Below are 72,089 nucleotides of genomic sequence, written 5' to 3' on the forward strand. Positions count from 1 at the left end.
CATGAAACATATCAACGTATGTATGTGACTACCATGCATAACACTCGTGTATATGATCTCAAGATAAAAAATGAATTTGTAGAATTTATACGCGACTATACATAACCAATTGCGTTTATATACACAACTATCCATCATCAAACTAGTGTACAAATCTGAAAAATTTAGCTGCAAATCACATCATCTGTCAAAACCAAATCTTGACATACTATTATAGCCATACATTGTTATATGTAGATCATACTACCATCATAGATCTATCATTATTAGCTACTTAGACATTTACAACAAGTAAATAAATCAACCATATTTAAACATATCTTTAGATCTTTCAGATCTGAGTCATCTCCTTGCTTTTTGGTGCACACCTATTCCATATCAAATCATTCAAAAACAAAATCCATCACTTGCACACACAACACCTTGATCACCATCTCCTTATATAGTTTTAGCCTTAGCCAATACCTTAGGTAAATCCTTCAGTAAAGACATTAGTATTCTTTGACGGGATCAAATAATCGTTGCCACTGTTAGGGTCCCACCCTAACCCCCTTATTTATGTAATGGGATCACGTCATAGTCAAGAGTCAATAAAGCCCATATTAATAATTGTAAGTGGTTAATCCGCAATTAATGACGGAACCACAGTTAGTTGCAAATGGGCCGTAGTATTAGATAGATGGTATTAATAAAACCCACGGTATTGGTCCGTGGTATTGCATGTATGAGTCATATATAAAGGATAGAGACTCCCTGCGAGGAGCATCGTGTCTTATTTTGTAATCGAGCTCTGCTCTATTGGAGGTTGCCCCCTCGAAGAGGCAAGTGAACATTACTCTCTGAATAATAAAATCATTGCTATTCTGTGTTCTGGGTATCTTTTCTTCTCATATTCTGTATTTGGGTATCATTTTGCAGGTTAAGAGCATAACAAGTGGTATCAGATCACTTTCCAGGGCCGGTGGGATCTCCATTTCTTAGCAATTTTTTTTTTTGGCTAGAGACGTGTTCCAACGTCTTTAAACCACGGGATCTGTCGTTGAGCGCATAAACCTGCGGATTTGGGGAGGCATGCACGCAGGAAATACAAGAGGTGGTCACGTCTGTTGGACTCCCTTCTAACCCCTGTGGGTACCCCTTCGAGTAGTAGCGCATTAGACAGAACCGCGCACGGACTGTCTTCCACGTACCCTCTGGGTATATTGGAAGCCCCCTAAGCTCCCTTGAAACCTCGCCATAGATAAACCGTCGGCCGTCTTGCGGCTACAGTACACCGAGAACAGCACTCAGAGAGATTACTCGCCCGTACGATAGGGTAGTCAGGTTGTACGGCTAAGGGTACGGTCGATCCTCCTTAGTTAGAGCCCTAAAACATTGGGCCGAGTACTACTGCCAGACCCTTATGTATATTGCGATCTGTAGCACCTGACACTCCTCAAGACCATAGTTCCCTTTTCTATCGGGGGATCACAGATCATCTCTTCCAGATCCGCTTGTGCAAAGGGGTGCAACAGCAACAGACATCAGTCCCGCAGTCTTGAGTTCGCAGATCAGCCATTCCGATCTATTACATCCATCAAATCCACAGAAGCAGTCTGTTCCGCCGCCCAAAGCTATCAGATTCGCCATTCAGATCTCTCAGATCCACCAGATCGGAGTCGTTGTGAAGAGTTCCTATACCGGGGTATAATTTTCGTAGGAATTTTGGCCGCGTTGACATTTTGAGGATTTGGCGACTGCAGTATTGATAAGGAAGGAGTAAAACTCTGTTAGGAGTTTTCAAAAAAAAAAAAAGAGTCTGAGATCTTTCAGGGCGCTTATTGGTGATCTAGCCCATCAGAATCAGGACGACAAGCTGAGCACGGTGGTACCATTCACTTCTTAGTGGAAATTTTTTTTAGGCGGTCCCAATTTTCAAAAAATCAGGTTGGTGTATGGTAGAAACTAGAGCTCAAGCGATGGGTAATGAAAGGATGGACAAACTTGAAGAATCAGTGAAAACCCTCCACATTCAGCTTAGCGGACTATGTGGCATAGTCGAGAAAATAATCCTGAAGGGAAAGGAGCAAGCCCACGAGGAGGAGTATAATGGCAATGGACACAATGAGGGTGAGTCTAGCCACTCTCCTCACGTCTGGCACACCCACCAACAACCCAGTCAGCGACCTCCCAAGTTGGATATGCATAAATTTGACGGTTCTCACCCGTCGGCATGGATAGCACAAATGGAGCAGTATTTCAAACTGAATCACATCTTAGATGATGAGAACGTGCATTAGCAGCCCAATACAGTCGCCCAAATTTCTCCGCTAAAGGTCGCCCCCCACAGGCTCACAACACGACTCAAACACTTAAGGTCCAAAAGGTGTCCCCTGCGGAAATGGACGACAGAAGAAAGCAAGGACTATGTTACTACTGTGATGAAAAATACTCCCCAGGTCATAAATGCAAGGAGCCCAATTTTTTTCAAATTGATGCCACTGACTACAGCTCAACAGAGGAAGATCCACCACTTGAGGAACATGAGCCGCTAGAAGAAGACAACCAAAATGACAATGTATCTGACGAACCAGTTATTTCGTTGCATGCTTTGGCAGGGATTTCTTCCCCTCAAACTCTCAAAATCAGAGGTTTTATTAAACATCGCCCAGTAGTAGTCTTGATTGATAGTGGAATTACACATAATTTCATCCATCAAAAAGTCGCAGAAGCAGTGCATTGTTTTGTATGAGCAGTTTCTAACTTCCAAGTTCAAATTACGGATGGAGGCATAATGAAATGTGAAGGCCGCTGTGAAAATGTCAAACTTCAAATGGGGGATTATCAGTTGAAAACCCACATGTTTGCCATACACATGGGGGGTTGCGACATTGTCCTCGGCGTTGAATGGCTCCGCACTCTTGGGCCAATCACAATGGATTTCCAGGAGTTATATATGAGTTTAAGTAGAACAACTACACACATACCCTCCATGGACTCCAGGCGGGAGCCCCCTCTATCATCAGCTCGCATAGGATGGAAAAATTGTTAAAAAAGGGCAATCATGGAGTGGTAGCTCAATTTAATGCCATCCAGGCAGTCGAAACCAAACCTCTGCCAATTCATCCTGAGATGCAACAGATTTTAAATAACCATCTGCCGGTCTTTGACAAGCCTCATGAGCTTCCACCCTCGCGAGGGGAACATGATCATAGCATCACCTTGGTTCCAGGGGCTCAACCCCCAAATGTTCGCCCATTCAGATATCCGTTCACCCAAAAGAATGAAATAGAAAAAATAATCAAGGAACTTTTAGAAGAAGGTGTCATTCGTCCCAACATTAGTCCTTATTCATCCCCAGTGGTCATGGTGCTCAAGAAAGATGGGGAGTGGCGGATGTGTCCTGACTTCAGGGCCCTCAATAAGTTGACAGTCAAAGATAAATTTCCCATCCCGGTGGGTGATGATTTGCTGGATGAACTCAATGGGGCTCAATTCTTCACTAAGCTGGATCTTCGCTCAGGCTACCACCAAATTCGCATGAAGGAAGTCGACATTCCCAAGACTGCTTTTAGAACTCATGAAGGCCATTATGAATTCCTGGTCATGCCATTTGGTCTTTGTAATGCCCCCTCTACTTTTCAGAGCCTTATGAACCACATTCTCAAACCATATCTCAGGAAATTTGTCCTTGTCTTCTTCGATGACATCCTCATCTATAGTTGCACTTGGGCCGCACATCTTCAGCATGTAGATCTACTCTTGCAATTGCTCCGCAAGCATAAATTATTTGTCAAGATGTCCAAGTGTTCGTTTGGCATGGAAGAAGTAGAGTATTTGGGCCACATTGTGGGGCGTGATGGTGTCAAGGTGGACCCCAAAAAGATCCAGGCAATGCAGGAATGGCCTCAACCTAAGACCTTGAAGAGCTTGAGAGGATTTTTGGGTCTCACAGGCTATTATCGTAAATTTGTCCGCAACTATGGTCGCATAGTGAAGCCCCTCACCCAACTCCTAAAGAAAAATTCATTCTTCTGGAATGAGGAAGCACAACATGCCTTTACAGCTCTAAAAAATGCCATGTGTTCCACTCCAGTCTTAACACTACCTGACTTCACCAAATCTTTTGTCATTGAATGTGATGCTTCGGGTACAGGTATTGGGGCGGTCTTAATGCAGGAAGGGCGACCGTTGGCCTTCACAAGCCAACAACTAAGTGGGAGGAATCTGGGCCAATCTACCTACGAGAAGGAAATGATGGCCATCTTACATGCAGTCGAGACTTGGCGACCTTACTTATTGGGGCGACGTTTCCAAATCCGCACAGATCATCACAGTCTTAAATATTTTTTGGAGCAACGCCTATCCTCCCCACAACAAAATAAATGGCTCGCCAAAATGCTGGGATATGATTATGAGATCATTTACAAGAAAGGGAAAGACAATAGTGTAGCAGATGCATTATCTCGCCAATTTGATGAGGAAAGTACTCTACTAGCAATTTCCCTCCTCATTCCAGAATGGATTGAAGAGGCTCACAGGGAATGGTTTTCACACCCCGGGCTCTCCCAACTCATTTCTCAATTGCAGGTAGATCCAAATTCCACCAAGAGCTACTCGTGGCAGGATGATATTCTTCGCTACAAGGACCGAGTCGTAATATCACCAACATCCACCCTCAAAAGTTGCATTTTGGTAGAATTGCACTCATCTCCCATTGCAGGACATTCGGGCTTTCAGAAGATGTATGCTCGCACCAGAAGATCATTTTTTTGGACAGGTATGAAAAAGGACATCCTTACTTTCGTAGCAGAATGCGATGTCTGTCAACGCCACAAAGGGGAAGCCGTCAACAAATGTCTAGAAACCTACCTTAGGTGTTTCACTTCAGAAAAGCAACACCTTTGGGTACAGTGGTTACCTCTGGCTGAATGGTGGTATAACACCAACTATCATGCCACCACCAAAATGACTCCCTACGAAGCAGTATATGGTCAACTCCCGCCTTCACCTACTTCGTATCTCAAGGGGTGCTCAAAAGTACAAGGAGTGGATCAACTCCTACAACACCACGCAACCATGCTTGCCCGTCTTCGAGAGAATCTTCATCAAGCTCAGAACCGCATGAAGCAACAAGTAGACCAGCATCGCTCCGAGCGCCAATTTCAAGAAGGGGATCAGGTCTTTTTACGGCTACAACCATATAAGCAAACATCACTCAAAGACAAGGGGTGTCAGAAACTATCTCCCAAATTATACGGACCATATCAAGTACTTCAGCGCATTGGAGAAGTGGCTTACAAGTTGGCCTTGCCACCTACTGCAAAATCCATCCAGTTTTCCATGTCTCATGCCTCAAGAAAGTGATTAGAAACAATTGCAGAATTCAGACCAGTCTACCTGAATTGGACGAAGAAGGGTCCATCTGGCTTCAACCTGAACAGGTCCTAGACACACGAGACAAGCAACTACGCGGCCGCATGATTAAGGAAGTCCTCACCTCTCTGGAAGATGCAACTTGGGAACCAACCACTATTCTTCAGCAGTTTCCACAGTTTCAGCCTTGAGGACAAGGCTAGTCTTAAGGGGGAGGGCATGTTAGGGTCCCACCCTAACCCCCTTATTTATGTAATGGGATCACGTCATAGTCAAGAGTCAATAAAGCCCATATTAATAATTGTAAGTGGTTAATCCGAAATTAATGACGGAACCACAGTTAGTTGCAAATGGGCCGTAGTATTAGATAGATGGTATTAATAAAACCCACGGTATTGGTCTGTGGTATTGCATGTATGAGTCATATATAAAGAATAGAGACTCCCTGCGAGGAGCATCATGTCTTATTTTGTAATCGAGCTCTGCTCTATTGGAGGTTGCCCCCTCGAAGAGGCAAGTGAACATTACTCTCTGAATAATAAAATCATTGCTATTCTGTGTTCTGGGTATCTTTTCTTCGCATATTCTGAATTTGGGTATCATTTTGCAGGTTAAGAGCATAACAGCCACAACCATTACTATGGGCCAATAACATGGTAATGACCCTTGGTATCCATATTACCATGGTTCAGATTATGTACGCGAATTTCACTCATAGGACCTGCGTATGTACACAACCCTCCTTCACAAGAACCGCGTATACTTTCTTAAACTTGTACTTTTGTCATCCAACTATCACTGACTTGTCAATTCTCTATCCATATCCTCTTGTAGGATTTGTAAAAAATCTACATGAGTTCCACAATCATCATATTATCATTATTGGCATCAAGCACATACATATCAACTAGGTTGCCATCAAGGAAAACATATTAACCATAATGCAACTCGGGTTTTTTGGGTTAACATGGGGCTTATATAGGGCTTAACATCAGATCAAGAAGAAAAGTAGGTACTACCTTCTATAGGGGACTTAACATCATATGCTCATGCAAAGTTGATAGAGGATACAATTTTATGGAAGAGGTTTAGAGACATCATTGATGGGACAAATTCCAAGCAAGGCTCAATGTTACTCTAGGAAGAAGGTAGAGGAAAATTTTCCTCACCTCATTCAATAAAAACTTTTGAGAATCGAAAGCGTCCCAACGTGGAGATATATGATCTGGATTGAATCATTATATTATTTTTCATCCATATAGATGCTTTTAAGGTGGAAAATAAGAGAAATCAACTTACATGATAATTTTCAGTGGCAGGTCTAGTTTAGTGAATTAGCATAAAAAAACTTCTAGGGCCAATTTGAGGCATTAAATGGCAGTTTTTTGGGGTAAATCTTTGCTACTTAATCGGTGTGCCCGTTGATGCTATTTGAAACTTGAATACATTTCCAATGGTGAAATAATCATCTCAATCAAAGTTTGTGTGCAAAAGTTATGCCTCTCGAAAGTTGACTTATCATGCTTGACCACCATAATTCGAGAGGATGCCATGTTAGCTCTCATTACTCATGGAAAAGGGGCTAGCCATGTGGGCACTATGAAGAAGACTCAAGAAAGGTTTTTAACTCATATTGTCGGTTTAAAGGGTCAAATTTAACCCCGAGTTGGCTATCAGGTTGTGTTATAATCAGACCACTAGGAGGAAAAGGGGTTTGATTATATTATAATGCATTTTGTTCCATAGTAGAGCAGAGTAGAAGAGTGTGGATAGAGAGAGGGGGAGAAATGGAGAAGGTTGTGTTCTGTAGCAGCCCATGGGCCACATGTCTCACTCTTTTGTAGTTGTACCATTTCCATTTAGAAAAAGATAGAGTAGAGTAACCTCACCTTCTGTGTGTTTTCTCCCAAAAGGGTTTCCCATGTCATCTCTTGGTGTTATTGTGGCTAGCAAGTGATTGTTTTATCTGTTCTCTATTTTTCCACATTTTATATATTACATGCATAACTAGAAAATAATAATTTAATAAATCCAAAAAATGTAACCCTCATAGTATAGATTTCGGATTTCAATATATTTTTATTAGATATTTTGTGATGATAACTATTAAAATGAAATGATTAATGTTGAAAACAATGAGAAAATATAAGTAAAAATTGGTAAATATGGATGAAATTAAGATACCACCACAATATTGGTTAAATCAACAAATAACGGCTAGGCCAAAAAAATCATGTTTTCTAGAATTTTTTTACATAAAATCAAAATATTTACAATCCGGTGTAATATAATTATCTTACTCTCATACAATTCTTTTAATATATAAAAATATTGACCCAGATTAATTAAACAAAATGTATCTATTAAACACCATAAAATATCCTAATAAAGTACATTTCTTTGCTTGATTAGAGTGACCACTAATGAGATTGAAAACTTCAGAGTTCTCCAATGACATGTACAAAGAAAAGCATTGTAATAAATTGGGAATCAATTGGCTTCCGTTAAATAGGCAAAGTATGTTCTGGTCCTAAGTCGTACCTGCTTGAGAAAAGGGATAGCGGACCGACACCAACCAGAGTTCACCAAACACCCTTTTCTCTCTTGGTTTTGAGCAAAGAGAAGTTGGTCCTTCAATGGATGCTTCAAAGTGTTCTCTCTTGGTTTTGAGCAAAGAGAAGTTGGTCCTTCAATGGATGCTTCAAAGTGTGCTTTTGGTGCTGGTAGTGTTTTGAAAAATCAAGGATGGTGAGGTGGTGACCCTACAAAATGACCAGACCAAGTGGCAAGGCAATGAGCAAGTGACAAAATAGTAAACCACATCATTACTCAGAATGAAATTCATTAGTCAAACTCAATGTGAGAGTCAAAATGTCAAGAGGATTTGACTAATAATGAAAACATGTAACACATAATGACCTAGTCAAAATGTCAAGAGGATTTGAGTAATAATGAAAACATGTAACACATAATGACCTTCAAAATTAATGATGCCCAAATCATCCACACAACTTTGTTTAAATATTTCATTGTCTTGCATCCCTTTGGCTCCTAGTGTCTAATTGGTTCATTGATTCATGCATTTAGTGAGAATTTTTATCGTTAAATTCCAAACGCCAAAATAATGCCGAAATACAGCCTTCAAAGATATTCAACCTTGGGAGATTGAATCGTTTTAGCAGGGGAAGCATTTTAAGACTGTTAGCATTGAAACCAAAACGTTTCGATACAATCTGTTAGCTGGCGCAGGGGAAATGCCTAGAGTGATTAAAATACATTCCAACCCTTTCGTGGCAACCTGCAAGACAGAGTAGTTAAGACGTGTCAATACCTCCAATGCGACAAGCACTTCCTCGCTCGGCCTACTGCTGTCCTCTGTAAAGCACCGAGAAAGGGGGACGGACTCGGGCTGAACAAACATGCCAATATCCATCGCAATCGCGCAGGTGATTTCAATGCTGAGGATACTGATGTTAGCGATGACGATGGATTCTGCGAACGGACCTTTACCTCCAGGAACAGTATTTAAAGAACCAGAGGACAACCAGCTTGTGTTTCCAGAGGAAGCATTGCCATGGAGATCTGGGTATTTAAATGTGAAGGCATCCTCCGAAGCAAGATTGTTCTACTCATTTTATGAGGCAATAGAGCCAAATATGCCCATTGCAGAGACACCCATAATTCTATGGCTGCAAGGGGGCCCAGGCTGCTCAAGCATGAATGGTAATTTCTACGAATTGGGGCCCTGGAGAATCTCGTCAGACCTCAAACTCTATCAAAATGACTCACCATGGAACCGTAAATTCGGTGTTTTATTCATTGATAGTCCAGTGGGTTCAGGCTACAACATAGCAGAGAAGGACGAGGACATCCCTACCGACCATAACCAGGTTGCAGAGCATCTCTATACCGCTTTGGAGGAGTTTTACAGCTTAGTTCCAGAATTCAGTAACCGCCTTTTGTTTGTGGCGGGTGAGAGCTATGCAGGTAAGTATGTTCCTGCTTTGGGTCATTGTATTTTAATGAAATCTAAAAATAATTCAATGGAGAATGCATAATTGGGTTCATTCGGTTATGGTGGCTCAAAACTTCCATTCCGTCTTGGTGGGCTTCTGATTGGAAATGGGCTGACAGACCCAGAAATTCAAGTGCAAACCTATGCCAGTGTTGCATACCATTTTGGGCTGATTGACAGAAACCAGAAAACCCATGCGGAGGAAATGGCAGAACGGGTTTTGGAATTCATGCATAAACAAGAGTGGTTTGAGGCCTACAAGGCTAGGAAATATTTGTTGGACTGGATTCAGAATGCGAGTGGTATTGCAACTCCTTTGGATGTGAGGAGGAGTGTTCCTTACCACTTCTCTCCTGATGGAAAGGACTTCCTTGCACCTTTCTTGAACCAGAGATCAGTGAAGGGGGCACTGAATGCCGAACAGGGTGTGGAGTGGGTACCCTGTAATCCCAGGGTCCACAGAATTATGGCAAATGATATAATGAAGAGTGTGAAATGGAAGGTGGAGAAGGTACTGGAAGAGGTTCCTGTTTTGCTGTATCAGGGCCATTATGATATCCAAGATGGAGTTGTCAGCAATACAGAATGGATGAGAACAATGAATTGGTATGGAACCAATGAGTTTTTTAACACAGGAAGGAGTATATGGGTTGTGAACGATAAGGTTGCTGGGCATTGGAGGTCTTATAAAAACCTGACACATGTTGTGTTGCTAGGAGCTGGTCATGAGGTTTCAGCTGATCAAGGACTTCATTCTCAGAAGATGGTTGAGAAATGGATTGCAGACCAGCTATCTAGTTGCAGGTTTTCTGAGTAGTGCAACTTTGACACGGCCAGGTTTTAAACTGTATTTTGAAAAAATCGGAAGTCAAGAATTGAGTGTCTTATCTCCACCCTAAGATGCACAGCACTTATTTGCACTTACAAAATAAGTTAAGATGCACAGCCCTTATTTTCCGTACAAAATAAGTTAATTTGCACTTACAAAATAAGTTAAATAAGTTAAGTAGTGAGGGTTTTCGCAGTGCATTATTATATTACATATCATTTGCGTTGAGTCATTCATCTAAGTCATCCATCTATGTTGTTAAGTAAGTCTTTCAAAGTCTTTCATCTATGTCATTCATTTATCATTCATCTATGACCATTTATCATTCATCTATGACCATGGAACCACGAGAGTTAGTCCTAACTAACTAACATCTATGTTGTTAAGTAAGTCTTTCAAAGTCTTCCATCTAGGTCATTCATTTATCATTCCATCTATGTCATTCATTTATCATTCATCAAAGTCTTTCATCTATGTCATTCATTTATCATTCCATTTATGTCATTCATTTATCATTCATCAAAGTCTTTCATCTATGTCATTCATTTATCATTCATCTATGACCATGGAACCATGAGAGGTAGTCCTAACTAACTAATTTCTCATGAGTTTTGAATAGTCCACTTATCACTCAGTTGATATAATTTCTCATGATTTCTCATGAGTTTTGAATAGTCCACTTATCACTCACTTCAATATGAGGTATCACCTGATATCGACATCAGGTGATAAGTCAGTTACTACTATTTCTCAGAACTATCATTCATCTATGACCCTGGAACCATGAAAGGTAGTCCTAACTAACTAATTTCTCATGAGTTTCGAATAGTCCACTTATCTCCACTTATCACTTAGTCGATAATAGATATCAGGTGATAAGTCACTTACGACTCTCAAGTTGATAAGTCACTTACGACTCTCAAGTTGATAAGTCAGTTACGATTATCTCTCGGAACTACTTCTCATGGAAATGGTCGTACTTCTCATGGAAATGGTCATAGGTGAATAACTTAACACAGTTGAATCCCAAAAAAATGTGAATCCCAAAAAATGATATCTAATATAGATAAGTTGGTAGATATTAATTTGGGCATGAAGTTGTTAGATACTAATTTGGGAAATGATATCTAATATAAATAAAATGATATTTAATATAGATAAGTTGGTAGATACTAATTTGGGCATGAAGTTGTTAGATACTAATTTGGGAAAATGATATCTAATATAAATAAGTTGTTAGATACTAATTTGGGCATGAAGTTGTTAGATACTAATTTGCGCCTGAAAGCTGGTGTCCTGAAATGCTAGATATAAATAAGTTGTTAGATACTAATTTGGGCATGAAAGCTGGTGTCCTGAAATGCTGAAATGCTAGATTTTGTTAACGCAGTTATCATGAGTTTCTTTTGAATCGTTATCCCTTTGTTTGGCTCCACATGATATGGCTTCCTCTACAATTTAATCTTGCTTTTAAAATGCTGCAATATTGTTTATTAAAATCGAGGGTATCAGATGTGTAGGTTTGCAAATAGGGTTGACAAAAATTGTTTGCAAATGCTGAAATACTGGTAGTAACTGAGAAGGCCAACGAGTGTTGGCAGATTGGCTGTAAAATATACAATTCTATTGGCTTAACTTGACTTTATCATAACTTGAGCTTTCTTGCTGTAGGAAATCATTCGGTGTTTCTATGAGAACTCTTAAGAATCATGCACTTTTTACAAAATGTCTTGCTGCTTATTTAGTTATGCTAGATGGAAAAATCAGAAACTTCTGGTAACGCTGGGACCTGAAACTTATAGCAACTGAAACTTAAAGCAAGTAGATGTTCTGTAGTATGTTGAAATTTTCAGAGGATGCAGTGCCCAGTTTTTTTTGGTTAGCTTTTCTTCTTCGCCTAAGAGAATTTCTTATTACCTACATTTGTGATTGGAAAGTGTTATTAATTATGTTATATGTGATTTTATGATTAATTTAGTTTAAACAAAGGAACTGTGATAAATAGCATTATTTTCAGTTGAAGTCAGGAGAGCAGTAGCCTCTTGTGACCATATTCTAAACATTCAAAAGTAATTAATGATCTAGATAGTGGAAGGGCTATCACTGGTTGATTCTCATATTTTTAATTAACCCTCCATTTTTAAAGTTTACCTCAAGGACAAGAGCTAGAAGCACTAGTTCAATTTGTTAGAATAAATTATGTTCTTTAATCCAGTTAGATTACACACTCTACTTTTTTAAACGAGTTATGCTGAGATTTTTAATGTTGCCAACCCATCCAATGGTGTGGGTAATGCAAAATTCTTCCATCTCTGCAATTTCACAAAAGCTTTCCAGGAGCAATATTTTTGGCCCGACAGGCATAGAATTACTGTCCACTTCAACATGATTAAATCATCAGTTAAGGAAGATGTTTTATGCATTGTGATAGATAAGATTAAATCATCTATTATGGGAGATGTTTTATGCATTGTGATAGATAAGTTCTGGAGGATATCTTTTTTAAAGATATTATATATTTATAATTTTATTTCGATATCACTATTTTTATGTGTAATATTCCATATTTCGAGGTCTTTATTAACGAAGTTGCCTCAATTATCAATATCAAGATAAGTCTTTAAACTACAAAATCAGTCAAAGGTCAATTAGGCTCTAGTAATCAAGATGGGTCTTTAAACTACAAAGTCAGTTAAAAGTCAATTAGGTTTTAAACTACAAAGTTAAACCCTTAATCCAAATATCCAGGTTTAGCTCAATACTTCTTTCTTTCTTATATAGTTTTTGAAGATCTAGCTGTTTATCCATTTTATATAAAATGCTAATTATTTAATTAAAAATTGTATATATACTCATTTATGTGTAGCTCCCTACACAAATATTTATCCATTTTATATAAAAGGCTAATTATTTAATTAAAAATTGTATATTTACTCCGGAATTAGGCCGTAAGCTTTCTCTTTGAAATGAACTCTCACCTAGCTGCCACCTTGTACAGTTTTGCAGCGTTTGATGAGATGTTAGACAATTAAAAATTGGGCATTAGATCACCACTGCTACTCCTACTTAATCGTAAATAAGCTTTCTCTTTGAAATGAACTCTCACCTAGCTGCCACCTTGTACAGTTTTGCAGCGTTTGATGAGATGTTAGACAATTAAAAATTGGGCATTAGATCACCACTGCTACTCCTACTTAATCGTAAACCGACTGCGTATTCCTCTGCTTTTCAACTTCTTCAACCGTCCGGGTTCTTTTTCTTCAACAATAAATTCAGCTGAATTAGCTCCTCCGTCAGATCACCACCGACTTCAACAGGCGATTTAGCCGTGCTTGGAACCAGCTCCTCAGGCTTTTTAATTTCTTCGAGGTTTCCACTGTTTTTTGAAGAGGAGGTTCAGGTATGCTTGGACCTTGGTTAACTGTGTGAGTGGAGTCTAGGGCTATGGGATTCTACGAGAGACCCGAGCCTTTCCGGGTTATCCTTCACTCTTTTAAAATATTGAACAGGTGATTAACTCCTCATCAGGGTTTGTTTTCGTTTTCCCTTAATTCTATGTTTCTCTTACTTAAAATATTGAACAGGTGATTAACTCCTCATCAGGGTTTGTTTTCGTTTTCCCTTAATTCTATGTTTCTCTTACTTACAGAAGAATTTATAAGAATCTGACACATCCTCATCAGGGTTTGTTTTCGTTTATATCTCTTACGGTTTGTTTTCGTTTGTATCTCTTACGGTTTGTCTCAGAAGGCTTGTGTAGAACTTTGCCTTCAAAATTCAATATATGTTTTAACTATTTCGCTACAGAAATAACAAGTGGGACTACAGTGAGTGGTTTCTTGAGCAACATTGTGGGGTTTATCCTGCTATAATATTTGCTTCTGTTGTTTGAGAGCTTCTGTTGTTTGAGATTTATAAGGTCAGTTCATGGTATAATATTTGCTACTGTTGTCTGAAGATTTGAGGACGAACTAATCTTTACCATAACCATATTATTGTTTTTTTCATACCAGCATAGCTTATATTTGCAATAACCATATTATTGTTTTTTTCATACGCAGCATAGCTTATAGCATGAGAAGTTAGAGATCCAGCAGCACAGCCACTAGAATCAAAGCAAGCATACCTTCTGTTAGATTGAATCTTTGCAATAACCATATTATTGTTTTTTCATACGCAGCATAGCTTATAGCACGAGCAGTTAGAGATCAGCAGCATAGCCACTAGAATAAAAGCAAGCATACCTTCTGTTAGATCGATAGCAAGCAGGAAAAGCAACGGTAGCAGAGGTCTTAAATGTATAATATAGTAGGCAAATCTCTTCCCTCTACCTTTCTCAACCTTCTTAATGAGCCTTCTGAATGAGTTAGTAGCTTAATGAGTGAGTAGTTTAATCTTAAACCTCCAGAATGAAAAAATATGAGTCACTTGGCACCAGCATGGTGTTGCGGAACTATAGGATAAGAAGGAAAAGATGATTATAAACATGGAAATGTATCTCTTACGCTTTGTCTAAGAAGGCTTGTGTAGAACCTTGCTCTCAAAATTCAATATATAGGTTTGTCACAAAATTTACTTCCGTAAACATATATTTATTTGTTTATTTGGCATATATTTATTTGTTTATTTGGAGGCATATATTTATTTGTTTATTTGACATATATTTATTTATTTGTTTATTTGAAGGCATATATTTATTTGTTTATTTGACATATATTTATTTATTTGTCTATTTGAAGGTTCATCCCTCACACACATAAAGAGAATTACGATGGATGTTCATCCCCACACACAGTTTAGAGAATTAGGATAGAACAGTTTAGAGGACAAATTTTTCTGCCTTCAAACTAGTTTATTTGAAGGCTCGCTCCATACAATAGGAAGTTCATCCCTCACACATAAATAGGAAGTTCATCCCTCACACACATAAAGAGAATTAGGATTGAACAGCTTAGAGGGCAAAAAGAGAATAGGATTGAACAGTTTAGAGGGCAAAAAGGAGAATTAAGATTGAACAGTTTAGAGGGCAAATTTTTCTTCATGAATTAGGATTGGACAATTTAGAGGACAAATTTTTCTTATGCAAACTCACAAATAAAGAGAATTAGGATTGAACAGTTTAGAGGGCAAAAAGGAGAATTAGGATAAACTCACACATAAAGAGAATTAGGATTGAACAGTTTAGAGGGCAAAAAGGAGAATTAGGATTGAACAGTTTAGAGGGCAAATTTTTCTTCGTGAATTAGGATGGGACAGTTTAGAGGACAAATTTTTCTTCATGCAAACTCAGTGTAAAGACTTATAATTGGATGAAATATCAAAGACTTGTAATTTGATAGAAATATCAATTCTATTGGATTTCTTTTTCTCTTTATAATTATATATTAGTAATATTTCAATAATTTTATTTTTGATATTTATTTGATTATGCATAAGTATATCGGACTTTTCTTCTTTTTCTGGTTGTAGTTGTTATGGAAAAATTACATTATAGCTTTATTTTTTAAAAGTTTTTCTTGTATGGAGACATTAATTTTCTTTGGGCCTTTCTTTTTACCTATAGAGAGACATTAATTCTCTTTGGGCCTTTTTTTCTTACCTCAACCAGTTTATTTTTTACATTCTTACCTCAACCAGTTTATTTTTTTACTTTTAATTTTTTTAAAGTTCTTCTTGTAGGGAGACATTAATTTTCTTTGGGCCCTTTTTTCTTACATCAACCAGTTTGAGATATTTTTGATATTTTTAAATAATTTAATTTTAATTTACTATTTCTATTTACTATTTATTTTTCTATAACTTGTTTTTAATTATGTATTGAACTTTGCAAATGTCACAAAAATTACTCCTTTTTAATTATGTATTGAACTTTGCAAATGTCACAAAAATTACTCCTGTCAACATTTTTAGTTCTCATTTTTCAAACAGATAAGGTTGTTTCTTACTTATGGTAAGAGAATCCCAAGCTCAAAATTGTTTGCTAGAATAGATTACAATAATTTTGCTAGAATAGATTACAACAGATTACAATTTTGAAAGGGAAAGTTATATGGATCTTGCATATTGTCCATGAAGAGGCAGCCATCTATTTTTTGAGGATTAAGGATTTACATTTCACGCGTTTATTTTTTTTCACCTGCAGGATGTTGCCGTTGCAACATTGGGGCCTATTCAGAACATTCTTAACTACATTTTCGGCAACATTGGGGCCTATTCAGAACATTCTTAACTACATTTTCGGCAACATTGGGGCCTATTCAGAACATTCTTAACTACAATTTTTTACCTGCAGGATGTTGCCGTTGCAACATTGGGGCCTATTCAGAACATTCTTAATTACAATTGGTAATGGCTCCATTACTAGATCAATTATTCAATGTCCAGCCACATTGGCCTTTAAGTAGGTCACAAAACATCTGGTATCATGTGTTTTTTGTTAGAAGAATAGATATTTCTCAAGTTAAATTAAATCTATTGTAAATTTAAATTTAAATTATTTCATTCCTTGTTTTTAGAGGTAGTAATTTATATTGCAAAGGAAATAGTTCTAAACTAAGCAACATCTAGATTGCATGATATTTCACATCTTTCTTTATCTATTCCCTTATATTGCATATATTTCATATGCTAGGACTATTTCATTCCGTGTTGGTAGTAATTTATATTGCAAAGGAAATAGTTCTAAACTAGGCAACATCTAGATTGCATAATATATCACATCTTTCTTTATCTATTCCCTTATTTCATATGCTACTGCTATTTCATTCCCTGTTGGTAGTAATTTATGTTGCAAAGGAAATAGTTCTAAACTAAAATGATTTCATTTCTTGTTTTTAGAGGTAGTAATTTATATTGCAAAGGAAATAGTTCTAAAGTAGGCAACATCTAGATTGCATAATATATCACATCTCTCTTTATCTCTACTCTTATTCTATTTCATTCCTTGTTTTTAGAGGTAGTAATTTATATTGCAAAGGAAATAGTTCTAAAGTAGGCAACATTATTGTTTTTAGAGGTAGTAATTTATACTGCAAAGGAACATTATTATTTTTTGCATTATTATTTTTAGAGGTAGTAATTTATATTGCAAAGTAAATAGTTCTAAACTAGGCAACATTATTGTTTTTAGAGAGTAATTTATATTGCAAAGGAAATAGTTCTAAACTAGGCAACATTATTGTTTTTAGAGATAGTAATTTATATTGCAAAGGAAATAGTTTTAAACTAGGCAACATCTAGATTTTAGAGGTAGTAATTTATATTGCAAAGTAAATAGTTCTAAACTAGGCAACATTATTGTTTTTAGAGATAGTAATTTATATTGCAAAGGAAATAGTTCTAAACTAGGCAACATCTAGATTGCATAATATATCACATCTCTTTATCTATATAATCATATTCCATATGTTGCATTTCCTACTCTTATTCCATAGGTTGCATTTCCTTTGCAACATTTGGTGCAATTGCTAGTATATACTCATACTCATTTATATGAAGGTTTTGACAAATATTTTTTGATACATTTTTTCTTATTTTTACCATTAGATTTTTTATTTTTAAGACTTTTTTCTTAATTTTACTCATGGGATATTTGTTTTTTTATTTTTATTTTTTTTCATTTATAAAATGATAATTATTTAATTAAAAATGTATATTATATAACTCATTTATGTATTCTACTTTTTACTATTAGATTTTTATTTTATTTTATTTTTTATTTTTAAAACTTTTTTTATTTTTACTCCTTTTCCTATTCTCCTATAGAAGCAGAGATTTCCCCTATTGAGAGCCTAGCTATGATTAGGTTTCTGCTATACAAGCACAAACTCAATAACATAGAGGATCATAAACTTCCTAAGCTAGTTTTAAATTCCATCCAAAACCACCTAAGGCTCAAACGGGGTGGCATAAAGACACAACGACCTGGTTAAACTGTTGGGAAATCAAAGAGAATGATGCATTGCAAAACATAAATAACATTAAAAATATTGTTACTTCTAAGTTCAAAGAAAAATGTGGTGTGAGAAAGATTTAATGGCTAAAAGAAAATTAAGTTATTATAAGAAGGTCATCAACCCCACCCTAGAAGATCAAAAGTATCTCTCTATTTTAGCTAGCTCAAAGAAGAAAAGTAATATAGCAAAGATTAGTACGAATTCTCATGAGCCCCATGGTGAAAGAGGGCGTTTGGCAGTGCTTAAAACGCCATGGATGGAAAGGATCCGCCATATATGTGAGAATTCTATTTTAATTAGCTCAAAGAAAAAAAGTAATATAGCAAAGATTAGAACAAATTCTCATGAGCTCCATGGTGAAAGAGGGTGTTGGGCAGTTCTTAAAACTTATGATTAGGTTTCTGCTATACAAGCACAAACTCAATAACATAGAGGATCATAAACTTTCTAAGCTAGTTTTAAATTCCATCCAAAACCACCGAAGGCTCAAACGGGGGTGGCATAAAGACACAATGACCTGGTTAAACTGTTGGGAAATCAAAGAGAATGATGCATTGCAAAACATAAATAACATTAAAAATATTGTTACTTCTAAGTTCAAAGAAAAATGTGGTGTGAGAAAGATTTAACGGCTAAAAGAAAATTAAGTCATTATAAGAAGGTCATCAACCCCACCCTAGAAGATCAAAAGTATCTCTCTATTTTAGCTAGCTCAAAGAAGAAAAGTAATATAGCAAAGATTAGTACGAATTCTCATGAGCCCCATGGTGAAAGAGGGCGTTGGGCAGTTCTTAAAACGCCATGGATGGAAAGGATCCGCCATATATGTGATAATTCTATTTTAATTAGCTCAAAGAAAAAAAGTAATATAGCAAAGATTAGAACGAATTCTCATGAGCTCCATGGTGAAAGAGGGTGTTGGGCAGTTCTTAAAACTCCATGGATGGAAAGGATCTGCCATATATGTGAGAATCGGAACATCCAGGATGAAAACCACTTCCTCTTAGAGTGCCCCGCGTACAACCACATTAGATCTCAGTTTCACAATCTTTGTTACGATATTGACCTTCTTAGCCTTTTACAATGTCAAAATTATAGTGAGCTCGGGAGGCTTCTCTCTAAGCTTTTTGAACATAGAAATAAAATCTTAAATCAAAATAAATAATTTGTTTCTTTAGGTCCGATAGACCAATGTTTGGTCTCAACAGACATTAACTATCAATATCATCATCAAATATATATATTTTTTTTTAATATGAAAAATAGTGATTATTAATTATATTCGAATTTTTTTTTTAAACCTTTTTCTTTATTTTTTTAAATATGAAAAATAGTGATTATTACTCATATTAAAACTTTTTAGTCTATATTTATTAAAGATTTTTTTGGTGTATTTTTTGTTTTTATTTTTTATTTTTAAAACTTTTTCCTTATTTTTACTCTTGGATATTTATTAAATATTTTTTTTATATATTTTTTTTAAATATGAAAAATAGTGATTATTAATCCTATTCAAACTTAAACTTTTTATTATTGGATATTTATTAAAGAATTTTTTTGTTTTTTTATTAAAGATTTATTTTTGTTTTTTAATATGAAAAATAGTGATTATTAATCATATTTAAACTTTTTTTTCTGTTATTTTTACTTCATTTTTTACATTTTCTTTTATATTTTTCTATTTTTAATTAAAAATCTTACTTCCATTTTACAAAATAGAAAATAGATATATGTCTATTTTGAGTGAAAATATTTAAGCAAATTTATTGAATTTTAAAATAAAATGCATATATGAAGGATAAACTAAAACAAAGTCAATACTAAGGGTCTAAGGGTGAATTCAACTAACTCAAAGCTATATGGATAAATTAAAACTTAAGAATGAATTCAAATTTCAAATTAACTTAAGTAAAACTTAAGAGTGAATTCAAATTAACTCAAAGCTTCAAATATTTGGATAATGGGTAATTAGAGCTAGAGATGATTAGTACAACTTTATAAATACTTATATTACTTATATTACTTACGACTTTATAAATACTTATATTACTTTGATAGGTAGTACATTACACCTAGAGTTATTGTATTAAGCAAATCTATTCAATTTTAAAATAAAATGCATATATGAAGCATAAACTAAAACAAAGTTAATACTAAAGGTGAATTCAAGTGAACTCAAAGCTATATGGATAAATTAAAACTTAAGAGTGAATTCAAATTAACTCAAAGCTTCAAATATTTGGGTAATGGGTAATTAGAGCTAGAGATGATCAGTACAACTCAAAGCTTTAAATATTTGGGTAATAGGTAATTAAAGCAAATATTTGGGTAATGGGTAATTAGAGCTAGAGATGATCAGTTGATCAGTACAACTCAAAGTTTCAAATATTTGGGTAATGGGTAATTAAAGCAAATATTTGGGTAATGGGTAATTAGAGCTAGAGATGATCAGTTCAACTTTTGAGTACTTATATTACCTTGACAGGTCTTTAAGTACATTACACCTAGAGCTATACAATATCTCTCCAACTCCTCCCGGTGGTCTCTCTCAAAGCTATCTGGATAAATTAAAACGTAAGAGTGAATTCAAATTAACTCAAAGCTATATGGATATATATCTCTCTCTCAAAGCTATCTGGATAAATTAAAACGTAAGAGTGAATTCAAATTAACTCAAAGCTATATGGATATATCTCTCCAACTCCTCCAGCTGGTCTCTCTCAAAGCTATCTGGATAAATTAAAGCTATTTGGATAAATTAAGATGTAAGAGTGAATTCAAATTAATTCAAAGCTTCAAATATTTGGGTAATGGGTAATTAGAGCTAGACATGATAAGTACAACTTTATAAATACTTATATTAAGACTAAACATTACCATGACAAGTCTTTAGTACAACTTTATAAATACCTATATTAAGACTAAACATTACCTTGACAAGTCTTTAAGTACATTACACCTAGAGCTATATAATATCTCTCAAACTCCTCAAGCTGATGGTCTCTCCAACTCATGCTCATGGTAAAAAGGTGGTCAATATTTTAATTACACTATACTAAAAGCTAGATATTACTTTGGTAACTTTTCAAATGCATGATATTAAACGTGTCATGCTCCTTTATGCCTTTGGCTTATTTCCTATAAATATTTTTACTTATTTCTTATAAGTATTATCATTTTATGAGACTAATGGCAATAAGTATTATCATTTTATGAGACTAATGGCCATGGAAAATTAAAGATGGGCAACATATTGTGTGGTTGAGATTGAGATTTAATTGATTATTTAATTAAAAATGGTATATTATATACTCATTTATGTGTTGCTCTTGTACAATTTTTTTTCATGGTAATAAGGTTGTCAATCCTTTAATTACATTATACTAAAAGTTAGATATTATCTCCAACTCCTCAAACTCATGGTCTCCAACTCTCATGGTAATAAGGTTGTCAATCCTTTAATTACACTATAGTAAAAGCTAGATATTATCTCCAACTCCTCAAACTCATGGTCTCTCCAACTCCTCATGCTTATGGTAATAAGGTTGTCAATCCTTTAATTACACTATAATAAAAGCTAGATATTACCTTAGTAACTTTTCAAATGCATTTTCAAATGTCAATCTTTTAATTACATTATAAGCTAGGTATTACCTTGGTAGTCAATCCTTTAATTACACTATACTAAAAGCTAGATATTATCTCCAACTCCTCAAACTCATGGTCTCTCCAACTCTTCATGCTCATGGTAATATGGTTGTCAATCCTTTAATTACACTATACTAAAAGCTAGATATTATCCTAGTAACTTTTCAAATGCCTTTTCAAATATCAATCCTTTAATTACACTATACTAAAAGCTAGATATTACCCTGGTAACTTTTCAAATGTCAATCCTTTAATTACATTATACTAAAAGCTAGATAGTAATGCCTTTTCAAATCTCAATCCTTTAATTACACTGTACTAAAAACTAGATATTACCTCGGTAACTTTTCAAATACCTGATATGCTTCGTGCTACTATATGCCTTTCACTTATTTAGTAGTTTCACTTATTTCTTATAAGTATTATCATTTTTCTATGATAGGGACTACATCATGGTTGAGATTTAATTAACCAAACTCATTCACCATTTATGAGACTAATGGCCATGGAAAAATATATCAACGGTGTCATGCTCCTATATGCCTCTCACTTTCACTTATTTTCTTCAAGTATTTTCACTTATTTCTTATAAGTATTATCATTTTTCAATGATAGGGACTACATCATGGTTGAGATTTAATTAACCAAACTCATTCACCATTTATGAGACTAATGGCCATGGAAAAATAAAGATGGGCAACATATTGTGTGGCTGAGATTGAGATTTAATTGAGTAATGGCCATTGAAAAATAAAAATTAAGATTTAATTAATCAAACTCATTCACCATTTATGAGACTAATAGCTATGGAAAAATAAAGATGGGCAACATATTGTGTGGCTGAGATTGAGATTTAATTGACTAACGGCCATTGAAAAATAAAAATTAACACTATATTGAGTGACTCTAAATTGTATTCAAATTGTAACTTCATGACAAAAACATAAAATGTGAACTTTAGACAAAACATATTTAACATAAGGAAAAGTATAGAAAATATGTTTTTCAACCTATTACACAAGAAGAAGAAGGTTAGTAGGAAAGAAAAAGCAACATAAACTTCCTCTATGTAATGGCACTTATGTCACTTGGCATGCTTTTGGAAGCTTAATAAGATATTACCTTGGTAACTTTTCAAATGCAAATGCATGATATCAATGGTGTCATGCTCCTATAAGTATTTTCACTTATTTCCTATAAGTATTTTCACTTATTTCTTATAAGTATTATCATTTTTCAGTGATAGAGACTACATTATGGTTGAGATTTAATTAACCAAACTCATTCATCATTTATGAGACTAATGGCCATGGAAAAATAAAGATGGGGAACATATTGTGTGGCTGAGATTGAGATTTAATTGACTAATTGCCATTGAAAAATAAAAATTAACAATATATTGGGTGGGTGGCTCTTAACAGTTTCTTGTATTGAAATTGTAACTTAGTTGCATGACAAAAACATAAAACATATGTGAACTTTAGACAAAACATACATAAGATAAAACATATGTAATATAAGGAAAAGCATAGAAAATATGTTTTTCAACCTATTACACAAGAAGAAAAAGGTTAGTAGGAAAGAATAAGAAACATAAACTTCCTCTCCCTAATGGCACTTATGTCACATGGCATGCTTTTGGAAGCTTGATAAAATTGTGATTTTCATTATAAAACCATTTTCTCATATGTAATCTTATTTGACACATATTTTCTTGCCTTTATACTCATTTAGAGACAACATATCAAATAACATATTTAATAATCATGAATAAACAATAAACAATATCAGAGGTATTTAATAATCATGAATAAACAATAAGCAATATCATATGTATGTAAATAACATGACCCTATCTTCGATCAACATATTTAATAATCTTGTATAAACAATAAGCAATGCCATATGTATGTAAATAACATGACCCCATCTTTAATAATCCTGAATAAACAATAAGCAATGTCATATGTATGTAAATAACATGACCCCATCTTCGATCCACGTAATTTGACTAAATCTTGAATATTTACATATGTGGTTTTTCTTGTTGCAAATGAAAAACTATTAGTAACATCATATAACATAATAGTTTCATCATATAACTATCTATTCATTTCCAATATTCTATAGCCTTAGAAAGATATCAAAACATAAGCCCAAAAATATGTATGTACAAATCAAGTAATAATCACATCAAATTAGATAAAAAGTCTATATCATCATATAACATAATAGTTTCATCATATAACTATCTATTCATTTCCAATATTCTATACCCTTAGAAAGATTTCAAAACATAAGCCCAAAAATATGTATGTACAAATCAAGTAATAATCACATCAAGTTAGATAAAAGGTCTATATCATATCTTCCATAGATGTATACGTTAATCAATTGGTTAACACTGTAACCATAATGTCTTCATATAAGTCAAATTAAATGAAAATAAATAAATTTATATACATCTTCTCATCAAGAAACTTTATCTCAAAGTTGCAAAATAAATAATTGAGGACACATCCTATTCATGTTTTCCCAAGTAATAAATCAATACTATAACTATCCCATTGGAATTTTACCTATTCGAACAAATGATGCAAAAGCTATCAATTTTGTTGGTCTAGTAGGCAAATCAATTCAACTCTATTCAACTTTCAACTGTTAATCCTCTGAGACGAGCTCACATCAAGACACGAGGAAAGTTTAAAATATAATGATGCAAAACAAAGAGAAAAAAAATCATGTAACTTATTCTTTTAGTCATCTTAAATGGTACCATGTATTGTGGTGACAACTTGGCTCCCTTATTAGATTTAATCTAACTCTTTTGTAGTCTAATTCACAAATATACTTTTTCTCTTCCTTCATAATATCTATCTATTCTATTACACCTACATAATTTTTCAATTTATTTTAAACTTCTTTAAATGATTTACAAATTGTCTTCATTTCCATGTCTATTTCTTGAATCATTTCTAAACTTGTTGAAACTCTTTTTTTTCTTTTTTAATAAAAACATTTATTTCATTATATAAATGAGGAGAATTGACTTAAAGATGGCCATAGACAAGAGAAGATAACATGCCTAAGGATGGTTATAAAACAAAATACAAAACACATAAAAATATCATCGACATTAACAAAGAAGGGCATAATGCAAAGACAATGCTAACAAAACATCAGAGTCACCACCATCGCCAACCATGAATGCCATAGAGCACATTAGAGTCACCACCATCACCAACCACAAATGCCATAGAGCTAAGGGAAACAATCCATAAAGCCATAGAACTGCCAATGTCGAACTTTCTACATCAAAATGACGATATTGCCCATTAAAACTTTATTTTTAACTCTATTCTAAGTAAACTTTTTTATAGATCCCACTACACAAAATTTTTAAATGTGCAATCTTTCTTAAATTCTAATAACAATTATTATATGCAAATTCCATAAAATGTATATACTATTCCCAATAATTCTACTTGGCTTGTTATTTATAAGAAAAATAATCTCTTAATATTTATTAACTTTTTTGTTTATCAATCTATTTTAAGATGATATGCCATTTAAAACTAAGTTGCAAACCCTGGAATCTAATCTAAATCTAATCTAGAGCCTTTCCACAACTATTAAAACTCTTGATATTTCCTCCTCTACTAAGATTTAGTTATGTTTCATTGTCATATGCAAATCCACTATGAAGTCTACCTTGATTTTGGTATTACATGTGCTTGGAAAAAACATGTCGGATAATTGCGTGTTTGAATAAATGTATCAATGTTCACGAAAAAGAACAAGCCATGAGCATCCATGAGTGTTGCAAATATGGAATCGGCTTTTTTCTTATCAGGTCTATGAGGGTATTTATAGGTTTATAATTTTTGAGTGATTTATGAGTCTTAAAGATGAAGTTTTGTTTGGAGGGGTTGAGCATCTCTCTTTCAAGAACGCTGTAACTAGTTAGTTTAAAAGATGGAAAATGGGCCACTGGAGGTAGTGGAAGGAGTGGAATTTCAAAGGAGTTTCCAATTTTGGGGGCTTAATAGCAATAAAGTTTAAGAGGGCACTGTTTACCAAAGGCAACTCAAAACCTTATGTTTATAATTCTATTGAATAGTTTGGAAGAACACCAAAGAGGGATGAAAGATCATGTTTTTATTTGTAAGTTTATAGGAAGATGGCCAACTAAATGAGGGCTAGTCAAAACCCTAGGTTTATAATTCCACTGAATGGTTTGGAAGAACACTAGAGATGAATGGAAAATCATGCTTTTACTTGTAAGTGTGTGGGAAGATGATGCCTAGCTAAATAAGGGCTCGAGAGATAAATTCAACAAACCTGGCAACCCAAAGGAGAAGTGGCGCTGAAATTAGGGCCGAAGGAATTTTAACCATTAGTCTTTTTAAATCTCGAAGATAAGAAAAAGGTTTTTAACGAGGACCTTATTTCTTTATTAATGTTAGTTTGTGTATGTGTCATTCGGAAGAGTGCTTCAACCTATACAAAGAAGAGTTTATAGTAGCTCCATTCCGAGTAAGACTCTATCCTTTGCCCTTGGATTTCTAGATTCCTGAGATTTTGGAGGGAATTGCTAATGCTATCGAGAAATTTGTAAAAGTTTCTGAATCGACCCAACTGAGGAAGGAATATGTCTTATGCACGGCTATGTATTTACATGAACATATCCCCATTGTTACCAGCTTTCATATATCTTGAATATCAAAGTAAGATCCGGTTTCAATCTCTTAATTATGAACATGTTTCTGTTCTGGGTTAAGCATGAATGACGGGTTCACTAAAGTTTCGATTAAAAGATGTAATAATCAGGGGAAAACGATTCAATCCGGAAGCAGCGATCAAATTTGAAGGGCAGGTCTTAATTTCATTTAGAAGGGCACATATTCAGGTCGCACTTCTATAATGAAAAACATAAAAAAAAAAGAGCAATTCAATTGACAACAGTAAATTATTTTCAAATTTCTTTTTATGTTTTCACAAGAGAATGGTGGAACAACAACAACCCCATGGATGTTGTGTATAAGGCAGGTCTGATATGAGCCACAACTAATATATGAGATGCATTTACCATTAATGGATAAACATGAGACCTATATTCATGCTCCAGTTCAGATAAGGATTAATTTTGTAGGAAATTTTTGTGACCAGAACGTTCAAGCCAATATACAAGTAGCTCAATCAAATTTAAGTTTATTGCATGAATGAAAAAATTCAGTAAAATTCTAAACAGGCTTAGGATTCAACAAAAGAGTGTACAAAGGTGTATATGTTTTTGGTATCTTCTTTTTTAATATTGAAACATACCACGAATTGAGAACCCGCAAACAAATCAAATCCAGTATGTTAGGAAGCCTGTTGAATACCTGTTGAATGCGCTCCTCTCCAAGCATAAATCGTGCTTAAACCTTGCTTAACAGGCGTTTGCTGAATGGTGAATCTATGCTTCTCTCCAGCTTAAATCATCGTCAAACCTTTCTTTGGGCAGCCTTCAGACACAACCCAGTGAAATTACAGACTTAATACATGGCCCATATTGACATCTAGTCGCTCTCAATTGAAACTACCAAATGTAATGGTATCAAAGGGTAATTGTGACAGAATAATTAATAAGAACTTCCATCATATGCACAATTAGAAAAAACAACTCAAAAAGAAACTGTTGTTTTTGAAATGGGAGCAACTCAGAAACTGCCAAATGTAATGGTATCAAAAGCTAATTGTGACATAATAATTAATAAGAACTTGCATCATATGCACAATTAGAAAAAACAACTCAAAAGGAAATTGTTGTTTTTGAAATGGGAGTTTCTGTAATGGGATTTAAGTTTTAACATGAAAATAAATTTACAAATTCAACATTCCTAAAATTCTAATTTCAAAAAAAATGAAATTTAAAAAAAATTTGACAATTTGACAGCCCTTCTTAAAAAGTTTTAAGATATTATTCCAGTTTTTTTTTTAAATGACAAAAATCAATTTTTAAATTTTTTTTCACTAGTAAAATTTTCTCTCTGACGTGCCAAAGACCATTTGAAGAGCTGTGATGTGTTCAATTTTGATCCCTGTCCGGAAGAAAACTCGAATGCAAGAACACCTTTATTGTGTTAGAGGGTATGAAGGAAGATTTCACATTATTTGATGACATTATGATGACTGAACCAGCGGCGGGTTCCTCGGAGCACAAGCAAGCACAAAAGAGGAAAATACCGGAAGAAGAGACAGAGGACCCAGAACTTGTAATTTTTATTTATTTACCAGGTATTGAGGAAGTTATGACTTTGACGAAAGATAATTTGGTTACGTTAGCTGACGAGGAGTCTGTTCTTGTTACCCTAATTAATGATTGGGAAATGAATGATTTGGGGGAACTTTCAAATGCTCAAAGGGAGCTTTACGCCCAGGCATTTATAAACTAGAAGAATAAGGGAAAACTTGGGGAAAATGGTTCAGGAACTGTGCAAGAAATTAAGGACAAAGGTAAAGAACAATTGCCTAAAGATCCCAAACACAAAGGCAGGAAGTCGTTTCGGGAGAGGAACTTATTAATTCGGGACACATAATAACGATATCGACATTTTTTTCGCCCTATCAATAGTAATTTTGATGAATATTATTACTTAACATTTGTGGCTTAAATAGCAAGGGTAAACACCGCTATTAGCGGAACTGGATCAAAGCTGAGAAGCCTGTGCTAGTAGTTTTACAGGAAACTAAGGTGTCGATGACAAATTAATTGAAATAGGTGTTCAATGCTGGAAAGGGTGTGAGGTTAGGGCCTTTGATTCTAAAGGGAGTTCGGGAGGATTAGCAATTATGTGGAACCCGATGGAAGTTGTTTTTCATGATTGGATGGCTAGCCATCGAATTTTGACAGGTCGCTTTCATTATTAGGCTCAAAAGACTCAGTCAATGTGATTGTAGTATATGGAACTCCTGTGGTGGGAAAAATTAAGATTTGTGGTGGGAAAAATTAAGATTTCTGGAAGATATAGAAGTTTATTAGAGGTTAATTAAATATTCTCTTTGGATTTATGGCGAGAATTTAACTTAATTAGAAATCTGGATGAATAAAAAGGTAGGATTCTTTGGATTCATGGGGAGAATTTAGCTTAATTAGAAATCTAGATAAAAAGGTGGGATTGGCAAGGTAGATTCGAAATCGAACTTGTTTGTAGCTTTTTTGGAGAAATTACAGCTAGTAGATGTGCCTATTATTAATGGTGTTTTCACATGGAACAATCAACAGGGAGGCAAACACCAGGTGGCAAGTTGATTGGATCGATTCCTGGTTTCAGAGGCAAAAACGGAAAAAAATGTTTTTCTTGAGGCATCTATTCTTCCTTGTCTAGGGCTTGATTATTGGCCTTTTAGATTGGAAATAGATCATAAGGAAGGCCCAAAGAATAGTCCTTTCCACTTCGAGGGATTCTGGCTTCAAGCTCTGGATTTTGTGGCAAAAACTAAAGAATGGTGGGAGGATCTTGTAGTGAAAGGTAAGAATAAGATGTATACCTTTCAGTTGAAACTCAAAGCATTGAAAGCAAAGATAAAATTATGGAACAAAAAATATTTTGGAAACATTTTTTAGGAGAAGTAGCTCTTGGAATGTCAGAGACATGATATACAAGTTTACAACAACGTATGGTTTTGGAAGGAAGAACCCCTGAGTTGGTATAGGAAGAAGGGTTCACCTGACGAAGTTAGAGCAATGTAGGCAACAAGAAGAAATTCTTTGGAGACATAAATCTTGCTTTCAATGGCTCAAAAAAGGGAGAAAAACTCGAAATTTTTCCACAAATCAATGATACAACGTTGGCATAATAATAAAAAATTTTCTTTAATTGGAAGAGATGGTTTGAGAAAACTTGATCATCAAGAGATTGAGGAGGAGCTGATTTATTATAATAAGGAAGTTCTCTCGTAGCCTTTTTAGAATATATAGGTGGCCATAAAAAAAAATAACGGGTTGCATTCCTAAACTCATTAGTAGGGAGAAAAACTTCGCCTTACTGAGACCGATTTCATTCCAAGAAGTGGAGGACAGAATTATGGCCATGCCCGTTAACAAGGCACCTGGACTAGATGGATATACATCATAATTCTTTAAGGCTTGCTGGTCATTTTTAGGATAGGAGATCCATGAGATAGTTGAGGAATCTCGGAAATACCAGTCAATCTGGGGCAGACTGAATGCTACGTTCATTTCATTTGTCCCTAAACACGGAAAACCTAAAGACCCAAGTGGTTTTAGACCGATTTCTGTATGTAATGTAATATACAAGGTCATCACTACAATTATTTTCAATCATTTGAAACCACTTCTTAAGGATCTTATCTCTCCCTAAAAAACTGGTTTTGTAGAAGGACAATATCATAACAGTTCATGAGATTCTACACTCTCTGAAGACTCTGAAGAAACCAAGTATGATGATTAAACTTGATATGATAGGATAAGTTGGGATTACTTGATATAGGTTCTTGACACCTTTGGTTTTTTGTGGCAATGGATCTCTTAGATAAGGTCTCTTATCTCTATTCCATTTTATTCAATTTTGATTAATGGTTCTTAGTTTGCTACTTTTAATTCATCACGTGGATTACGTTAGGGAGATCCATTATCTCTGTTTCTGTTCATATTGGTTATGGAAGGGCTTGGCAGGTTTTCTCATCTCTGTTTCTGTTGATATTGGTTATGGAAGGGCTTGGCAGGTTTTCTCACAGATCTTACTCTATGGGATCCCTCAAAGGTTTGATATTATTTGGTGAAGATCTCCCTGTCACTCATCAACAGTTTGTAGATGATGTGTTTTTTTGGTCAACCTACCCTCAAGGAATTAAAGGAGATCCGATCTCTTCTTTCAATCTACATGGAGGCTTGAGGTACTGTTTCTAACTATGACAAGACTAGGCTACTGTTTCTAACTATGACAAGACTAGGCTTTTGTTTTTTAATTGTAAGGAGTCAATTCAGGTTCATTTAGCCCTATACTTGAATGCCAGAGAGCTTCACTTCCTTCCAAATATTTGGGTGTTCCTTTAGTGATTAATCCGAAAATAATATCGTGTTGGCAAGATCTTTTGAAACTCACAAATAAGATCAATAATTGGATGTTTCAAGCTCTCAATTTTGCAGGAAGATTGATTCTTACAAAATCCATCTTTCATAGTTGAATTGAGGCTTCTGTGATCCATAATATTTGAAAGAATAACTTCGGCGAAAATCACTTGTAGACAGACATTTGTCGACGCGTTTCGAACCAACTAGTGTGGTTCATCGTCAAGACAAGTTGAACCAACTAGTGTGGTTCATCGTCAAGACAAGTTGAACCAACTAGTGTGGTCCATCCTTCATGCTTTGCCAGTTGACAAGATGTCTGTAATGCCTAGGATGAAAGCAACAATTGGATGTTTCGAGCTCTCAATTTTGCAGGAAGATTGATTCTTACAAAATTCGTAATTTGTCCTTCAGGCTTTGCCATTTTACAAAATCTGATCAACAATTGGATGTTTCGAGCTCTCAATTTTGCAAGAAGATTGATTCTTACAAAATCTATCCTTCAAGCTTTGTCAGTTTACCAGATGTTTGTAATGCCTATGCCAAAAGCAGTTTGAAGCAACTTCACTTCAAAATGGCATGAATTTCTATAGCGGGGAGAAAGTAAAGCTAAAGGGTGGTCCTTAGTGGCCCGGGAGACACTTATTAAACCAAAGCTAGCAAGAGGACTGAATTTACAAGACCAAACTATTCTAAGTGCTGCGTTTGGAGAAAAAGTTTGGCGGCATTGGGTAATAGGGGGTAATGAATTGTGGAAGAAAATCTGGATAAGGAAGTATGTTAAGTTGTATTCAACAAGAAGAAAGGCTCTGATTTGATTCCTATATTACAAGTTCTAGTATATGGTTATGGTCGCAGGATAATCGTGAAATTATACTAAAACATGCTTTTTGGGAAGTTAAAGAAGGGAACTCAACTTTATTTTGGGATGATGCCTGGAAACAGTTACCAAGACTTGGTGAGCGAGAGGAATTCATGGCTTTGAATGTTTTTACAGATAATATGGGTACGCGAAGGGTTAAGGACTTCAGGAAGTCTGGCTCAGCTCCTTCCCTTTGGCGTCAATGGAATGCGAAGGAAGATTGGCCAACTTCACACATGGATTTTTGGTGGATTAGTTTCCAACAAAAATGATTAGAAAGGAAAATACGAGTTTCACAAGGTGGTGATATATTGCGTTGGGGCCTGCGTCCTAGTGGGATGTTCATAGTAAAATAAGTATATGTTTTTTAGCGGATCACCCTGGTTTGGACAAAGTTGTCATCTGGAGAAAGATTTGGTCTGGAAACCATTGGCCGAAAATTTCATTATTTATTTGGTTGGTGGGAAGGCGTAGGATTCTTACATGGGATTGCATCACGAAGAAAGGTTTTGAGGGGCCATCTCTTTTCTTCCTTTGTCACTTGGATGAAGAAACGATAGATCATTTATTGGTGGAATGCCCCTTTGCTAAGTGTGGTATTTTTTATATTCCATTTTTGATATAGTCATTATGATTCGGGATGATTTTATGGAATTAATCATACAATAGATCTTCTCTATGTTTAAGAACCCTATTGTTAATAGAACATGGATCTTGGTTAAAGGTTTTATTATTTGGAATATGTGTTTCGAGCTAAAAGCCAAAGGACAAATATGCTAAAAGATGTTATCCTTCAAAATATTCGGGAAACCATCCTGGCCACCTCTTGGTCTAATGATGACTAGAAGGCCAACAATAATGAGGCTAAGATTCTCCATCGATTGAAATTGAATCAATAGATGAGTTCTTGTAAGGAGAAAATCATCCAAAACACCTCTTCTAATATAGCATACTCTCCTCCTCCAAGAGGATTCATAAAGTTGAATTTTGATGGTGCATCAAAGGGTATTCCAAGAACGATAGGATTTGGTGGTGTTTTTAGAGACTGTAGCTCATCATCCTTATGTGTTTTCGCTCAAAGTGGTGGTTTGATTAGTAATAATTTAGCTGAGTTTCTAGCTATGGAAAAGGGTATCCAAATAGCCATCCATGAGAAATTTCATTTACTATAGATTGATGGGGATTCTATGGTGGTAATTCAATGTGTGCAAAGGCTCCTAATATGGAAACCCCCTAGGAAAATTGTGAAAAGTTGGAGATTAAGAGTTATGGAAAGTATAACTGAATTAATCTCTTGGCTTGAATACATCATTGTACAACATTCAATAAGAGAGTGGAATAAGGTTGTTGGCTTTTTGGCGAACACGGTCTGTAGATCTTGAGTTTTGGATTTGGACGCGAGTTAGCCTCTTTTTAGTCGGAGGATGGTTTTGAATTTCTATAAGGTCTGTTGGAGGGAGACAAGTTAAACCTCGATGGGGGTGCGAACCTTGTTTTGGATGGCATGCCATCCCACCAAGTGTCCTTTCTTCTTAATGCGGTGTAAGATGGTTGTTGTAGTTCATGAGAAATGTAATAGGTGCTACCATTGTTTTAAATAGTCCGTCTAGTTGATCAACTCGCATAGGTATGAGGTATGTGAGAGAGGAGGAGAGGTATGTTCCTCATCCTCCCTTATTTGTCTTGCTCGGGTTTTATTTCGTTGGAATGGTCATCTCATCTATTCACTTGGATTACTTTGTCCATTTATTTTAAGATTGTTGTTTCATATGTTCTAAAGATGAGTGTTGTTCTTGGAGATTTTTTTGTTATATCTCTATTTTATCAACCATTAAAGGTTAATTCTCCTCACTACAATCAAATTTTGTCCTTACTAGTCATTTTCATTTGGGATATCTATATTGGTGATTCTAGTACTTGCGTTCATAATAATGTTATGTCTGGGTCTGATGTCTTTTACTCTTGGCTATTGGTATTCTATGATTTAGATAATTGTTCTCTGGTTTGGGAGTTTCTTATTTATGTTGAGGTCATTGTGCATGGTTAAAACACTTTTATCCTTGTTCTATGTGGTTTATAATTTCTAGCATGGTGGTGGGCTTATGTCATGTCGCGGAGGTATTGGTTCTATGCCCATTGTTCTTTGTTTGTTGCCTCTATGGATCCTAAATAGTGGATGGCTAGTAGAAGAGGAGGAGGAAATGTTGGCACCAAAAGGGACCAACCTTTTGCCTTTGATTTCGTAGCCATCTTCTTTGATTCTATTCCTTTGGAAGTCAGGAGGGAGATCTTATTATTGGAAAGAAAGGAGGTAGGGGATAAGCCCTATCACTCAGATTCAAAATTAGGTGGCGATGATATGAAATGAGTTCCAGACCCTTGCAGATTTCATAAGAGAAGGATTAATTTCTTGAATTCGCTAGCCTTACACCAGAAAATGGCCACTCTCCTGCGTTTGATATTTAAGGACAAGCAAGTGGAGACCTACAATACTTTCTCCTCTTTGGAAGACATAAAACAAATTATTCATAACATTAAGCTCTGTTTGGATAATGTAGATTCTCACTTGGATCATTTTGAAGGTTTCCTAGTGAGCCATTCTGGTTCGGGTGACCTTATAGATCCTCTAATTGATAATGGTGAAACCCATTCAAATCTTGATCAACCTCTTACTATTATTTATTCTGACCATGATTGATGTTTGTAGGTCTTATTATTTTTGACTACATTTTTGAGAAGCGTAATCTACAACCATGGTCTTTTTATGGTGGTTTGTCTATGGTTCTGGGCGTGTAAATGTACATGTTATGTTTGTATTTACTAAATACATCCACTGTTTCTGTGGCTCTTTTTGGCTTTGTCACAGTGGTCAATGATATCTATGGATCTTTGGATACAACTATGTGTCTTTTCTCTTGGTAAAGGCTCTAGCATGATCACTTTTTTATGAAGGATTGTTGGTTCCAACATATCTGCTTCTTGGTAGAGAAAAATTCTTGTTTTAGGTTCATCTATTGGTTGCGGTGCTTTGTTCTAGTTCTGCACGTTCTCGACGTGCAAATTATGCAAAAAAAACCTCTTGTCAATTGTCTTCCAAGATCTCAGGTTATGATCGCAACTACTACTCAAGAGAAATATTGTTATACTACTGGGTGTTCTGAATGTAAACGTTTTGATGTCTAATTGTATGGACTGTTGGGTGTATGGTATGAAAATATGGATTGTTATGTTTTGTTGAGCAACTCTTGCTCTAGACATGTTATATGGGTTTGCAACCTTTAGGATACTTTAGGTTTGGGTGTTAACGAAGCCATTGTTATGTAATCATTCCTTTTGATGATTAATACAAATCATATCAGTTAAAAAAAAAGAAAAATCATGTTGGATGCCAGATGTTTAACCCTTATTGACATTCGAAACATATCACTATATAATCTACTACGTCCTTCTTCATTGTACTCAAATAAATAAATAAATAAATAGTAGTTTTATATCCAAATATATTTTTTCACTTCGGAAATGAGCCACATATACTATGATGTGTGATTTTTGAGTGTCAAGTATGAATTTCTCATTTGGAAGTATATAAATCCTTTTGTGAAATCTCAATAATCCACATTTTTTTAAATATATCTTTTATACCTGAAAATTTTCATTACTTCATTTCTTAATTCTTGTTTTTGCATACCATGTATTATTGTCTTGTAATATCATTATTTGTTTCTCTAATGCTCATTTGTACATGTAACATTGGGAAAACATGAGGTCTTGTACTTCATTTCCTAATTCTTGCTTTTGCCTACCGTGCATTATTGTCTTGTAATTTCATTATTTGTTTCTCTAATACTCATTTGTAAATGTAACATTGGAAAAATATGAGGTCTTGTACTCATAGTATATGCTATCATGTTTGGTATAACTTTAATGTATATTATGTTGAATTTACACATTCAATAATTTTGATTATATTCTATATCAAATATTTACATTATTTTTGTATAAATATATATTGAAGTTCATTGTGGTCAATATTTAGTTCAAAATATATTCTAAGTAATGTCTCCAAATCCTAGTGCATGCATTATTGCAACAAGTTCTAAGTTATGGATTGATAATAGTTTTCTTCATGAGGTTTCAATTTTCTTAATGCATAGGTCATCACCCTACCTTATTATGTTGAAAACACACGTAATCCTTCTTTTGAAGCATTTGCACAAACTGAAAAATCATATCCATATGTCGGATATGGGTATATGAAGTTGGCATTCAACAATTTTTGTAGCGCTTCCTTAACAATGTCTTTCATGGCAGTATTCATATGATGCTAAGGTTTCCTAACTAGCCTAAAATTTTCTTAGAGGTAAATGTGGTGTAGGCAAGTGCTAGGGGGAATGTCGTGCATATCGTAATAATCCCATGTAAATGCACCATTTTTTTTTGCAGTACATGAATCAATTGTTCTTGTTGTTCCTGACTAATAGTAGAATTAATGTGAAAAGTTTTACCTGGATTGATTTCGACAACCATACTATCAAAATGTGCATTTATTTGACAATTAGCACGAGAAGAGATAATATGTTTCTCAAATCATAAGATTCTTGTAAATCTATAAAAATATGGTTATATGTATGAGACAACTTAGTATTTGAGTACATTCTGAAATGGAAAAGAATTGACTTAATAGATTATCTTCGTTGGTTCTTTTAATTCCCTTGATTGTTCATTAGTTAAGATTGGTTCCACATGTTACTCGTTTCGTAAGGATCTTCAATCCATATAGAGTCTTCTATCAAGGGTTTTGCGGGTGGATACAAGGCGAGTCTCTTCATGAAGGCCCCCTTAGAGATAATCATCTCTCGTTCTACATCTGATGAAGGCATCGACTGTAGCAATCCAAGGCCTTTCGAAAATCAAAGGATGGCCATTCATGGAGGTTTTTGGTTGAATCACTAACAAATCCATGGGACATTCTCATGAATCCATGGTCACAATCACATCGTCTAAAACACTAGTGGGTCTAACTCTATACCTGTGGGAAATTTCAAGTACCATGGGTGTAGGTTGAGGATGTCCTAAATGTAGCATGTCCAAGGTAGGAATGGTCATGATGTTTATTGTGACCCCTAAGTGAATCAACATGTTTTCTATATGGATGTCTCTAATAAAAACGGTAACTACTAGGTTTCCGAGATCAATGTATTTTTCCATTAAAATTATTCCTGTCATCAACTTGGCTAACTGACCTGCTACTTGTATTGTAGGGGAGCATTTTCATTTCCTTCTGGGTTTCTTAATACACAATTCCCTTATGGTTTTTGCGTAGATTGGTACATCTGCCTGAAATAAAATATTATTTTTACAAACATTTTTCAATTATGTTTGAAGATCAAATTTTGGTCATCAACATATTTATCTATTGCCAACCTCTCTAGAAACGTTGGTGCTTTTAACACTTTTGGGTGCTCTAATTCTAAGGTATAAGGTGGTTGCGTGGTAGGAACATTTTTTGTCTTAAGGTGATTTTCCTGAGTCATTTGATTGGGAGTTTCCTCCTCTTCAGATTCCTCTTCAATGACAATAGGGGAGTTCTTTGGTTCAAGAACCTTCCTTCATCTAAGTTGTACTCCTTGTTAGGGTATGGACATTATTACATATGAGGGGAATGATTACCACTCAACATTTAGAAGAGGCTAAGTTGGCTTGCTGTTAGGATTAAGCAATGGTTGTACAACCAATTGTGGTCTAAGGATATTTTGACCCACGGTTAATTGTGTTAGTTATGGTATAGTAGGTGGAGGTGGTTTTATTTAATTGTGGTGGTGGTGTAGCATATGTTTGTGGCATACATGGGGGCTATTGTGGGTATTGAGGATAAGGAATAGGAACAGGTTGTGGAGGTATGTTTCCTCCCAATTTTGTTTTTTCAATTGTTAACTTGGTTATTAAGGTTAGGTGTGTTTCCATGGTTGATTTGGTTGCTAAGGCTAAGTACGCTATGAATGAATTTGAAAATTTGGTAATGAATTATAAAATGGAGGAAATTGTGAAAAACATTGTGTTATACCTTGCATACATGGCTTCCATGGTCTCTTTGGTGAAGATGGTTCCTGAAATAAAATATTATTTTAACAAACATATTTTAATTATGTTTGAAGATCACATTTTGGTCGTCAACATATTTATCTATTGCCAACCTCTTTAGAAACGTTGGTGCTTTTAACACTTTTGGGTGCTCTAATTCTAAGGTATAAGGTGGTTGCATGGTAGGAACACTTGTTGTCTTAAGGTGGTTTTCATGAGTAATTTGATTGGGAGTTTCCGCCTCTTCAGATTCCTCTTCAATGACGATAAGAGAATTCTTTGGTTCAAGAACCTTCCTTCATCCAGGTTGTACTCCTTGTTAGGGTATGGACATTATTACATATGAGGGGAATGATTGCAACTTAACATTTAAAAGAGGCTAAGTTGGCTTGCTGTTAGGATTAGGAAATGGTTGTACAACCAATTGTGGTCTAAGGATATTTTGACCCGCGGTTAATTGTGTTATTTGTGGTATAGTAGGTGGAGGTGGGTTGTTTAATTGTGGTGGTGTAGTAGCATATGTTTGTGGCATATGTGGGTATTGAGGATAAGGAATAGGAACAGGTTGTGGAGGTATGCTTCCTCCCCATTTTTTTTTTGTTGCAATTGTTGACTTGGTTGTTAAGGTTAGGTGTGTTTCCATGGTTGATTTGGTTGCTAGGGCTAAGTATGATACGAAGGAATTTGAACATTTGGTTATGAATTATAAAATGGAGGAAATTGAGAAAAATCTTGTGTTATACCTTGCATACGTGGCTTCCATGGTCTCTTTGGTGAATATGGTTCCAGGGTCTTCTATGGGCATGCCTCGCAAATTGGGTAGGATAGAAGGAGAGATGTTTTTTCATGTTGACATTTGGTGCTTTTCTAAGGATAGGAAATCCAAAAGTGGTTTCACTCCCAAATTCCTCATTTCTATGCTCTTATATCATGTTATCAAATAAACTATACACAACGTGGTTTGGTGATGTCGGTGGCTCCACAACTGGATTGTGGTGAGGAAGGAAGTTGTCTTCAACTCGTGCTTTAGGTAATTCCATTGCAACTATAGCTCCTATTTGTAATACAACACCTACTAGAGTCTTGAGAAACTTGGTAATGCATTATGGAGATACCTCTTGATAAAATTCTAAGTCAAAACTTATTTATTTTTTTGGAAATTCAATTGCAAGCATGCATTTCCAATCACGATAATTACTTGTGAATATATTTATTGTTCCCTTTTAGTTCTTCTTTGTTATTCATCAAGAAATTATCAATTTGACAAGAAAAATAAAGATCATAGTGCACAAGATACAAAAGACACCAGAAGTTAGGCCAAAGGGCAGGGAAAAACCCACAAGGGGAAAACCCACCAATCCTTTCCTTATAGAATCTTCAAAGACATAAATCCAAGTCATGGACCAATTACCCAAGTGCCAAGTCAGCCCTCCTAGCAGCGACTGTCCACATGGAGTGTGTCATAAGTTTGTCCAATATTTTCCACATGTCTGTCATACATCTGATTATAATATGCCACCTACCTGTCCTTAATACAACTTGTAAAGATTTTCATAGTTTTCCATTGAGAACTTTGTCATAGAATAATATATGTACTGTCTCAAAAATACACTTTATTCTACCTCAATAATCTTGCTTATTCGTAGAAGAATGTGCTTTAGATTCACATGCCATAGATATGAATTAATATCCACAGAAGAGAGACCTGAATTGATTACCAAATGGTGAAGGAATGATGCCAATGTATAGTTGTTTCCTCATGTAAAGGGACACGTCCTTTGGTAGGTTGAATTGTCTTATGGAGGGCTGACTTGGTCAACTTGGAGACACTAAAATATATTTTTAAAATTCATTTTTTCTTTCTTTTAAATGTCCAAACGGGACATGATATAAAAAATATTTTTGACTTCTTTAAAAACATAATTATGAAGACCGAACCTAGTTACAACTTCAACATCCTCCACTTGTTGATTTTGGACTCCCTTACCTTTTCGATATTTTTTCCATTTCTCTACGAAACCAGGAGTCAATTGTTGTGTGGATGTTTCTCCATTTTTCATTTTACCTATCTTTTAGTCGGATTAGTAGGGGGCTTTTTTTGCTCACCAAATAAATTAGCTAGAATCTCAGAAGATGATTTAATAAACCTACCTTTACTATCTCTAAGTTTAACCATTTAACCAAATATCAAAGAAGGTTTGGGAAGACCCTCTACAATGGCTATGACAGGCTAGAACCTTCCTTTCAAAATTTTGAAAAGAGGCATCTTTGTGTCTTATTTTCATTCCTCCACCAATGTTAAATGTGATCAAAACTTAAATAAAACAAATTAAAAGGAAAACAAAAACTACTTATCTACCGTTACCTTTTTACAACTCCCCGAAAATGATGCCAAAAATAGACAATAACAAATGAATATATAAAAATGCGAAGAATATCATTCATTAACCTCCTAAATGTAGTTAATCCATTGCATAGGCTGGATGGAAAGGTATCTATGCGTAGAATATGAAAAATAGGTGTGATGTTAGAGCGTAAAAGTTTTATCCCCAAAGTACATCTTTTGATTCCTCCAAATTCTCTTAGAAGGTTTTAGACCCCAATTTTCCAAACTAGGTACCACTTGTAAAAATGCTCTTATTAGTTGATTCCTCCACCTTTTTCACTCTGAAAGCATTGAGATTGATGAAAAAAATATAATGATCCAATCTGGATCACCTGATGTGTTACATTGATCTTTGAAGTGTATATGAGAAAGTTTGTAACACAAAGAATAACGAATGAAGGATCACCATTATATCTTGTGATCTTATCTAACCAATCTAGAGTGTAATAATTTGGATACCTAAGAATACCTTTGAAATCAATGGATTTATATAGTTCATGAAATTCCAAAGGAGACACATTTAAAGAGAATGGATTCTGTCCTACGATGGAGTCACTAGGTGAGTTAACTTAATAAAACCTCCAAATCTCGTTGAAGTTAATATTCGAATACCTTGAGAATGGAATTTCTCCCCAAGAATTGTGCCAAAAACATTATTGCTAATATTCCCTAAAGAAACAAAGTCTTAACCTCACCAATGGGAGAACCTAAGGAAACTATCAAGAAAGACACCCATTGTCATTTCAACAGCCTCGCTCCCCATTTCTAGGTTTGGATGTGTGATTTCCTAGCCTAAGGGGGGGTTTCCCTATGTTTGATTTTGACCTTAAGTTTTTTTGTTTTAGTATGAGTCTAAGTGCGACTTGAATTAGATGTTGATGTTTTCTTAGATTTTTGTTGTCATATTAAACAAATATCTCAATCATATGAAATTGTAGCAGAATAAAAAACACATTCATGAATCTAAATCCAATCCCATAATTTAAAGAGTAAACACTTGCAGATTAACATTAATGGTTTATGAGAGAGAAATAACTTATAAAATGGGTGCTTCTGATGCTATAGTCATCTTTTTTACTGATGTGATTCCAATACAAGAGAGTAATCTTCATGAATACTAATTTTTATGCACTATAACAGTTAGGTGGGTAAATGGTTGGTTTCACGATTTTGACCTAGGGGGAATTTTGATATACTCAAGGTACATGGAGTGATGTTCATTTTCAATCATGTTTAATGTAATGCTACTCGAATGGGTAACAATAGGGGTAAACCACACTTCCAACAAGGAAAACATTTAACTCAATGAGTAGCCTCCTAATGTCATGGGATTTCCTTGCATGTATGAATCCCAAACCTCAGTTTTACTTTCCTAACAATAGATCTTGTTGTTATTTATAGGCAATAGAACACATCTTTATCCTAGATCTCTACTTTGATTTCTTTCTCAGAAATGCGCTTACGGGAACTGATCGTGTAGAATATCACCATTCATTAAATAACTGATTGAATCCAATGACAAATGAAAATCTTATATGTTCCAAGAAATTTTCAATCATCAAATATGTGCAATGTTAATGCAATTGAAACTTTTTATAAAAGTCCATCACCATGAATCAAATATGCCAATTTAGGAAATTATTCATTATAATTTCCATCACACTTGCACCAAACAATGAAATTTTATTTGAAATGGATGTTCCAATTTGATAATTGTTTCAAATACTTAGAAACATGCGACTTAACAACCAATGAAATGTACTTACACAAAGGATGATATAAATGAAAATTTTGAGCTGAGAGGCTCATTCTACAATCCCGTATGAGATCGATGTGTAATTTCGTCTATGCTCAACTTGGAGTTGACATGTGTCCCTTAAAAAATACTTTAAATGGAAAAAAAATGTCACTTATTATACAAACATAATGATTATACATATTTCGTTAGTTTTAATTAAAATCATTACAAAACAATAATAATCGCATTCTCATTGTGCTCACTTGGATTGATATTTCAGTTTCACTCTTCCAGTGATAGACAAAATATTTTGATGTAAAGCAGTATAAGGGATTAGATCTATTGACATGTTAATCTTTTTTCAAGTTTTACATTTTACAAAGAAATTTACATTCTACAAAGAAATAAAGTCTATATCAACTCTTGAAAAAAACTCCGGAAATTAATGTTGTTTGCTTTGTGTCTTCAAATCTCTAAAATTTTAAATGACATTGATTTGTGTTTTGTTCCCAATGTGAGATGAAGTAAAATAGACAAATTTCAAAATATTGATACTCAAGAAAATTGGCACAAATCAAGTAATTAAATTTAGACATACCATAACTCATGTATATGTGATTCAAATTGACTTTTGCTCTTGAAAACCTGTAAATTGCCTATGCAAGGTGTTGTAGCCCTGGAGACAATTCTTGGCCGTGGGGGAACTAGTGCCCTGAACATCTAAAGATTGATGAAAATTTTAAAGTATGTCGCCAGAGGGATATGCCATGAGAGCTTGCAACGAGTCTTCTAGTTCTGAAACCTATCTTTGAAACCAGACTGGCCAAGATTGATGAGGGTTTCAAAGCTTCAATTAAAAAGTGGCTAGAAGAAAGATGAAGATGAACAAAGTTTAATGACTCAAACAATTAATAATCTTAGTTTTAACCTTGCAGAAAGAATGATGGAAAGGCCCAAGACATGGAGGAATTTCTAGCATGGTGGAGCACACATTAAGACTCTTTAAATATGAAATGCAAGTACCATTGAAAATAAATTCACATTCATAACCTAAAAATATCCGCGACTTCATTACACACATGCTAGAAGAAGAAAAACAATAATAAATGTTCACACGTTGAAGGAAAAACACAATGTTGCAATACCCCAAAAATTGGAATCAAAACTGGTTTGTATTCTTCAATTTCATAGAGTTTTCTTCATTACATTGCCTCCTAGCACAGAGAATCCAAACTTATACCATATATTACTCTTTGACTTTATTCCTACCGCTAAACTCTCTATTCTCTAATCAATTGCGAAACTGATTCTTGAAACAATTGAAAAATTGTTTACCTTTTTGAAAGTTTTCTTTGAAATAATTAAATTATAAAAAATATTATTTTAATATCATATATATTGTGTGTATACATATAATATTAAATATGACCCCTTTTATATAGGAGTCGTGTGCGGAGGCGAAGGAATTGCAACGGCCAAAAGTGACTAGAATCCGGTAAAAAAAATTCAAAAATTCTTGTAGAGGCAGTGTTTGAATCATGTTTTTGATGGTAGAAATGGATTCAGCGCCATCAAAATCTTCTAAGGCACCTCAAATTATGAAATTTAGCAGCATTTACTTGGACTTACAAAAATCCCAACCATATTTTTTCAAAATATGGCCAAAATTTCCATAACTTTCAGGGCAAAAAAAATAGTCTCATTAGACTACGACTATATATATATGTATATATGTATATATATGTATATATGTATATATGTATATATACATATACATATACATATACATATACATATACATATACATATACATATACATATACATATATATATATATATATATATATATATATATATATATATATATATATATATATATGGCTTTTAGATCAAACAAAAACATTAAATGTGTGGGCGGACTCTCATCAACCACATGTAAACCACTTGTGGTTTTGTAAAACAAGACACCTCTCTCGAGGGTTCTTTTGGCGGTTTTTGGAGATGAGGAGGGTGCCTTGGGATAAACACTAGCCCTCGATATGGTGATAAGCAGTTTAGCCAAACCGCTTCCCGGGGGTTCCCTTTAACATTTAAACCACCAGGAACTTGATCGTGTTTAGCAGAGTTAGGTGCCCTGTAGGGGTTCTAACTTAACTTAGGGGTTCGTTCTAGGCTCGATACATCTCATTGATACTTTCGTACTGATCAATCTCTTCAAAATCCACCTCTTCTACAGCCCAACCTCCAACCAATTGGCAATATAGGAAAGAAAAATGTAACCACATCTGGCTTTTTCTCCCATGATATCACCATCGATTTAGATATTAACACCATGACCATTAATAATAGACTTTGCATCCATAAATGTAATGTATATTTCCATGCTCCATGTTGGAATGCTAAGAGAAGAGCTTGTCACAAACTATCCTCTCTCCGCAGTGAAAATATTTTAATGTTTTTGTTTTTTATGAGAAATATCCCGTATTCATAAGGTCACTTGCTTCATAAAAGTTTATATGCAACATTTTTCCCACAACGTTTTGACATGTAGTGCACTTGTTTTGGCACCATCTTTGTTGTGATTCATTGTTGGCACCATGATTCGCGGGCTTAGGTTGTCGAGTATGATTGGTGGGCTCAGATAGGTTCAAAACCTGACTATCCACAAACAAGGGGTCTTATACATCAATTTGGTGTTTGGCTTGGCCGTGACTTTAAAATTAGATAATAATAACCTTAAAATTGGATAATAATAATAATAAGTTTATGAGCCGAAAAATTCAACAAGATTTTATTGAAAAATTCGATTTGAAGATTAGGGTTGAAACCCATTATAGATTTTACTACAAAACAACTCTAGTTCTACTCCCTTACATGTTTATTCACTGGTCTCCAATGACCTCAACTAAAGTTCTAGTTCTACTCCCTTGCATGTTTGACAGGTAGTAACTAAAATAAATAAATATTGTCTCAACCAGTGTTACCATGAACACACAAAAAGTTATGTCGTTAACCTACAAAAAGTTAAGAATGCATGGAATCCTCCACACTTGTCAACTCTCATAAAGAGATTATAGGCAACCACTTTACTACCTTTAAGTATTTATAACTTCCCATGGAGAATTTTGAACATGTGATTGTATTGACACTAAAATACTTAGGAGTTGTTTTTAGTGTGATTTTTTGGACTTTTAGGTGCCAAATCCGGCGAAAAAAATTGAGGTAAAATATTGATTTGTGTGATTTAAACTGGATTTTTGAATGTATATATGGATTCAACACCCTAAAAAATCTATAGGGAACTTCCATTGTGCATGGGTTACCCATCAAGCTTGTGATTTCAATAAATTCCTATCGAATTTTACAGAAAATAGTCCGGAAAAACCTTCCGGAAAGGCTTCCAAAAAATCACACTAAAAACAAGTCGAAATACTTGTCAGGCCAGGGTAACTCCAGAATGAGCGGGAGAGAAAAACTGATTGATATTATTCATTAGTTAACTTATATTTATATACATAAATACAACGGATCAGTTCATCTTCTAGATGACTGTCCAGTTCACCCATTCGTTTCGGATTAGGTGTCAACATTCCCCCCTTAATCTGAAGGGATGTTGGTGAGTCCAAGCATCGTTCTGAATCTTTCAAGCTTTTCTCTTCCAAGCGCTTTGGTGAAGATGTCTGCAATTTGCTCGTTTGTGGAACAATGACGGAGATGGATTGTTTTGGCCTCAACATGATGTCGGATCAGATGATATTTAGTATTGATGTGCTTAGTACGATCATGGAACTTTGGGTTCTTGGCCAACTTTATTGCAGATGTGTTATCAATCATGAGTGGAGTTGATTGTATTTGTTTTACCTGCAAATCTTCAAGAATTTTCCTGAGCCACACAATTTCTTTCGTTGCTTCAGCTGCTGCCACATATTCTGCTTCTGTTGTGGAATATGCTGGTACTGATTGTTTGCGTGATCTCCAGGAGACAGCTCCCGATCCAAGACTCATAGCATATCCTGAAGTAGATACCCCAGTTTCTTTGTCTCCATCGAAGTCTGAATCAGAGTATCCAATCAAGTTGAAGCCGTCCACCTGTGTATACTTGATTCCAAGGTCTTGAGTTCCCTTCAAGCACCTTAGAACTCTTTTTGCAGCAGACCAATGTCCCTCACAAGGCTTTTGCATAAACCTGGAGAGGATTCCAACAGCAAATGAAATGTCTAGTCTGGTAGTAGTGAGGTAGATGAGACTTCCTACAAGCTGTCTATACTTTGTTGCATCCTCAAATTCTTTTCCTTCAATAGATGTGAGCTTCAAGTTTTGTTCCATTGGAGTAGAAAGGGGATTGCACTCTGTCATGCCAAATCTATTTAACAAATCTCCAATGTATTTCTTTTGAAAAAGAAATATGGACTTTGGATGTTGGGTTACTTCAATGCCAAGATAGTAATGAACATAGCCCAAATCAGTCATTTCAAAATTTTTTCCTAATTCTTTCTTTATGGATGCAATATAGCTTTCATTGTTCCCTATCATTAAAAGATCATCTACATATACCACAAGATATACAACTGTTTTGCCAACTTTCTTGACAAATAAAGTTGCATCATCAAGATCAAAATGATTGAAGTTGAGTTTCAGAAGATGCTCAGTTAGTTTTTCATACCAGGTTCGTGGTGCTTGTTTGAGGCCATACAAGGACTTCACAAGTTTGCATACTTTGTGTTCATGTCCTTTCACAACAAATCCTTCAGGTTGGGACATAAAAACATTCTCTTTTAGATCTCCTTTCAAGAATGCAGTTTTTACATCCATTTGATGGGCTTTCCAACCGTTTTGAGCAGCTAGTGCAAAGAGTGTCCGGATGGTGGCCCATTTTGCTGTGGGAGCAAAAGTTTCCTCATAATCGACCCCTTCCTTCTGTGCAAAACCTTTTGCCACAAGCCTAGCTTTGTGCTTGTCAAGTGAGCCATAAGCTTTGTACTTGTTCTTGTAGACCCACTTACAGCCAATTGGTTTTGTTCCAAATGGAGGATCAACCAGCTTCCAAGTGCCATTCTTTATGAGGGCATCATACTCCTTCTGCATCGCTTCTTTCCATTCATCATGAGAAGCAGCTTCTTTGAAGGAAGTTGGTTCAAAATCTGTAGACAAGTTCAATTCACAATCATAAGTAACATCCATATCAACAGGTGAATTAGAGTTATCTACATCACCTCCATTTTGTCGGTTTGTATTTCTGGTTCCTGTTTTTCCAATTTCATCAGGATGAACACTTTCAAGTGTCTTTGTCAGCCATTTTGGGGGACCTTTCTGAGATGGTCCAGGCTGCTCTGTTGATTGAGTTGGGTCTGAATCAAGATTGAGTCTCCCAATTCTATCAATTACATCACTTAAAGCATCATCCGTTGTTGGAGTGTCATGCAGGGGAGATTTTTCTTCAGAAGAAGATTCCACATGTTGATCTAGTATAGGAATCCCCCCTTCAAGATGTGGAATCTGATTATCAAACTCTTGAAATGATTTCGGTTTTGTGAATTTATCCAAGTGATCAAGTTGCCGCTCAACAACACTGTCAGATTTGGATGATTCAAGAAAAATGACATCTCTAGATAAAACAAACTTTTTATTTACTTCATCATAGAGGCGCTATGCTTTAGATGTGTTTGAATACCCCAGGAAGATACACTTACGACTTCTAGCACCAAGTTTGTTTCTATGTACCTTTGGTATTAAAGCATAACAGGTGGAACCAAAAATCCTGAGATGTTTTACCGAAGGAACATGTCCATACCATAATTCATAAGGAGTCTTGTTTCTTATAGCACTAGATGGACATCTATTCTTTATATATGCAGCACATAGAACAGCATCAGCCCAAAACATTGTCTTTACATTTTTGAAGAAAAGCATGGATCGTACCATATTCAAAATTGTTCTGTTCATTCTTTCAGCTAGACCATTCTGTTGAGGATTATAAGGCACAGTTGTTTGATGTTTAATCCCATGTTGGCGAAGATAGTGTTCAAATTCATTTGATGTATATTCTTTTCCATTATCAGTGCGAATAGACCCAATATGAGATTGTGCATCATTTTCAATCCACTTATGAAAATTATTGAATGTTTGAAAAGCATCAGATTTGTTCTTCAATAAGTAAACCCAACACATTCTGGTGTAATCATCAATAAATGTCATGATATATTTATTTCCATTTGCAGAAGGAACAGGCATTGGACCACATAAATCTGAATGAATAAGTTCAAGCTTCCTATGTGCTCTTGAATGTGAATCATGAAAAGACTGTTTGCTATGCTTTCCTAGAATGCAAGCATCACATTGTTTATGTTTTCTAGGAATTGTAGGCAAACCAGCAACACCAATTTTCTTCAACAAGCGGAGACTATCATAGTTTAAATGTCCAAATCTAGCATGCCATAATAAACTTGATGGAAGTGTACCTTCTTCATGATGAGAAATATATGAAAAATGTTGTGCATGAGCAGAGGTTCCTTGCAGTTTAAGAAGTCTTTCTTCTTCTATACCCCTCATGACAAGTGAATGGTCAGATGCCTTTCTTACCTCAAGCTTTCCATCAAACATATGAATGGAGTGACCTTGCTGGCGGATGTGGACCAGGGACAACAAGTTTCTCTTGAGCTGTGGGAGATATAGAACATGATCCAGAAGAAAGTCTGGAAGACCAGGCAGTTTAAGCCTGATTGTGCCAAGCCCTGATGGCTTGATTTTTGACTGATCTGCAAAGTATACTGCTCCATCAACATTGTCAGTGAAATCTTCAAAAAAATCTTTCCTATGATTCATATGACAGGTTGCTCCTGAATCAAGCAACTAGTCATTTTTCGAAGAAGCAAGTGAAGCATTAAACAAATCTTCATTTACTCCAATGTTACATTGTGCCTCAATATAGTGAGCGGATTCAGGTGCTTTACCTTTGTCTGTGTCATCAGTTTTACCTTTCTGATGGTTTCTTCTCTGCTCAATCTTTTCCCATGGTAGCTTGCATGTAGAAGCATCATGAGATCCATTTCGTTTGCAGCGAATGCAATGTAAGTCTGCCTTTTCTGCTTGAGAATGTCTGCCCCCCCTGCCTCTGAAATATCTTTCTCTTTCTTTTGAATGCATACTGTAACAAAAATTATTTTTGCTGATAGAAAAATAATTTTGCTGATAAAAAGAACTTCTACTGATGTACAGTGAAACTATACTCAAAAGGGCATTCTCAAAAATTTCAATTCTCTTCCAATATGTACCTCAATACTTCAAGATGCAACATATTTCTCCAAATTTATTTCTTCAAATCCCTCCAATGTTTGATATAAAAATATCCAGTATTTCAAATATTAAGTACTAAATATCACTTCAACAACCTTTTAAATGTAATAAATGCCCATAAAATATTACTTCAACCCTTTAAATGTACTGCAGGACAGATTAACAAAATATGTAGGAGCTTGATGTCAATGCTCAGACAACCAATTTTTAGAAATGGTTAAACCACTCTGGAGGAACCGCACCACAGTCGATACCTCAATGATCACCCAAGAGCACGGGCTTATCACTCAAGCGACGCAATACATTAACAACTGAACACAACTTATACTACTCTCGGGAGAAATGCAAATGCTATAACTTCGACAAACGCAGGAAATTTTCCACCATGGATATATATCACAAAATACCATACCATTCAAACACATGTAGCAGTTCAAATGCACCAGGTCACGATACCAGAAACACATCAACGCTTCAGAGGAACGCATCAACGCTTCAGGCTTCATATCTATAACAGAACCGAGGTGAAGATTTGTGAATGCCTGCCTCACAAATTGAATATACTTTCTGTCGTATCGTGCAAGCCACAATGAAAGAAGGTGCGATGGGGAAAACTATTATTCAAGCAGCGTTTCCAGCGAAGATTCTCAGATTTTGAGAAGGAGCTACACACAAAGCCCGAGTAGTTCTGCGCCTCCGAAGTTGTTCGGACCAACGTCATGCGCTCTTAAAGGGAGCCATTCCATGGAAACTTTAGAGTAGACCAGCTCACCAATATAGAAAACGATAAGGAAATAATACAACGTAGAGCAAACCTTCTCCAGATGGGCCACATGCCTCCATGCGTTGGCTGTTCCTGGAGCGTAAAGATTGCAGTTGTAACGCCAATTGAATCAGAGATGAGGGGCGAAGTTGCAGAGTTCCTTTCGGGGAGGAGCAACGACGCAAATGGTGCAGGAGTTCCTTTCGGTAGCCTGCCCTTCCTATCTTCGCTTCTACGCAGACCTTATCTCAAAATCGGTTACTGTTGGTGATTACCGACAGTCGGAAATTTTGAAACCCAAAGCAACAGAAACAATGTATATACGCAGAGCTATCTGGAATCACCAACCGTGAGCAATCGTTGGGGCGTACAGACATAACCAAGCACATTCTTCATCTTGAAAAAATTAAAAACAATCACAAATGCAATTGCGTAAAGTATTTGGGAATGGAGTCCGAGGTTCACGTCCGTTTCAGGCAGTATGAATGCATCAACGCTTATGGTGCAGTCAGGGCAGGCAGAGGCATTCAATATCAATTCACATCAGGGAATCAAAGTCAGAGTAGCGCTCAGGATGTCAGAGCAGAGCAGCGCTCAGGAGAGAGCAGCGCTCAGGTATGAGCAACTCTCAGAACAGCAGGAGTTACAACTATTTTAGGGACTGGGACCTGTGCTCTGATACCATGTCAGGCCAGGATAACTCCAGAATGAGCGGGAGAGAAAAACTGATTGATATTATTCATTAGTTAACTTATATTTATATACATAAATACAACGGATCAGTTCATCTTCTAGATGACTGTCCAGTTCACCCATCCGTTTCGGATTAGGTGTCAACAATACTTATATTGCGAACATACAAAAAGTTAAGAATGGATGGAATCTGGATGGAATCGTCCAGGCCAGTATTCTCACCGACGGCGTGTCCAAAGATGAAGCTTAAAAGGTCTTTGAAAAATGTTCAATAACATGGTCAATAAATTTACATGACCACATAAACATTCCAAAGGCCAAACTCCTTTAGAGAGAAACTAGAAACTAACTTCTGGAGGCTAGTTTTTGCTAATGTCTCCAGCTGTCGTGAGTTTATTTCATAACTTCTAGAAATGAAATTGTTAGAGCCAATAGTGCGTAGCAAAAACAAGAGAAAACAACAACATATACAATCATACAAAAGACACAGAAGATTAACGTGGTTCACCCAATCATTCTGGGCTACGTCCACCAAACATAGGCATTGGCAATCTTTATTATCAAACAGGAGATTACAAGATATTCAATTTCCTCACAAACTCTCACACACCCATCCCAATCCGTATGGACACCTGTTTTATAGCTAAGAGAATCTAACTGCCTCATAAATCCTCTTACAACAAATATAGGATGCATTAACTCTCTCCCAACAAAATAGAGCTAATATAGCAACACAATCTGATTGTTGTCACCTACTGATATTTTTGCCTATTTTATTAAAACCGAAAATCTCAACAATCTCCACCTTGAAAACAATTAGCCTGATACCCTGTTTCTTTATTATTTATTTTTTCTGCAAGCCAAGAGAAGCCAAACACCAACACAACTTCTCTAACAAAACTGGTTTCGTGAACATGTTTGCACAGTTTTCCTTTGTATGCACCTTTTCAAGAGAGACTCCCCTTTCAGTGATAACTTGTCTTACAAAATGGTACTTTATTGGAATATCCTTTGATTTACTATGATAGGCCGGATTCTTAGCCAAATGTATTGCACTTTGACTATCACAAAGTAACTTGATGTTGTCCTGTAACCTACCAAACTCACCAATCAAACCTTTTAGCCAAACCGCTTCTTTGCAAGCATGCGAAGCAGCAATGTATTCTGCGTCAGTAGTGGATAAAGCAACAACGTTTTGTAGCTTTGACATCCAGCTAATAGCTCCACCTGCAAGAGTAAAGACATACCCTGAAGTTGACCTTCTCTTTTCCAAATCACCTGCAAAATCAGAATCAACATATCCGCAAACAAATTGACTACTCTTATTGTAAGTGATACAATAACTACTTGTGCCTCTCAAATACTGAAGCACCCATTTCACTGCTGACCAGTGTTCTTTACCTGGATTTTCCATATACCTACTGACAACCCCAACTGCATGTGAAATATCTGGTCGAGTACAAACCATCGCATAGATCGAACATCCTACTACATTGGCATATGGAATTCGAGACATATATTCCTTTTCTTCATCTGTATTAGGACATAAACTGGAAGAAATCTTAAAATGGGAAGCTAAAGGGACTGACACAGGCTTCACATTGTTCATACCAAACCTCACAAGTATTTTCTCAATATACTTTTGTTGTGATTCACATTGTTCATACCAAACCTCACAAGTATTTTCTCTATATACTTTTGTTGTGATAGCCACAACTTACCATTGCTCCTGTCTCTGAAAATCTCCATGCCCAAAATCTGTCTTGCTGCTCCTAGATCTTTCATATCAAATGTCCTTGCCATCTGAGTCTTTAACCTGTTGATTTCTTCAATGATTTTGCTTGCTAAAAGAATATTGTCAACATACAACACTAAGATAATGAACATGCCATTACTTAACTGCTTAAAGTAAACACACTGATCATATTCACTTCTTATATATTTTTGACTCAACATGAAAGAATCAAATTTCTTGTACCATTGTCGAGGCGACTGCTTCAGACCATACAATGACTTCAGACCATACAATGACTTCTTGAGCCTGCAGAAAAATTTCTTATTGCGATGCTGAACAAACCCTTCTGGTTGTTCCATATAAATTTCCTCATCTAAATCTCCATGTAAAAATGCAGTCTTAACATCTAGTTGCTGTAATTCTAAATCAAGCAAAGCAACTAACGCCAACACAATTCTAATTGAAACTATTTTAACAACTGGTGAAAATATCTCATGAAAGTCAATGCCTGCTTTTTGAGAAAACCCTTTTGCAATCAACCTCGCTTTGTATCTGTCCTCCGTATCATTCACACCCGTTTCACCTTGAAAACCCATTTACATCCCACAGTTTTCCTGTCTTTCGGAAGTTCAACCAGATCCCATGTGCCATTCTTACCTAAGGCCATCATTTCGTCCTTCATAGCTGCTTTCCATTTGTCACTCTTCGAACCTTCTATAGCTTCCTGATAGCACAGAGGTTCATCGTCATTAGCTGTAAATGCAACTGAAGTAACATAATCATCATACATTTTCGGAGGGTGTTTGATTCTTGTAGACCTCTTTAAGGATGTTTCTGGTGCTTCCGCAATTGGCTGACTACCATCTGTAGGAACTTCTTCATGATCACCATTTGAGACCTGTTCATGACCTACATCTGAACCCTGTTCATAATCTGATTCTAAAACCTGTTCATGACTAGAATATGAACTATGGTCATCATGACTATCATTAGAAGTGCTGTCAAACTGAATGTGCTGAAAATCAGATAGATCATCTTGTTTCAATTTATTATCTACATCTAACTGTACAAGAGAGGATTCATCAAAGTTTACATCTCTATTGATGATGATTTTGCGGTTAGTAGGATCCCACAATCTAAATCCCTTTGTTCCATCACCATATCCAACAAAGATATACCTTTTTGATTTTGGATCTAATTTAGTTCGCTGATGTTTAGGTACTAGAGCATATGCATCACAACCAAACACTCTGAGTTTAGAATAATCACAAGGGTGACCTTTCCATACCTCTTGAGGAATCTTGCAACCTATCGCTGTCGATGGTGACCGATTTATCACATAACAAGCTGTAGCCACCGCTCTTGTCCACAACTCCGTCTGCAAACCAACGTTACTCAACATACTCCTTGCTCTCTCCAAAAGAGTCCTATTCAAGTGTTCAACAATGCCATTTTGCTGAGGAGTATAAACAATAGTCTTATGTCTCTCGATCCCTGCATCCTTGCAATAGTTTTCAAACTCCTTGGAGGTAAACTCACCACCATTGTCAGTTCTTAAACATTTTATAGTTCTACCAGTGATGTTTTCTACCAATGCTCTAAACTGCTTGAAAACTGTAAAAACATCAGACTTCCTTTTCAACATGTAGACCCACATTTTCCTAGAAAAGTCATCAATAAACGATACAAAATATGACGAGCCACCATACGAGGTTGTAGGTGCTAGACCCCAAACATCTGAATGGATATAATCAAGTATTCCTTTACTAGTATGTTTGCCTGTTTTAAACTTTTGCTTACTTTGTTTGCCAAACAGACGATGTTTACAGAAATCTAACTTTCCAGACCTTAGATTAGGAAGTAACTTGCGATCAGCCAAAATCTTCAACCCTCTTTCGCTCATATGGCCCAACCTTTGATGCCATAGGCGAATGGAACTACTGTCATGTTCAGACACCGTAGACACATGAATTGACCCTGTTCTTCCTTCTAACTAAAACAGATTTCCTACTTTCTTAGCTTTCGTTACTAGTAAAATACCTTTGTAAATTTTCATTACCCCACCTTGAATTACAGTTTTATATCCATTTGTGTCAAGTGCTCCTAGTGAAATTAGATTTTTTCTTAAATCTGGTACATGTCTTACATCAGTTAACATTTTGGTTGTCCCATCAAACATTTGCAGCTGTATACTCCCTATTCCCACAATATTAGATGTGACATCATTACCCATGTACACGACTCCATCATTGACTAATCTATACGTCTTAAACCATTCTCTATGAATACACATGTGGTTTGATGCACCAGAATCTAACAGGCAATGTTGATCATGGTTTGAAAAATTAACTGATAACACTTCGTCGCTCATACCTGAACCAGATGCAGAACCTGTATCGGTCGTGTTCGCTTCCTTCTTTTCTGTTGATGAAGCTTCTTTAGAAGTTTGTTGTCGCTTCCAGCAATCCTTCTTCAAGTGCCCCGATTTGCCACAAAACCAACACTTTACTTTACTCTTTTTCCCTTTCGATTTGGAAAGCAAGTCGTTGTGCTTACCAGAGCGTCTTTCTCTAGAATGACCTCTAGCCATCATTGCCTCTGATGTAGAGGTGTCAGCATTCGACCGCTTCCTGGTCTCCTCGGACAACAAAGCTCCGACGACATCATCAAATTCAATGGTTTATGATGAACTAAGACTTATAGAAGTAACAAAATGATCCCATGACTCGGGCAACGAGCACAATAAAGTTATGGCTTTATCCTCGGATTCATATTTTACTTATATGCTTTCTAATTGCACCAGTAAAGTATTAAAAACATTCAAATGATCAGTAATCGATGTACCTTCCTTCATTCGCAATTTGTATAGCTGCCGCTTCAGGAGAATTCGATTTGTCAAGGATTTCGTCATATAGAGATTCTCAAGCATCGACCACAGGCTTGCAGCTGTTTTCTCCGACACGATGTTAAACAGCACATCATCCGCCAAACACAGTAGAATAGCACTCACAACTCTTTCATCCATCTCGGCCCACTCATTATCTGTGATGTTGTATGGCTGTTTGGATTTGTCCAACAACGCCTTCGCCATGCCTTGCTGTACCAGCAGATCATGCATCTTTACCTTCCAGATCTCGAAATTGTTTTTTCCGTTAAACTTCTCAATTTGAAACCGGGCACTCTGAGTTTTCGCCATCTTGTATCGACCAAAAAAAATCTCCAATTGCAACCTTTTAATTAATAAAGTTAATATATTTAAATAAATACCATTGCCTTATTACACTGTCGTTTCGTTATCATAAAATCTCTCTACTGTGCAAATTACAATAAAACACCAAAAAACAATTGCAATTTTTACCAACACAATTTTTACCAGTTTTTGGCGCGTTGGCGCCCTTCTACCAGCCGACAATCCGCGCTGGAGAGGAAAAACGATCAGTGGCAAAATTGGCGCGTCTATCCCCTTCGGATCTGCGCTAAACAGGATTTGGGCGCACTGGCGTGCTTAACAAGGTCGTATCCACGCTAATCTGATTATTGGCGCACCTGTTTTACCATAGTCCGCGCCAATCGCAAAACAAACTCAGAACAATAATATTTTACCGCCACTCACTATTTTTCTGCAAGTTCTGGGTTCTGGCATAACACGCACCAGCAATCAATACAATACGCACCCTTCAATCAATACACACCCTTTTGGCATAACACGCACCTTCCGCAACAAATTTATGTCACGTGGAGTTGCAATGGCTGGTATTGGACATACAGCCATGCCGTTATGGTTTAATCCCACGCCACGCCGTTATGGTTTAATCCCACGCTGCGCAGTTATGGTTTAATCCTCCTACGTAGCAGGTCAATACGTTCAGAACACTTTAAAACACCGTAAACAATGCTACAGCCACACCGATACTCGTGCTTTATAGAACTGGGACATCAGCGTGAAGAAAACCAGCGCGCAGACTATTCACCGTTGTGTGCTTGATGACCAGCGCGCAGACAGTTTCAAACTTATGTTATCCATATGGCATTCATCAAACACAGGTAAATTCAGCGCGCAGGTAAATTGGCATATGCCATTTCCACAGCCACGATCCAATGCAGCACCAAGCAATGCTCAAACAGATTACGCCAAACTTGGACCCGCCACTCCTCCGCTGTGCCATGCCTCCAACTTGCTCTGATACCACTTGTTAGAGCCAACAGTGCGTAGCAAAAATAAGAGACAACAACAGCATATACAATCATACAAAAGGCACAGAAGATTAACATGGTTCACCCAACCATTCTGGGCTACGTCCACCAAACATAGGCATCGGATATCTTTATTATCAAAAATGATATTACAAGATATTCAATTTCCTCACAAACTCTCACACACGCATCGCAATCCGTATGGACACCTGTTTTATAGCTAAGAGAATCTAATTGCCTCATAAATCCTCTTACAACAAATATAGGATGCTTTAACTCTCTCCCAACAAAATAGAGCTAATATAGCAACACAATCTGATTGTTGTCACCTACTGAGATTTTTGCCTATTTTATTAAAACCGAAAATCTCAACAGAAATGCTGGCTTAAAATTGCTCTAAAATTTTTGATTTTTTCTAGAAATGAAATGCTGGCTCAAAATTGCTCCAAAAGTTTTGATTTTTTGCTATGCAAGATTTAGCTAAAACAAAGGGATAAAGCGTCACTTATCAACAAAATGATGGCTCGAATCTGGCTGTGTTTGTAGAGGAAACTCAGGTTTGATAGAGGAGCGTTGATTTAGGAGTGTTGCATGGTTTTTCAACTACGTGTACTGACTGCTCTACGTAGGATACCAACTATGTTTGATCGCATGACGTTCTCTATGTATTGGTCGAATAGGGGTGTTTCGGATTTCCCTTCCACATGGAGTGAGTCGAATAGGTTTCGACATGAGGTTGCCAGGTCAATTGGCCGAGCTAGGTCAAGATACGAGCTTGTTGGATTGAGAAGATACCTATTTCCTACATAGGTTTATTATGCTTCCACGGGATGAATTTAGGTGATATGGAAAAGGTGTTGTCTAACTAGGTGATAATTTGTTTTCAACAATGAATTTCTTATTGAATTTAACAAGATTTGTTTCAAGAAATTCGAGAATGTGAGAGAGTTTTTGAATCGCTTTTTTATAGTGAAAATGAATTTAACACCATCAAAAACCCCTTAATGTGTTTGAATCACTTTTTTAATGGTGGAAATAGATTCAACACCATCAAAAGCCCTTGGGACACCCAAAATCCTAAAACTTCATAATTGTAACTTGGATTTCCAAAAATTTACACCAATTTTTTTCAAAATTATACCAAAATTTTCATTATTTTTCGGGAAGAGGTTACCTCCTTAGACTATTCGTATAGAGAGGTAAAATTGGGTGGATTTTAGGCCGCAAGCTCAGTAAGAATTGTGATAGGATAGGCCTCGATGCCCCTTCCAACTTTAATTTAAATTTGTACTTTACTAGTAGATATATAGATATATATAATTTAACCTAAAATATATTTAAAAAAAATTAATTAAAAATTATTTTAAATGAAATTAAAATCTAACTTATTATTAAAATTAAAATCTACTTTTGACGAGATGAGAACCTAAAACTCAAAAAAATAAATTAAGATCTAAATAATAAAACTAAATACTTAAATCTATAATTTAATTCAAAATTGGTTTTATTTAATTATAAATTAGTTACAAAAGCCCCACCCATATTAAAATTAGGGAAAATGGGTTTGGATATGGGAATGGCTCTATGACCCCTGAGGGTCCACCCATAAAGCTTGAGTATTTTCTCACTATGTCAAGGGTAAGGGTTTCTAGCTCCAGCTCAAGTCTAAGTTATTTTTCTTTCCTTTTTCCATGTCTTATCCACTCTCCTTGTTTTTCATATTACTCTTCATTACTCCATGTTCTTTTCAGATGGTGGCTTGGTATCATTTCCTTTTGGATCTCCACCCTCTGACTTTGTATTGACATGGAATATTGGAGGGGAGGATGAGGTGGATTACACATCCAACCACATCTCCCTCACTGCTTTTGTCTCCCAACATGAACTTGAAACATGACATTCCCATGATTTGAACAGTCTTCCAGTGTTTTCTACATATGCCCCTTCCTCATCCTTGTTTACATGATTTTCCTGACACCAAACATTTCCTCCTTCCTTCCCCAAATTAGACTCCCTCTCTCCTTCTCATTTTCCTCTTGACTATGTTCTTGACACTTGCCCCCCTCTCCCTTTCATCCCTAAGGAACCATGTAATCCTTCTTTTTTTCTTTCCTCCCCTATCAACTCTCTATCGCTCTCTACTTAGGGAAAATATGGAAGCTTTGGTAAGCAGAGAATGAAGTGCATTTGGCATTAGACAAGTTTGGTCAGCTCCATGGTCAACGAAGAAATCAACATTTCACAAGTTATGGATTATTCAGGAAAAAATGTAGGTGGTCAATTCAATGGAAGCCTTATCAAATTATTTGGAATTGGAGGTTTGCTCGTAGAAAAATGGAATCCCACACTCAGTTACTCTCCAATTTATCATCTGCTTCCTCGTGGGTGGCTAGTCTTCATTTTTCGTTTTGATGAGGATAACAATAGAATAATGGGGCATAGTTGGTCGTGGGGAAAATATGGTCTTTTCCTTCAGCATTGGTATATCAATTTTGACCCATCCAGGGAGCCTATGGACTCCATCAAAGTTTGGGCCATCCTGTTAGGTTTTCTCCTTACCTTTTGGCAAGTTGATATTCTCATGTCTTTGGGAAACAAGATTGGCTCCTTCATTAACTTGGAACTTGGTTGGGAATAAACACTTGATCACAAATGGGCTTGAATACAAGTCAAAATCAATTTAAAAGGAGGAATTCTTGCAAATATTTAGTTTCAGGTCAAAGGTTGCAGACAAAAACAAAAAAAAGACTATTGGAAGCTCCCCTTTAGTTGCTTCCATTGTTATGAGGAAAGATGCTTCTAGGAGGATTGTCAACAAATGGGCCCATAATCTAAGATTCCATTTTGGAAAAAACAAAAAAAAATAAGGACCTCTCTTCCTCTCAAAGCTTTTCACCTCCGAGGTCACAATTTTCGAAATAAACTATGGACATTCCTCTAGCCATGACAACTTATTTAGGTATGATATATTTTCTCCCTCTCCCTTTTTTGCCTTTGCACTCTTGCAGATCATGTCCTCCCTTGTCTGTACCTTTCCCTCACTTGTCAACTACTATTTGGAGTCATCCCCTCCATCCTCCTTCCCTCTCCCTTCATCCTACCCACCCCCCCACAGTACCTAACCATCTCGTCTTTCCTCACTTAATCTTTCCCCCTCCTCTTGTTTCCCCTCCACTAGAATTTTCAATGGAAGATAAAAAATGTCATGCCCTCTACTCTCGCTCCAAATTACAGGAGGTACCTCCCTCAAGTGGGGGAATATCACGTCACATTCCTTACCCTAACCTAGTTGAACGTAAATATAATCTACACAAATTGTTCGAATTTGGTTGTCATTGATGTCAACCCAAGTAATAGCCAGATGAAGCCCCACTTTTGATGTGGAAATGATTGAGAAGATCAATGTTTTTTTTTTAATCTCAAGGCCATGTTTGTTTTATTCTCCTCATAATGTTGATTCCAGTGGTATGTGGCAGTCACATAACTCCTCATGGTTGAGGATATATGTCTTGTCAAAGTTGGAGCCCCATTTTGTGGTCAAGGAGCCCTAAATTGAATGTTAAAAGGAATCTCCATTATTGGATAAAATTTGAATAAATATTTATTTGGTGCAAATTATCCTTAAATAATTTTTTGTTATTGGGTTTATTAAGCATGAATGAGATCGACCTTCAAATGAAATTAATTTTGGGATTGTTGTAAGGTCAATCTTAATGTCGTCCCCCCGAGAAGCCCCTTCATTTAGTATAAATAAGTGACTCGGTTTCCTCCATCATGTATCAAAAATTAATGCCTATCATTAGAAAATATACTTTGTAATAATGAGATCAAGGGAAGTCATGAGTATCTTGAGAAGAACGCTGATTTGTGAAGGGTTTTTGAGTTCATCTTTCTGTGAAGAATTAATTTGTCAAGGGTTACTTCTGATGTCGATCTCGCAATATTTTGTGGCCTATTCCGAGCTACTTATGAGGCTGATGTGACACTAATATTAGGCCTATTAGGACTATCTTAGGGCTTGTTCTAAGGCTTATTCAGACCCCCTCTTGGATGATTTTTGCAACATTATATTTGAGTCTATTTTATGGACAATTTCCAAGAAATTTGTGGCAACATTGAGGTTGAACTAGAGGAATATTTAAGGAGATTTTGCAGGCTATTTGAGGGCTCAAATTGAGCCTCATCTTGACCTCCTTTCTATGACAAATTCAATGGTTATTTGTGGGTCTCTTTGACTAGGGCAGAGTTGAGGCTTTTCATCCTTGTTGAAGAAGCTTCCTATGGCTTAGACCTATTTCATTCGTGAGGTTTTCTACAACTTACTAAGACTTGTTCAGAGTAATTTTTGCATCATTTGAGGTAGACCTTAGTAGAGGACTAATTCCATTTGAGGAAAATCCTTGAATGGTGTTAAAGTCTAAGGTAGCTCCTTATCTAAGTGTGACATTTCTTGTTGAACAAAGATCAATGGTGGAGGTAATTTGTGGTATATCCATGCCTTTCTGAGGTTTCATGAAAGTTACCTAAAATAATGTTTAAGGTTTGATTGAGGGTCATCTTAATTATGAGTAAAAGAATGTATTTGAGGTTTATTTGGACAAGCATCAGATGGAAGGAAACTTTTGAATATTAATTCATGTCTGTGAGAACACTTGGTAATCAGTGGAAAAAAGGGACATCTTCAGGGCATAACACTTGGCATAATATGAAGTAATTAGCGGCACACTTCTCATCAACAAACTTACTTGAGGTATGAGACAAGTCTTGTAAATTGTTTAGTTTATGATTAATTTGTTGGATAAGAGGCCTAAAGTTGTATATTGTTGGGTTGTGTTATATTCTTTCCACGACTAACCTACATAGTGAACCGGGGGGCGGGTAGCCCCCCTCTATGGGGTCCGGGGCAGCGCCCCGGGAATTTTTTTTTTTGGACCCTATATTAGGTTGGGCGAACCTACCTATGGTTTTTCGGTCCATGGTTTTGGACGCGATGGTTTTTGGTCCATGGTATTGGATGCTTCGACATGTATAAATGTGTATTGTAACATTGAAAGAAATATAATGAAAAATCAAGCTAGTAGTCCCGGTTTTGGGATCCAGGGGAAAATCTCTGTGTATATGTGTTTGATGTGTTATGCTCTCGCATTGTTTATTTTTTCTGTGATTTAGAATTCGTGTGCAGGTAATTTCTGTACAGGGTTAAAACCCATATTTGGTATCAGAGTTGTTTTGGCTTCAAGGGGACGCCTTTGTTGCTGAGGGGTTTCGCTCGGGCCTGTGGTAGACCCTGTTCAGTGGGAGATCTGTGAGATCGATTCTGGTGGTGAAAGAAGATGGCGAGCAGCGGAAAGATAGAGATCGAGAAGTTCAATGGTTAGAGTTTTGAGTCGTGGAAACCAATATGGAGGATCTATTGGTGGATAAAGATCAGTGGATCGCGGTAGATCCAGGTACTAAACCAACGGGAGTGACCGATGAAGAATGGAAGAAGTTGGATCGGAAGGCAAAGAGCACAATACGATTGTGTGTCTCAGATTCAGTATTGTTGAATGTATTAGGGGAAGCTACGGTGAAGGCTTTGTGGGACAAGTTAGGGACTTTGTAGCAATCTAAGTCTCTGGTGAATAAACTGTTCCTGCAGAAAAAGCTGTATAACCTGAGGATGAAAGATGGAGACTCGGTGACAGATAATCTCAACACATTTAATACTGTGGTAAGTTAGTTAGCGTCTGTTGATATTAAAATTTCAGATGAAGATAAGTGCATCAGTTTGTTGTGTTCTCTACCAGATTCGTGGGATAGTCTGGTTATTGTAATAGGTAGCAATGCAACTGCTTTGCAGTTTGATGAAATAGTCTCAGCCTTGCCGACGGAGGAGATGAGACGGAAAAATATGGAGAGCCATAATGGTGATGCCTTGTCTGTACGAGGACGGTCCCAGAATAGAAACAAAAATAAGTCATCGAGTGGGAGATCTAAATCTAGAGGGAGATCTAAATCTCCAGGAAAACCTGTAAAGGTGGTGTGCTGGAAATGCGGAAAGGAAGGGCACTTCAAAAGGGACTGCAAATCTAAAGCTCCTGATAGAGGAAAGGGATCTGATGATGCTCCTTCTGCAGAGGCAAAAACCACCTCAGATGAAGGTGGGGATGTGTACTTGGCTGCTTCAAGTACACATGTAGATCATGAGGCATGGTTGATTGACTCAGGTGAATCCTTTCACTTCACTCCCCATAGAGAGTGGTTCTGTGAGTATGAGAAATATGATGGTGGTGATGTCTTCTTAGGAGATGATAGGAAGGCTAGAATCATTGGTCGCGGAAAAGTAAAGTTGAAGTTGCAAGGTGGAAGGGTTAGAACACTTCTGAGTGTTCTTCATATTCCTGCATTGGCCAGAAATCTGATTTCTGTAAGCAAGTTGGATGATGTAGGTGTAAAAATAGTGTCTGAGAAGGATACCTACGAGATGGTTTGGGGAGCACTGGTATTGATGCGGGGAATTCGGACTGGAACTATGTACAAGCTGCAAGGTAGGACTGTTGTTGATGGGTGCAACAGTTCTGTGGTCCCTGAAAGTGGAGCTGAAAAATCTAGTGGTCTATGGAGAGAAGACCATGTTGTGGCATCAAAGGCTTGGACATATTGGAGAGAAGGGCCTTTGAATACTTCATGGTAAAGGTATAGTAGAAGGTATTAGTAATATCTCTCTGGATTTTGATTTCTGTGAAAATTGTGTATATGGGAAGCAGAATCGGGTGAGTTTCCCCTCTGGTGCTAAGAGGGTGAAACAAATATTAGAGCTTGTGCACAGTGATGTGTTTGGACCTGTGAAGGTTTCATCACTCGGTAAGTTTGTGTACTATGTATCATTTATAGATGACTTCTCAATGAATAAATGAATATATTTCCTTAAGAAGAAATCTGAAGTCTTTGACAGGTTTAAAGAATTTAAGGCTCTGGTGGAAAATCAGACAAAGAAGAAGATAAAGGTGCTGAGGATAGATAATGGTGGAGAGTTTTGCAGCAAGGAATTTGAAGAATTCTGTAAGAAGTGTGGTATAGCACGGCAGAAGACTACTCCATATACACCTCAGCAAAATGGAGTCACAGAAAGAATGAACAAGACGTTGATGGAAAGGGCAAGAAGCATGCTCAGTGGTGTCGGGTTAGGACATGAATTCTGGGCAGAGGCGGTGGATATTGCATGTTACTTGGTCAACAAGTCACCTTCATTAGCGTTGGAGGATAAGACTCCACAAGAAGTATGGACTGGTAAGAAACCCTCTCTTTCACATCTGAGGGTATTTGGATGTGATGCATATGTACATGTTCCAAAGGAGAAACGAACCAAGTTGGATAGTAAATCTGAAAAGTGCATCTTTACTGGGGATAAGGATGGTTTAAAGGGTTATAAGCTTTGGAACCCAGTCACACAGAAGGTTGTGTACAGCCGAGATGTGGTGTTCAGAGAGATAAAAGATTTTATTAAACATGAAGTCCAACCAAAGGAACCTGAGAAGATAGAGTTTGAGCTAAAGGAGGAAGAATTAGACTCTGCAGCAGTGGAGGAATTAGAAGATGAAGAGCCACAAACTCCGGCTCTGAGAAGATCAATTCGAGAAACAAGGCAGCCAGAAAGGTATAGTCCATCTGCTTTCTGTTTAAATTTTGCTTTGTTTGTTACTGATGATGATCCCAGAACTGTGAAGGAAGCAGTAGATTCAGAGGATGGAAAACTCTGGAAAGAGGCCATGGTTGATGAAATGGCATCTTTGCACAAAAATGAGGCTTGGGATCTAGTGGAGTTGCCAGCTGGAAGGAAACCCATTGGCAGCACATGGGTGTTCAAAAAGAAGACAAATGCAGAAGGGAAGGTGGAGAAATACAAAGCTCGGTTGGTAGCAAAAGGTTATTCCCAGGTGCCGGGAATTGATTTTGGTGATATTTTTTCTCCTGTTGCTAAGGTAACGTCTATTAGGTTACTTTTATCTATTGCTGCTGCTTTTGATTTTGAGGTAGAACAGATGGATTTAAGGACAACATTTCTTCACGGGGATTTGGAAGAGGAAATCTACATGAAGCAACCTGAAGGCTTTGCGGTGAAGGGTAAGAAAGAACTGGTATGCAAGTTAAAGAAGTCTCTGTATGGGTTAAAACAACCACCAAGGATGTGGTATCAAAAATTTGATACATTTATACGGGGACTTGGCTTCACCAGAAGCAAAGCAGATCACTGTGTGTATTTTAAATTAATTGGTGACCGTGTTATTTATCTGGTATTGTATGTGGATGATATGTTGCTGGTTGGGAATGACAAAGAAATTATCCAGGATTTGAAGACCCAATTGTCCTCCAAATTCGACATGAAAGATCTTGGTGCTGCAAACTATATTTTGGGCATGGAAATTAAAAGAGATCGGGCAAAGAGGAAGCTCTGGTTAAACCAGAGGAAGTATGTCAAGACAATACTGCAAAGGTTTAATATGCAGGATAGTAAACCGTTGAAGGTTCCTATTCCTGTAGGTGTGAGGTTATCTGCTAAACAGTGTCCCAAGACACAAGAAGAGGAAGAGGACATGTCTCGTATTCCATATGCAAGTGCAGTTGGTAGTCTGATGTATGCAATGGTCTGTACTAGACCAGACATTGCACATGCAGTGGGAGTATTGAGCAGGTTTATGTCAAAACCAGGGAAGGAGCACTGGACAAAAGTGAAGCGGGTTTTCAGGTATTTGCGTGGCACTAGTGATTATGGTTTGTGCTACCAAGGAAGACTAGGATTGGACGGAGTGTTGGATATTCGTGGCTTTGTTGATGCAGACTGGGCTGGAGATCTGGATCAGAGAAGATCTACAAGTGGGTATATGTTTAACCTATTTGGAGGTGCAGTCAGTTGGATGAGTAAGAAACAATCTGTAGTGGCACTATCAACTACAGAGGCAGAATACATGGCAGCCACTCATGCAAGCAAGGAAGCAGTTTGGTTGTAGAGATTGTGTTCAAGTATGGGGTTAGTACAGGGAGCTATAAGAATAGACTGTGACAGCCAAAGTGAAATTTTCTTGGCAAAGAACCCTGCTTATCATTCAAAGACAAAGCACGTTGATGTTCAGTATCACTTTGTGAGGGATATGATAGAAGACAAAAAGGTGTTTCTGGTAAAGGTGGAAACTTTGAAGAATATTGCAGATGCATTGAAAAAATCTGTGAGCTCTGAGAAGTTCTCTTGGTGTAGAGAAAAAATGGGCATTTCAGGGCTTGAAAAATGACTAAGCTCTCCTGTGGTCCCCTGTGGAAAGAAAACAACAAGTGGGAGATTGTTGGGTTGTGTTATATTCTTTCCACGACTAACCTACATAGTGAACCGGGGGGTTAGAGGGGGGGCGAAGCCCCCCCTTCGTTGAGTCGATTGCGTAGTGGGGGGGTCATGGGGGGCCGGCAGCCCCCCCTGTCCAGGGGGTTTGAGGGGGGCGGGTAGCCCCCCTCTTCGGGGTCCGGGGCAACGCCCCGGGAATTTATTTATTTTTGGACCCTATATTAGGTTGGGTGAACCTACCTATGGTTTTTCGGTCCATGGTTTTGGACGCGATGGTTTTCGGTCCATGGCATTGGATGCTTCGGCATGTATAAATATGTATTGTAACATTGAAAGGAATATAGTGAAAAATCAAGCTGGTAGTCCCGGTTTTGGGATCCAGGGGAAATATCTGTGTATATGTGTTTTATGTGTTATGCTCTCACATTGTTTATTTTTTCTGTGATTTAGAATTCGTATGCAGGTAATTTCTGTACGGGGTTAAAACCTACATATATAAATAGTAGTTTTGAAGTATGTCAGTTTGATAAAGTTTGGCATACCATTTCACGTCTAGGGCATACTATTAGAAAATTATATATTACAGAGCAATGGAACACATAAAATATTGCAGAAATATAAACACAGAAAACACATAAAACAAGAGAGACACATATATATGTGGTTCACCCAATTTGGGCTACGTCCACAGAGAAACAACTAGTCCCTCCTTTTATATTATCCAACAAAATGAAGAGATACAACCTACAACAAATCTGTTGTAATTCCCTCTTTGCTATCACACAATCTCCTCTCTCTTTCTCGCTCAGAATATAGATCTACATAGACGCAAAACAATTCCCTCATATATAGCGAGGGGTTTCCTTCTAGGGAAAAAAAACCCTAAATTAAACATAATTTCTACCGTCAGATTTACTCTTAATGAACGACCTAGATTGACTTAGAAATTACAACATTTTACAAGGCAATTTTACATCTATTTTTAGCTTCGGGGGCACTGCCCCTGATCCCCCGCCAGGGGGTGCTCCAAGTAATCATCGATGCCCCCCTGGACCCCCTTGGCGGTGCACATTTATGGGCGGTGTTGCGCCACATTAAGAAATGGGGTCCAATGCGGTGGTAAATATGAATAAAGAAAATAATCAGGCTCCACACCTGACACATACATCAGTAGAAAGGGTCTATTTGAATATCATTGTAAGTGGTTCATTGTCTTTGGTATGAGAGCCCACATTTTCTATCTTTTAACTTAAGGGTGGTCGGGTGGTGCAAGGAAGGGAGTGAAGTCTCCCTCAAGTTGGAGCCTAAAAATACTTCAGGATGCAGGGTGGTGGTAAGGAAAGTTGGAGCTTGCAGGGTGTTGGAGAATCCTTTCAGTTGAAGATTATAAAGATTGCACTCATAAATTATGTTAGAAAAGCATTCGACGATTTTTCTTCTAGGAGGGTTTCCACATAAAATTTTCTTGTGATGTTATGTTGGTTTATGTTTTGATCTAACACTAATAACATTTAATGCTTTGAATGTTTAAGAAATAACTAATTGAAGTGAAATACTAATTCAACCCCCTCTCAGTATTTCCAACAATTGGTATCATAGTATCTTCCTTCACAAGAAGTCTAACCACTAGAAGGAAGATCATGGATTGCACCAAGAATGGAATTACACTATTCAATGGACAAAACTATGCACTTTGGAGTGGAAGGACGATGACATATGTACAAGCACAAGGATTTGATGTCTGGAGCACTGTAGAAAATGGATACTCTCCACCTTTCGCTCCTCCAACATATGATGTTGGTAAGAAACTTGTGTAAAATGATTGTAAAGCCAGGAATGTTATTGTAACTATCCTATTAGAATTGGTCTATGTTAAGGTGGCAAGTTGAAAATATGATACAAATGTTTGGGGCAAGATTCAAAGTATATTTGAAGGAGAGGAGAAAGTCAAAGAGGCTAATCTTCAAATTTTCATAGGGAAATTTGAGTAGCTAAAAATGAGGGAAGACAAGAATATTGGGTTCTCAAAACTCGATAACAGGTCATTCCTCCTCTACTAAAGACTATCTTCACCTGTATGGATTCATTATTTAACAAGAATATTGTATCCTACTTCCTCTGTGTATATGAAATAGTGAATGATTTGCAAGGATTGGGAGAACCAATGGAGAATAAAATAGTTGTTCGAAATGTACTAAGATCTCTTCCAATGAGATTTGATTCTAAACTATATGTTCTAAAAGAAAGACCAAACTTAGACAACGTCAACATGAATGAATTACATGGAACTCTTATAGCTTATAAAATGAGAATATATTAGAAAAATCCATCCACAAGAGAAGCAACCTTCAAAGCATCAATCAAGACAAAAAAAAATACCAAAATCAAAGTAAGCACTAGTTGTAGCTATATTAAGGACTCAAATGAAGAAATAGCCAACTTCATGAGGAAGCTTAAGAGAGTAATCTAAAAGTACAAATATAAGCTTCCTTTGAAATGTTATAATTGTAGTAGAATTTGTCATTTTGCTTCAAAATGTCCCTATGAAAAGTGTTTAGACAACGATGATGAAGAAGAAGCTCCTAAGAAAAAGAAAAGTCATAAAATAAATGAAAAGAAAGGTAAAGGTAAAATCTACAAGAAAGTCTCTATTCAAAAGAAGACAACTCTTCATCTGATGATGAAAGTGGCGGTGACAGTGACCCATAAAGGGTCTTATTCATGGCATTGGATAATCAAGAATAAGTTGAATTCGAAGGAGACGTAAGTCTAGAAAGAGAATTGATTAGTGCTCTAAAGGATCTAAAGGTAGAAAGGAAGTATCTAAAGACATTGGAAAAGGAGTTGAGTAAACTAAAAGAACACTTTAAAGGTATTAACAAGAAAGCCGAAGAATGAGAGGACATCATCAACAACATAAGGGTACATTTGGAAGAAGATAGAAAAGTGTTAGACAAATTTTCATTGATGGCAAAGGCAAAGATGGGGGCCAAGAAATTTATCAAAGAGCAGAGACTTTGGAGCCATTTTTAGTATAGAAAGTCAGAACATAATCTCTTGGAAGTTGCTTACATGGATAGAGCTTTGAAAGAGATTTTGAAAAATATATTGAAGGCCAGAAAAGATCCCCTGGATGAAAATATATTCAAGGTCAAAGGATACAGGTTAAAAATTTCAGGAGTTGCATAGCTAAATATGGTGTTTAGCACATGGTTGGCACACTCAAAAATCGGTGGTCCTGCAAAGGCTAGTGGAGTAGTTGACAGTGAATGACAGTTAAATAACATTCATGTTCATTGATAGATCACGTGCCACACATCCCCATCAAATGATTGTAAATTATGCGGGGGTCCATGCCCTCCCACAGGTTAAATAATAGGGGGGTCTGCGAAAACCATCAAAAAATTCCATATCAAAGGACATGTCATAACAATATAGAGAGAGTGTGTTTTGATTGGCAGAAGTTATTTAGTGGGGGACATCAGAAGCCACATCATCACCAATGTTTTTCCCCAGAGTTTTCCAAGGTAGGCGTGAGTGAAAGTATCAGGGATAAGGAAGTTGGGATGAGGTGGCACAAATAGGTGGCAAGGTGGTCCAATTGCAGAAGAGTGTTGTGGAGACAAGGCAGACCCATATTAGGCACATCACCTTGGTGGATTTTCCTAGAGTTCTCCAAGGCAGGTGCAAGTCAAAACCTCCAGGATGATGTGGTGTTGGGATGACATGGATGAATGACAATTGACACACTATCATTGAATGAGAGAAATGATGTGATAGAATAGGTGGAGCCACTATGGAGACATAGTGGCATGATGAAATCAACATGACATGGGACCAATGAGGATGTGACATGTGGCGTGCATATTTGGCATTTTTAGGTGGCCAATTGGGCCAAAAATAGGTGACATCTGGAACCACTTAGTGAGTGACACGTGACATCTTTTCTTAAGTGGTAGAGTTGGTAGCACTAACATAAACCTGTTAGATTTCTTATTGGTCTGTGTGTAAATTTGAATTCCCTACAAGGCGCAACACCTCGGTCCTTAGAATTTAGGCATGACAGAAATTTTTGGATGAGAAACCAATTATTTCTTTGGGCTGACAAAGTGTCAGGACATGGTGGCAGATGATGTGGCACATAAGTCATGAACGACATATCAATAGAAATTGTGCACATAGAAGTAAGGTTGATCCCAGATGGACACATAACCCTAGAGGAATGACTCAAGAAGTTTAAAAAGGTGCACAATTTAGTTTCTCCGAGGAGACGGGCCTGGTAGATAGAGAAATTGACAATAGTTGATGGTTCTATCAGATTATAGAAGGCACTCCAGGATCTAGTTCTATGTTCGAGGTAACCAAGGGAAGAAATATTTGATGTAATATGTTAATCCCATGAAGCTCAAAATGAGGGTGCACCAACCAGTGGTTATTTTCAGAGGTTTTTGTACTGTAAATCCCTCAAGTCTATGTCGTTTTATAGTCATGATTTAAGTCTATGGGCTATGTTATCTCTCAAACTAGTAGGGGTCCTAGTAAGGGATCTAGTATAGAGAAACTACTAAGTCAAGAGGCAAAAATGGAGCGATAACCCACTATCACCTTATATAAAGCTCCATGCTCTTTAATGAATTTCACCGATGGGAGGAGTCCTAGTATGAGAGGAACCACAAGGATGGATATATCAATGATAGGAGGTGGAGTGATTCCTAAAGCCTATTCACAAGAGAGGCTCAAATAATGGGATTTATTACTCTGAAAGCAAGATAAATGGCTCTCTTAGAAGGGATGTGAAGATACTTAGGCCTAGGTTTGATGATTAACACTTAATAAGGTGCATCTTGGGCATGAGAATCCTGAGAAATGGTTTCTATGTAATCCTCTTGGAGTTTGAGTCACAAAGTTGTGGGACCACAAAGAAACCAAGTGGACCCAAACTAGGTCAAGGGTATGGAGTTGATCAATAATAAAGGGGATTGACCTAGTTAGGGAGGAGAATAGGATCAAAGGACTAATTTTATTTTGGAATTCAAATGCAATGATCCAAATGAAGGCAATAAACCAAGGGAACCTAGGGAGAAGAATAGTCTTTGGGATAGGGCTTGCAATATATTGGGATTCCACTATAGGATTGATATCAAAATTGGAGGTCCCTCAAGAAGACCCTAGCATAGAATCTCACAAATTTTCAAGCGTTTTCATTGGCTAGAAATGATTTTAGGTGATTCCCTAGGAGGCCTAATAGGTTAGGGCTTAGAAATAGGAAGAGAAGATGAGAAGAATATTCTTTTGCGATCACCTTAGGAATAGATAAGTGCCTAGCCAATTGGGAGAATGAAGTAAAATGAAATCAATGTTTAGATAGGCTTAGTTCCAATCAAGGAGTTTCCCAACAACTTCGTATGACCTAAGCAACAACTAGGTTACAAAGAGAAATTTATACTTATTTATGTTGCAAATGATGACTTATCAAGGCAATTCACGAGCATTCATGTACCCATAGGAAAATATTCACCATATTTAAAATAATCATATGAAAAATACCTCATAAAGACAAGCCCAACAACTTCATATAAGATAAATAATAGCTACACCAACTTCATGAACGAAAATATTCCATAGACAATTTTATGAGACAAAATTTACAAATAAGCATGAAAAGGTACTCACAAGTATAGCGAAATTATTCCAATCATCAAGATGCAAAAAAGAAGAAGCTCCAAGATAAGAAATTAATATTTTCCAAACATCAAAATGCATTAGATATCCAATTCATCCATCAAATAGGCTAGCCGAAATTCTCAAGAAGAGATAGGCCAATACAAAAATGTGATGAGAGAAATGAATGAACCTCTCATCTATTTATACAATCCATAAGGTGGTTCGAATAGACTATTAGCCTAATAATTCCCCTTAATAATAAAGTAATGTGAAAGAATAACAAAACTTGGTGACAAACCCACCAAGATAGCTCCATAATACAAAGATAAGCCTCTAAAAGGGAAAAATAATAGATACAACGAGACTTTGGGCCATTGAAGTGTGCTAAGGTGATATAATAGGCTCCAAACATAGTGATAAAAGGGGTGGTCCCTTGATGTCTAAGAAAATCAAATGTGGTGTCCCCAAGTGGGTGTGGGGGTATAA

At 36.4% G+C, this 72,089-nt stretch overlaps 1 pseudogene across 1 annotated transcript; it reads left to right on the forward strand.

Annotated features, from left to right (window-relative positions):
• The first annotated feature begins 8,545 nt into the window (after nucleotides 1–8,545).
• Nucleotides 8,546–14,416, forward strand: LOC149150834 (serine carboxypeptidase-like 50 pseudogene; annotated as a pseudogene). The gene is made up of 2 exons (XR_016263047.1): nucleotides 8,546–10,302; nucleotides 14,380–14,416. The product of XR_016263047.1 is annotated as a serine carboxypeptidase-like 50 pseudogene (transcript).
• The last annotated feature ends 57,673 nt before the right edge of the window (nucleotides 14,417–72,089 follow it).

Source organism: Pinus tabuliformis, chromosome 9 (assembly GCF_031772625.1).
Source record: "Pinus tabuliformis cultivar Carrire ecotype Pingquan chromosome 9, CPIR1, whole genome shotgun sequence".
Taxonomy (NCBI): domain Eukaryota; kingdom Viridiplantae; phylum Streptophyta; class Pinopsida; order Pinales; family Pinaceae; genus Pinus; species Pinus tabuliformis.